At 39.6% G+C, this 56,799-nt stretch overlaps 2 protein-coding genes and 1 long non-coding RNA gene across 4 annotated transcripts; 2 read left to right on the top strand and 1 right to left on the bottom strand.

The window, feature by feature from the left end:
- Positions 1 to 1,651: 1,651 nt before the first annotated feature.
- LOC124298826 (uncharacterized) lies at positions 1,652 to 2,878 on the bottom strand. Its single transcript, XR_006906891.1, has 3 exons — positions 2,291 to 2,878; positions 1,929 to 2,175; positions 1,652 to 1,717 (listed from the first exon to the last, which is right to left on the bottom strand). It is a non-coding gene; the product is annotated as an uncharacterized LOC124298826 (long non-coding RNA).
- An 11,245-nt stretch (positions 2,879 to 14,123) lies between these two features.
- Positions 14,124 to 16,241, top strand: LOC124298820 (E3 ubiquitin-protein ligase hyd-like). Of its 2 annotated transcripts, none has more exons than XR_006906887.1 (3): positions 14,124 to 14,235; positions 14,480 to 14,569; positions 14,832 to 15,029. XR_006906887.1 is itself a non-coding variant. In XM_046751345.1 (3 exons), exons 1-3 carry the CDS (start codon positions 14,666 to 14,668, stop codon positions 16,172 to 16,174), a joined length of 456 nt encoding a protein of 151 aa, XP_046607301.1. In that variant the 5' UTR covers positions 14,593 to 14,665; the 3' UTR covers positions 16,175 to 16,241. The 2 variants fall into 2 exon arrangements, 1 of the variants encoding a protein (XP_046607301.1); XM_046751345.1 differs by lacking the exons at positions 14,124 to 14,235; positions 14,480 to 14,569 and adding exons at positions 14,593 to 14,744; positions 16,068 to 16,241 and having other exon boundaries at positions 14,832 to 15,101.
- Positions 16,242 to 43,602: 27,361 nt separating this feature from the next.
- Positions 43,603 to 45,825, top strand: LOC124297775 (uncharacterized). The gene is made up of 2 exons (XM_046749088.1): positions 43,603 to 44,372; positions 44,498 to 45,825. Exons 1-2 carry the CDS (start codon positions 43,889 to 43,891, stop codon positions 45,823 to 45,825), a joined length of 1,812 nt encoding a protein of 603 aa, XP_046605044.1. The 5' UTR covers positions 43,603 to 43,888.
- Positions 45,826 to 56,799: the final 10,974 nt, after the last annotated feature.

Here is a 56,799-nt window from a genome sequence, read left to right as displayed (position 1 = left end):
CGGTAAAGAAAATCGTGCCATCGAGCGGGATCGATAACTGCATTACCGAGCACACTCCGTGAATTCTCAGGCGTTCGAGCGGACCCGGTGGATCCTCGGACGTTTGACCGAGGATCCTGGCATGTGTCAGGTTTTTGAGAGCTTCCAAAAGGTTCGAGAAGATTCTCCGGCGATCGAGAGGTTTCGAGGGCGGAGGTACGACGTTGGGAGGCTAATGCAACGGTCTTGAACGAATCTAGGCTGACAAACAATTCGTCCGACGGGTTTCGGGTCGACGTTAAGCGGCATGCGGACGAAGAATTTCGGTGCGACGTTCAATTCTGAAAGATCCGCTCTGGCCTTGAACGAATTTCAGACATACAATTCTCGGAATCGTCCGACGAAATTAATACTCGGAATCGTCCGACTAGTTTCGACTTGACGGCGAGCGGTCTGCGGACAACGGATTGCGGTGCAACGTTGAGTTCGTGAGCCGTGTCAAGAAGCCGCCTCGACCCTGAAAGATTCTTGTAAACTTAGGCTGACAAACTATGCGTTCAACGAGTTTCGACTTGACGGTGAGCGGCCTGTGGACAACGGATTGCGCTGCGACGTCGAATTCTGGAAGGTTCTAAAATTTGTATGCGGCTGCTTCGACCCTGAACGAATGTAGGCTGACAAACAATGCGTTCGACAAGTTTCGACTTGACGGCGAGCGGTCCGGAACCGTGAGAAAGAGCTTTTTTGACCCTGAAAGATTCTCGGACACTTAGAATCTTAGAATAGAAAGAAACTTAGAAGCGTTTCAACTTGACGGCGAGCGGCCTGCCGACAACGGATTGCGGTGCGACGTTGAATTCTGGAAAGTTCTAACGTACAATCGAAGACACATCATTTCGGTAGCTTCTAGAAGTTTTTCAAGGATTCTGTGTGCCTGGTGGGAGGAATACGGCTACAAGAGGCTGAATTTCAGGTCAGAAAGACAGTCTTGCACCTTCAGCTCTCATGAGGAGAACTTCAAACAAACAGAACTAAAACAGCGAATCGATCTCTTCTTAAAAAATATTCACGACTTGAAAACCGTTATTAACCAGAAGACAAAACTCAATAAATTGACAAAAAAGTTCGCAAATCTAAATTTATCAAGAAACACGCTACTGCTAAACATTGAAAAAAAAAGGATTTCACAAAACTGAACAAAGTTGCAAGCATGAACGAATTTCTACCGACGAAGAAATTGATGGAGCTAGAAATTTTCAAAATCTACAAAGTCACCAACATTTGACGAGTCCAAACGAGGTTTGGACAGCGTGTCGTCACAGATTTGAACGACGAATTCAGCGTATTCTTACCAGCACGGATTGTCCGACTGCTGAACGAGGACGAGACCCAATACCAGAAATTGGTGCAGACGCTGGAGGAGGAGCGGTTGCTCTTGCAGTATCTGGGCGGCCAGTACGGTTAAATTGAATTCAAAGATGCGTCGACTCTAGCCTAATTTGTACACCGTACCTGGACAACGTGTGCAGCGTCTCCTTCTTACCAGCATGGACCGCACGACTACTGAACACGATCAAGAACCAATTTCAAAAACTTGACAACACAACTTTCGAAGAAGTTTCCAATTATTTAACGTTTCATAACCTTCAAGAAAATTGTATACATTTTTCCACAAAGCTTTAATTTTTTATTTGGTGTACATTAACATGCTACTACATTGGATGCTGTTTACAGCTCTCTGAAACATAGAATAATTATGGACATTTAAGATATGATGTATCACACACAAAAGTATTTATCAAATTTGTTCTAAAAGTTGTGAAATGATATTTTAGAAACGTAAGACATGTATGTATCACAAAAGTTTCAAGGTTTTCGTTATTAAAAAGAAAATAAAGGAAAATAAATTTGTTCTAAGAGTTGTGAAATTGAATAAAAATTTTTCTTACATTTTTTGAAACAGAAAATCTCCCTCTTCATCACGTACCAGGCGGGCCGCCACACCTGCCTGATAAACGATCACATCATTTCGCGGGTTATTATCATCGTTACGGTCACCGTTCGCCATATGTACGCTCAATGCCAGCCAGACCGATTGTACGAGAAAATCGGAAGGTACTTCGACGATCTACTTCATAGGTACCCGCACATGTTGAAGAATATTGACGTATTCCATGGTTTTTTGCGTTGCAATTTCTAAAAACAAAGCGTACACGCGTTAAATCATTTCTATTCATTCAAATAAAATCGAAAAATTGTTGCACACTCACGGTAAAAAAATTGTATAAGTGCACTGATTTTAATCACCTACCTTGACAGTTTGCAAGCTCGGCTGCTAACGAATTCATCAGACGGACGGAGCACCCCACTCTTCGTACAGCTTCTTCATAAGTTTTAGGATCACGATTAAACTGACACCAAATCATAAAGTGGTTGACACTTGTCGGTTACGTTAGCAGGGTATATCCTTTTCACTCTGTCCTACTGCACTGGTGCGTAGGTCTCGAAATCGTGAAACTGACACCGTAAGCAAAGTAAAACATCCCCGTAACGCTCTCGGTGAACGATATCTACTAAGCCCATCACAGTTCCATGTATAACTCTAGCGATTAGTTCACTCTCACAGCTCTCTCTCTCATACATTAGGCGTGCGAAACTCCTTGGCCAAGTTCCAAGAACTGCCTTCCTATCTTCCACGCGCTGCAGATTCGTTCGAGAAATATCTTACAATTTTTTGCGTTAAAGAATATTGCATACGGCTGTTCACGAATTTTCGACAATGTGTGAGTCACTTCGTTGTTTACCCATAAAAGGAACCGTATCAGCGTAGAGCGGTCATTCTAGAGCAAGCTTTGCAACTCTGTCTTTGCCAAGTGCGTGGTCGAAAGAAGAAGAAACAAACATGGATTCCGAAAAGTGTTCAAAATTAATACAAATCATGGAAACGGCGTTCAAGATTTTAACTGAAAAATCGTCACCGGCAGAGTTTGCAAAATGGATTCGATTCGGATCCCAAAATACCAGGCTTTTGAATAAAATCTTAAGCAACAACGCCTCAACGATCGGGAAGAAGACAAGAATTTTGACTACAATTGGAATTCTGAAATCGTTGACAGCCAAATTTCAACAATTTCAAAAAGTGGGTGACGAATTACGAAGCCGACGAAGAAGCGATCGAGTACTGTGGGAAGATTTGGAGACAGCTTTCGAGAGTCGAATTCGAACGGGAGCCATTATCAATCTGCGGCATAAAGATTTGAACAGGTTTTTGGAAGATGCGAAACACCTCGTCGTTGCAAGACTGAAGAAAATGCTACGAAAAGTGGGAAGTTTGAAAGCGAACTGTGTCTTGTGTTGTGAATTTAATATAACAAAAAACGCTGAACTTGAAGAAATGAAATATTTTAACACCAGAAACCAGATCATCCTCCAGCCAGCTGACATACACAGATGGTTCGAAGAGAACGTAAAGCAAAAAGTGTTGGCCCCGGTGGAAGATTTTCAAGAGAAAGACTCTGGCTGGTCGCTGACTCGAGTAATCGATTTGACTGTGAATATCAACAAGTACGTGCCACTACGAGGCGGTGTGTTCACATACACACCACTAGCCAAAGATATTCAAGATGAGAAAACTGTCGTCAACATCCGTAACAGCGACTCATATTGCTTTCTATGGTCGGTCACCACAGCCCTCTTTCCAGCTAACAACAATCCCAGCAAAATCACTTCATATGCACACTTCAGTTCATTGCTACAATACGACGGTTTGCATTTTCCAATGTCTTTAGACCAGATTCCAAAATTTGGAAAATTTAAAAAACTTCCAATTAACGTTTATGGTATAGATAGTACGGAAAAACAAAAGCGCAGTGAAATTGTACCCATTTATTTAAGCCGAAACAAGTCTGATAAACCTACAATCCATCTTTTAGTAATAGAGTCTGAAAACGACGATGACGATGATGATAATGGTATGGAAAATATTGAAAAGAATGTAACACATCATTTTGCATGGATTCGAAATTTTTCGAGATCAACAAGTTCCCAAATTTCCAAACGCTCACATAAGACGTGGTTGTGCGATAGGTGTCTGTCTCATTTTAATTTCGAAAGATGTTTGTTGAAGCACCCGGTGGATTGCATGAATTTGAACAAAACCAAAGTTATCTTACCAGCAGAAGAGGACAAGATTCTCAAATTCAAAAATTTAAAACACAAAGAATCCGTTCCGTTCTGCGTTTACGCAGATGAAGAATGTTTACTGCAGCCCACTCTGAAAAGTTTTGGGGAAAATAGAACAGTTTATCAGAAGCATCTTCCGTATAGAATAGCTTACTATCTACATTGTGCGTTTAAGGGCGTTGCCTAGCTAGAAAGCGCGGGCTACTCCGCTTCCCGCGTTAACCGTGGCGAGAGAGAGGGTAAAGAAACAAGTGAGACGGAGCAGCCGAGCTGTCGCCGGAGCGGGGCGGGTGACGCGGCTATCCTCTTCCACCCCTCACGGGCATTCGGTTTCAAATACTTTTAAACAGCCCAGTGTATCGCGCTCGGCACGACGCAGCGCCTGATGAATAATAGAAAAAAAAAGTAGACTCCTTTCAGATTCCACTTGAAAAATTTACTAGTAATACAGAATTTAATAAGGAACCCGAAACTATTTTTTTTATAATTCGAAAACTTGTCATTAATGAGGTAAAAATCGTCAAACATTTGAATTGTTTATAAAAATTGGGATTTTCAATAATGTTCAACATTGCATTTTTTTTATGAAAGCTTATTCGTTCACCTTCCGAATGCACTGTAAATGATGTCTTTACGTCGAATAGAACCGGATATATCCGAGCTCCTTTTGGATCAAAATTGAATGATTGTCTTGTAACTTTCGAAAACAAACATAATTCGGACGAACACCAAAATGCGTGTCGATTCTTTTTACCTTTATTTCATGTGAAAAAAAGTATAAATAGATTGAAAAAATACGAGGTCATTATTTGATTGACGTGACGTAGAATTCCTTATACGTATGTTGATATAGATATACATTCTTCATATTTCAACGAAAATTATATTCACCGGCGTCCGTATTTCTACGCAATGCGATCACGTGACTGGTAATAGTCTAATAGCCGGTATTCATAGTCAGGTTCGATTTGCAGGACTGTCTTGAGGCAGCTCAAAGCATAGCTTGATCGGCTGAGAGCTGTTCCTAATACAGTCTCGAAAATAATACGTAACTATTTACGAATACCGGCCAGACGTCGTCACAGGTCATTTTAAATTGAAAATGCAACGAATAGCTGTGAGCAAATTCATGATATAGCAACGAAAATATCATCAATCTCCCAGGTCTCACCACGTGGAGGTCGCTATCAAACAGAGACCCGCCTAACCCGTCCCTACCTCCCAACCATGATCGGGTTTGCACCAAACAAATACAAAATGATGAAAAATAATATAAAATGGTAAAAGTAAAATTGAACTCGTTTAAACTTAATAAACATAATCACGAAATCTGTATGAGAAGGATCTCATAGAAATTAAATTGAAACAGTATAAGTGAAACATGACAGTAATCTTGATAAAGAAAATTGATATAACAAAGCATCCAGCATTGTATACATTATATGGCTAAATAAATTCTATAGAAAGCGCAAACTATGGAAAGTAGTACGGAAAGTAGAAAGTATTCCTGGAATGAATAATCAGATATATAATTATAACGATATGACTAGCAAATTTTTAGCACAGTGATACATATAACTAACTAAACATAAATCACAGAAATATTGCACGTAAGCTATATACAAAGCTATTATATTTATGTACATATGTACATATATTTAGATTACAGTGTTTTGTCGTCTGTCGGTCGTGAATTTACTGTTTCTTACGCGCGGCCTTATCCGGGCTTCGATGATTTGAGGGGGTTCGCGGATTGAGCGTTGTCGGGCGCGTCTAGAATCTACGATTTCGGGTTACAAACAAAAGTAAAAGAAATCTGCTCATTTATTCTTCATTTTTTCGGTCCAGAATTTATCGTCACGTTTTATTTTATCAAAAATCAATCCCTTTGACGTCCAAACTATAAAATAGCACCACTTCCTATTCGTAATGTGTAGAAGACCTTGGACCTGATACATGTAATTATGAGAAAGCTCTAACTTGGCTTTTCCACCGATTATTTTCGTCTCAAATATTAATTCTGTATCCCAAAAATCTATCGAGCGAGCGCAGCAAGCGAGCAAAATTTTTAAATGTTCAAGCGAAATCCCACAAAAAGTACTGATATCCCCAAAAAGCACCTCTGTTGCAAAAACCTTTCGCCAAGTATATTAATTTGACAGCCACCCACAAAACAGCCACCTACAAAACTGTCATCAAATCAGATACTGCTGCCAAGTATAATTTATTTAGAAGCTAATGATGATTTTGATATACTATAACGACAAAAAAAAAAATTGAAATCAAAATTGAAATTGAAAAAAAAAAATAATTTTTATTGAAAAAAAAAAAATTGGAGATAGTGGTAAAGGCGGGCTTTTTTAAAACAAGCACAAGAAAATACAAGTCGAGCTATATTAATGTTGTAATGGCAATATAAGCATGGGCCCGCCAGGACCACGTACTCCAATTGTTTTTTTTTTTTTTATCAAAATTTATGTTTTTTTTTTTTAGAATTTCAATTTTGATTTCAATTTTTTTTTTTTTGTCATCATTAGTTATAGTATATCAAAATCATCATTAGTTTCTAAATAAATTATACTTGGCAGTAGTATCTGATTTGATGACAGTTTTGTAGGTGGCTGATTTGTAAGTAATGTGTGCATGTATGATTACCCCAGAATTACGTCAAGTTTATTTCTAAAAACAAAACGCGCGTATTTTAGTGGCCTAATACGTACGCGCCGTATTTACTTTGTATGGAAAATTCTGCCGGGTACATTGTAATTTTACCTTGGATACTTAGGTAGTCACAATAAGTGATAAGAATATTCCTTATGATCGACAAAGTGTAAACACTCATGCTAATTGCCGAATATCGATTTCGATCATTTAACCTGAACACGTAACAAATTGATGACATATTTTAGCGACTAATGCAAACCGGGCTAGTACCACACGTCACAATGCATTCTAGTTTATATTTTCGTATGTATAAAAAAACTAGAGAATGAATGTATACTGCTATTATGAACAGCACTATCGGCTCTTGAAAGTACCTTCTTAAATTAAAGCCCTGCGATTGTTCGTACTCAAGTGATTGAATCTCGAAGTCAGAGAGGGTGCACCATCAATCATATAAATAATTCGATTTACCTCATTTTTTCCTGAAATTTAACCAAAATCTTTATGCCGGGTCGTTCCTTCTTCTCCAAAGACACATTCCCTCTCTTCTTAGCCATCGCGGGAATAAATACTGATTAGAAATAATAAAAAACACTGTAGAAAAACACAAGCAAAAATAAAAGCGCGGAACACTATCCACGTGCCCAGCGACGAGGATTCGAAGGAGGGGAATTGTAGTGGGGGGTGTTGAGTCTACTCTCCTCGCCTGTAATTCGCATGGTCGCCCGCCAACGCAGTCGTGGCGCTAGCAGCCGCCCGCCTTTTGCGCGAAAAATTTGCTATTTTATGCTTCGTGATTTTCCTTCTCATTTCCTCATTTTTGAAGATACTTAGGTTCTTAGGGAGTCATTTTGAAGATAAAGAATAGATCTGTGTCGCCTTTTTCGCCGAATTGCGAAAAAAAATTCACTGTCCGCTGTGTTTCACTTCAAACATAACGTACCTTCAAGTACGTTTTACGCAAATCTGAAAGCGAAATCGAAAATTCGGCAAAAAAGGCGACACAGATCTATCCTTTACCTTCAAAATGACCCCCTAAGAACCTAATTATCTTCAAAAATGAGGAAATGAGAAGGAAAATCGTGAGTCTCTGTTTGCTCTTCGAGGCATAGGCAACGCCCTTAACGATTCGCTTTCAAAATTCAAAATTAATCGCGAAGAGACCTGCATCCAATGGTTTACAAACGAGTTAAAGGAATTGGCACATTCGTTAGAGGGATATTACAAGACTTCTGTCCCCATGAAAGCACTAAATTTCAATCAGATTATCGAATTTGATTTATCGACGGTCTATCATATTTGTGTAAAACCGTTTACACCCACAGACGTGAAACATCGTGATCACTGTCATTTTACGGGAAAGTACCGTGGTGCTGCTCACCGCAGCTGGTATCTAAATTACCAAAATTCGCACACCATCCCAGTGGTATTCCACAATCGGTCGGGTTACGATTCGCATTTTCTGATCAAAGCCCTGGCCACGTCATTCGAAGGTACTGTTAAACTTTCACCTGTTAATGAAGAAAAGTACATTACCTTCACTAAATTTGATAAGGAAACGGATGTAACCTTCCGTTTCATAGATTTGTACCGTTTCATGCCTGGCAACCTCGATAAATTATCATCGTATCTGGACGATTGTCAAAAAACAATAACAAGTAAATTATGCAGTAGCTTAAACAAATTTCGGTTATTGACTAGGAAAGGTGTCTTCCCGTACGAATACATAGACAGTTGGGAGAAGCTCGAGGAGAAACATCTACCAACCAAAGAACAGTTTTATTCAAAATTGAATGACCGGGATACATCAGACGACGATTACGCACACGCGTGCGACGTATGGCGAACTTTCATCGTTTTACAACTTGAGAAGAGTATTTGGACTTGTACTTACAGACGCACGTGTTCTTACTAGCCGACGTTTTTCAAAATTTTCGACAGAATTGTTGGACGACGTACAAACTGGACCCATTACATTACTACATCGCGCCCGGTCTGTCGTTCGATGCAATGTTAAAATGTACAGGCATCGAATTCGAGTTTCTCGCCGACATAGATATGGTTATGTTTATCGAAAGAGGTATTTGAGGTGGTGTATCCCAGTGCTCGAACAGATACGCAAAGGCTAACAATAGATATATGGGAGAGGAATTCGATCCAGAAGTCGAAGAATCTTATCTCATGTACTTGGACGTTAATAATTTGTACGGTGCGGCTATGAACTTTGCTCTGCCGTGTAATTCCTTCGAATGGGTGTCAGGTTTCAGAGTGTGCGACCTTCTTGCCATCTCGATCGAAACTGACTTTGGTTACATGCTGGAGGTAGATTTAGAATATCCTGAGGAGTTGCGTGAAACTCATAAAGATATACCATTGTGTCCGGAGCACTATGTACCTCCGATTTCGAACAATAAACAGCCAAAATTGACGCCTATGCTACTTTCCAAGAAAAACTACGTTGTTCATTATAGCGTTTTGGAACAATGCTTACAATTAGGCTCGAAGTTACTCAAAATTCACAGAGTTCTCAAATTCAGGCAAACCCCGTGGCCCAAAAAATACATAGATTTCAATACCGATTTGCGGAAAAAATTTCACAACGAATTCGAGAAAAATTTTTACAAACTGATAAACAACGCAGTTTTTGGCAAAACCATGTAAAACGTGCGAAGGTACAGAGATGTTCGATTGATCACCGAATGGGATGAGAGCCACCATAGCCAAACCTAATTTTCACAGCTGCACCGTGTTCGACAAAGAGATGATTACCTTCAAAATGAGTAAGACGAAAGTCAGGTTGAATAAACCATTGTATGCAGGTTTCTCCATCTTGGATCTGTCTAAGACATATATCTACGATTTTCATTATAATTATATTCAACGGAAATTTGGCACCCCAGCAAAATTAATGTATACGAATTCCGACAGTTTGATTTACAATTTTACCGTCCCCGACATATATAAACATATAAAGGAGGACTTGCATAAATTCGATACGTCTGATTATCCGCTTGAGAAAGCTTATGGAATGCCTCGAGCGAACAAAAAAGTTCTCGGCTTGATGAAAGACGAGAATAACGGGTAGATAATGTTGGAATTTGTAGGATTACTAGCAAAATTGTACGCATTCCGAGTCTTGCGAGATGAGAAAGACAATAAACGTGTAAAAGGTGTCAAAGGATCAGCGTTGAGAGGAATAACTTTCAACGATTATTCGGAATGTGCTTTGAAACGTGCAAATTTATCTACAAATCAGCATTTGATATTAAGTCGAAAGCAAGAGGTATACACTGTAGAACAGCAGAAAGTGGCATTGAGCTGGAATGACGACAAGCGGATCGTGTTTCGAAACACAACCGACACGCTTCCGTGTGGCTACAAGCCTGCACCTTAGCTTTGTAATTACCGTATCGTAATCTATGTAGGATATAATTTATAACTGTGCCGTGATGTATAAAATATTATTATGTAGGATAGTGAATAAGAACGTTCTGAAGTATAAAAATTGTACAACGATGCATATGTCTGTCGATTGTCTAATATATATATGCATACTTGTTATGTATCGGGTATAAAATAAAGAGGCATATACCTTTTTTACAAAAAATTCATTCATTCAATGTTACATACCCAATTCGTTCATCCAACTGTTGTGTGTATTGCCAAAACCTAACCATTTAACATATATTTTTCTTCCACGTTTCTTAAAAACCTTCTTCACCAGATAGATATCCGGATGTTTAACCTTGAGGAGCTCTTGTTCGTAGAAACCAGCAGCGATTGGTTGATCTCGGTAGTCTTTGAGTCTGTATGTCACAGAATGAGTATTTTCCACTCGACTTATCGTGAATATTCCAGTCGTCCAATAGGGAGTGTAACCTTTCTCGAAGACATTTTTGAATTTGCTGATTCGGCCTTTGTCGCCAGATTTGAACTTGCCAATATGGTAGGTACCGATCGAAGCCCTCCGTACGCCTGACGTAATAACAGCCTTTCGTTTGCAACGGTGACATCTGACGGTTTCATTTTTATGGTTCAGTGTTTGGCGCTGTTGTAAGCCGAAACCCAATCAGATAAGATATCGAGCCACTTGCAGCTTCCTCGCAAGCTGAACCGTGTCCACAATTTACCTTTCAGCGTCCGATTAAAACGTTCACAGATGGAAGCCTTGAAATTACTGTACGTGGAGTAAAGTTTGATCCCGTAACGTGCCATAAGCAATTCGAATTCCGAGTTGTAAAATTCCGTTCCTCTGTCGACGTGTAAATTTTTCGGTACCCGTCCTTGGACAAGCACAGATTCCATTACCTTCGTAACATCATTTCCAGACTTGCTCTTCATCGGTATAGCCCACGCATCTTTGAAAAAATATCAATGACTGTGAGCATGTACTTGTAGCCTTTGTTTTGTCCAGCGTACGACGTCATATTAACAAGATCCGCCTGCCAGGTCTCGTCGATGCCGCGCACGTCTACACGTCGACGCGGGTAATACCGGCATGCAGGCTCATGTAGTTCCGTCACCAGTGCTTGCTTTTTCTCATTCATATTCTAATGCTCTTAGTCTGGAGTCCAATTTCGAAATGATTTCTGCATTTCAAATCGACAGGTCTCTGCCTGGTTTGAAGTCTATGTAGTATCCAAGGCTTTCTCCGTGGTGAGCTCCTAAGCTTTGATGATTTGATCGAGGTTGTCGATTTGTTTTTGCAGCACATTGAATTTTTATCTTAAGATTTTTGAAGTGACAGCATTGTTTGGCTCTGCGCGATCTGCGACATTGCACAGTCTCTTGTTCCGTATATCGTGACGCCCGTCCGCTGTTATTTGAAACCCGACACCCGGAGGACCGCGAGTGCTCGCAGCTGTGTTTCCATTCAGCTGACTTCCAAACACGTCGACGCTTATCTCGTGAATGATTGTAGAGTCGACGAGAATTGGCTGATAAATGATTCCGGCTTCCCGTGATTCTTCTAGAATCGACATAATTTCATTGTTGTGACTTGTATTCCCAGCCGCCTGAGATGTCATAAGCAAACGGAGACGTTCCACCAGGTCATTAGCGTCGTCGCATAAAATATAATCTGTTTTAACACCTTGTCGAGTAACCCAAGCCTGAGGTGGCAGAACACCTTTGCCCGTACGCTTCAACATCTGTGACAATGGTGATACGCCTTTGCCTGACGTAGGAATATTGAGCAGCTCAGCAATTAAATGCTTGAATTTGGCGCTCTGAGCGTTTCGGATAGGCTCGGTGGCGCTATAGTACTTTCTGTGAGCATTTGTTGCGAGAAGGATATTTCTGTAATTCTCATTGTCGTTGCGGGTAACGTGAGCGCTGTTGGGCATCTTTTTAAACAGCAGCTCCAGCCATCCCTGAGTTTTCGAATAGAGCGTACCGCCTATGCGAACGAAATCGCGCTCGTAGCTTATCGGTGAGTCACCAACCATCAGCCCGGTAGTAAACAGACTCCGTACCCCGTACACGGTATCCAGCTCGTGCTGTCTTTGTTTATCGTTGAGCTTCTCAAGATATTCATTTTTTGATTTCACCGACAATTCCGTGACAGTTTGATCCTCTTCCTCTGCAGTTGCAAAAGAATCTTCTGCTTCCATTTCGTTCTTCGGCTCATCCTTTGTTTCAGTTTTGAGTTCTTCCTTCACCTCTTCCTTGACAAGTTTCGTGCCTCGAGAAATATTGACTAATTCCTGCAGCGGGGTTACCACAGGTTTGAAGACATCCTTCATTGTTTTCTGCAGTGACTTTTTTCCCGTCTTGAGGATTCTGTGCTCACGACGAATCGCATTACTCGCTTGAGCGATACGATGCAAGACTTCTTTTTCCTTACAAATTTCCTACATGTTGACACAACTAGTTCTGGAAAGCTACTGTTTCGTCTCCTTCGAAGATCGTGTATTTTATTCTTTTGTCATGTTTATAAAATTGTCAAATCCCCTCCTATACCGACCATTACCGAGCTCTCTATCCTTGTCGATCACTACGAACCCATATTTGTCACCGTTCCAGCATGCCGCACACAAGTCTTTAAACTCTACGTACGACATATCGGTGTTTGTATGATCGTTGTACGCATGTCTCAGATTCATCTCGTCTTGTTTGAATGAGACAAGCAAGTTGGTGTTGTCGCGCACGAGATGTTTAGGGATTCGAGCGTACGTCTGATCAAGATAAGAACAGTCTAAATCATGATGTCTACCCATACAAAAGTACACGCGTATGTTTCCCTGCTTCTCGCACGCTACGTCATCGAATATCATGATCGAGTTAGGTTGCGTCTCGTTTGGTGCAATGACGTGCTCATGCTCGTTAAAGAAGTAATACTCAACACCGTCGACATTTTCGAGCACTTGACTCAGAAACTTGTATTTCGGTTGATTGAGAGATTTTGAGTAAACGTACAGGTTTTCGAACCTCAAACCATTCGAAAGCGTTACGAGCGTGAATGAAGCGTTGGTTCTGCCACAGTTAGATGGTCCGCAGAATACCGCACGTACACTACTCGGCAACAATTCGCCATGATGCTTCTCTGTTTTGTACTCTGCTGCGTAAATTGGTCAAAATTCGTCACGGGCAGCTTGGTCGATTGTGTCTCGAACCTCATCTCGAACGTGACTGGCTGGATTTTCTGTGAATGCATCGGTGAAAACAACTTTCTCTCAGTCGCACAGCGGACATGATTGTGCACAGACGTGATCGTAAGCGATCGTCAAAAAAGCGATCAAGTGGAAAAGGTTTGGTAAATAGCATTATCAACAAACTCTCGATTGAGTTGCATGTTCCCGGTTACCAATACTGCGGTCCTGGTACGAACTTGACAAAAAGACTTGCGAGAGGCGATTTCGGTATCAATCCTCTCGATGCAGCGTGTAAGAAACACGATATAGCGTATTCGAAAAATCGTGAGAACCTTCAAGTTAGAAGCGTTGCGGATAAAATATTAGCCGAAAAAGCCTAGAAACGGGTTCTCGCAAAGGACGCAAATTTGGGTGAGAGGACAGCCGCTTGGGCTGTAGCTAACACGATGAAGGTGAAAACAAAGTTAGGCATGGGGTGTCGAAAACCAAAGAACGTCTCCTTGAACAAAATCATACAAGCGGCAAAACAGTCTATGATTCGGAGCTACGACGCGAAAACGAGTAATAATTCTACACACCTAAGGTGCTCGAGAAGCTGTAAAAAAAGGTGATAAACATAATGTCCGATCACCACGCGTTCTACCGATACCCTCAAAAGTTGGCAGATTTCTACCTTCTCTCATACCTATTTTTGCCGGTCTCAGACCGAGATTGACGAAGAAATACGAGTTTCGAGGATGCGGATTATTGTAAATCGAACGGGTACGAGATGGACATGGAGACGAAGCTGAGCAATTTTCTCTCAATGACACCAATGGTAAGAGAAGAATTGGATGAAACTATTGGAAAAAGACACGAGCGTCGAAAACGGGAAACTTGACGAAATCTTTTTAACGCAGTGCAACAGAAAGTGAAATCTTTTATAGAACGCCAAAATTGATATTTACTTGCAGATAGTGAATAATGCACTCATAATTGGAAGAAACGTAGAATGTCGATGGGCTTATAATATATGTCAGCGATGTTCCTGTTCGTCTATTCCAAGATTTCTGTGTTCTCAGATCTTGTAAATCTTGGACCGTGCTTGCAACGATCTTGCGAACGACCCATGTTACTCGGCTAGGCGTACCATCCCTTGTCGCATTTACAAGGTAAATCAACTGCGTAGCTTTAGCTGTGTAGCTTTTGCGCAGCGAAAAAAATTGTGGGACAAATACAAGGCGAAATCTCGCAAACACAGACCCTCGATGGTCGTCTCGACGGACATCAGTTACGGGACGCACGTTTGCATGAAAAACCGTCCAATGTACCAACCGGGAGCGATCGGTAATTCGCAATTTTCTAAAAAAAAACCGTTTTAATCGTTTTTTCGATATTTTCTTTCAATTTTATCGCTGGCTCGATCGTTTTCAGGCTTCACCATCGCCAACGGCGTTTCCAAGGTCAGTCAGCTGCTCTTGGCCGCCTGGAACCTCGATTCAACTTACCGTTTTAAAATTTTGCCCGCCGGATCTCTTCACACCGGAGGATCTGCCGATAAACGCGAATCCAATGGAAACGCCAGTGCCAGCGGCAGCAGCAAATCGAACCACAAGGAAACCGCCGATCGTTCGGACATGCCGCCGCCTCTTTCGCCGGCCTCGAGCACGTGCAGCGATACCGGAAGCATCACCACGAATCACAGTCAGTTTTTATCGATTTTTTGTTTCTTTTTCCGTCAAATCCTTCGAGTACACACTGGGTCATTTTGACCCGTTAAATTTTTTCTCTTCTGTTTCGTGAAAAAATGCATTCAGGCTCGCATAAATTCGCAACTAGAAAAAAGAACGAGGAATTCATGTTTTCCGGAATTGAATGATTTGAAAAACGTCTCGGGTCAGATTGATCCACTGTGGACTTGAGGAGGTTTTTTTCTTTTTCTTAAGCCCTTCGAGGACACATTGGGTCATTTTGACCCGAAGAATTTTTTCTCACCGGTCGTTTGGCATTGAATTTTGTTTTTCGTGAAAAATACATTCAGGCCTATAAATTCGCTGAAAAAAAAAAAAAAACGAAAAGTTCATATTTTCCGGAATTGAACGGTTTGAAATCCCCCTCGGGTCAGATTGACCCAAAGTGGACTTTTTGTTCCTCGCAAATTTATGGAGTTTGAAGAAAATTCAAATTTTGGGGTTGATTGAATTTTCCAGAACGCGAGAAACGTATGACCCCGAGGAGCGACGGTGAGACGGGTTCGACGACACCACACCGGCAACGCCAGTGGCCACGACACCTCATCAGACGTCGATATTGACGCTGAGCGGAGTTACACCAACGAGACATTTGGTGTTTTGACATATTCTGATGAAAAAAAATCGAAATATAGAAAGTCACTCTTTTCAACTCCAATTTAAAAAAGGTTGATGACCCACCTAGCTCGAACACTTAGAATGAATTTCTACTTCAGAAGGAAGCATAAAGATACGACAATAAACAATGTTAATAGCCACTTATTATTAAATAATCGAGCTTCTGTACACACTTTATTTTCTTTCCTTTCTCTTATTGCACTCTCGCTTTACTCATTTCTTCTTTTTGTTCTCGTTACGAGACGATGAAACAATCGACAAATTCTTCATGACACTCATCCTTTTTTTTTGCCTTTTTCAGTTTTCTACTTGTCGCGCTATTTCGTGCCTTCCTTTTTGGTCCTTGCTGAGATCCGATGGAAACTCCGAGTTGTCAGAAACGGAAGTGATCGTCCACGACGACAGTAACAGTCTTTTGATGTCACTTACTTCGGTTGCACCTGCATTTACGAGATTCACCAAAAACAAAACACGGTTAAACCTTTCGACCGACGACACATATCGTTTTATTGTTATTATTATTTTTTGAGATGGAATCAACCACATTGTTGTTGTTCCTTAGAATATTGTCTACCTTTTACGATATTCAAGTCACGAAATTACTTTTCCTTCTCTTTTATTCTGCCATATGGATTTCGGATTTGACCGGTAAAATGAAATTGTTCGACAAAAATTTAAAAAAATCATTTTGATCCTGATTTTTGCTCTGAGGTTGAATCGTAATATTTTCTCATCAATGAGAATGAAAGAAAAAAGACAATATCGAATTTTTTTTCTTTCTATCGAGTAACTCAAACCTTTGCCGCACTGGACCCTAGATTGTAACTATACGTACCTCACAAGAAATTACGCTCTCAAAACTCGAAAGTAGACGATGAGATGGGGTTCTATTTCTGTCGTAGCCGATTCAGGTTTTTTTTCTATTTTCAAATCGTCATACTGCTCCCAATTCATGGTGTTGCGATATGAATATGCGGTGAAGTGCCCCGAAGTATACCCGACTACTCTACATAGTCTAGAATTAATTTTAATAAATTAGCATAAACGGTATGAAATTATTATAAGTGATTTATTATACGCACGGCTTGCGTCAAATGTATTGAACATATCTTACCGGTATTGCTCATCACTCATCCCTTCGTTGTTTTTAAGTTTTAAAAGTGATAGTATTTCGGAGAGCTTGCATCGCATTACCTGCTTGTCGCTGCTATTTTTACGGATGTCCGCATCGACGAACAGATGAATTCCCGGTCGACTAATACGGGTCATCGATCCATTACAGCCCTTTGTAAAACAGCGGAGTTTTGTAAGACGCGCCCAAAAGTTAAGCACAGCTTCCAGGGCGCCAAATCCGGATTTCGCCACTGTTTCGTGATTTGGTGACAGAAGGGCCGATGAATATTCTCGTCTGCACAGCTGCAAGCATTCTTCGGTTATGTGGACACTTGATGCCGTTTGCATTGCTTTATCGACGAAATTGTATACGCTGTCGTATGCGTTTAAGGACGTTGTATGCAAAACACCCTTTTCGACAGATTTTGTTAAAATTTTGCTCGAGTTTTAATTGTAATATTTCCAAATTTCTTGCCAGATTTCAATACGATTGACCACGTCGTTTGAGAATAAATCGAATTTGAAAACCCGAAAATTAACACAGGGCTTATGGGAAAATCCGCAAAATACCTGACAAAATTCACGTTTGCATATGTGATTGGAAAACGGGTCGATAGACATGCTTGAAAAACTAGTATCATCTTATTCAATAAATTTTGGATCCATTGGAATTTTTTAACATTTTCCCACCACGTCGTTATCTCGTAATTAATTCCGAAAGTAGGGAAAGTTCGTGAAGATTGCATGGGGAGAATAATCCCGAGCAGTCAGCTGTTCCAAACTGGCAACGCCGTCTGAGTTGTCCGTTGTGCAACATAACCTCATTCCCCCGTCTCACAACATTCGGAAGTCCCAATTGGAATCTTGGTACGATTATGAATGATAATAATTGTAAGCAATATATTTATCGGATAATAATGATTTTGACCATTCATTTTTTTTTATTCGTCCGACAACTTTCAAAAATTCAACACTATTGGTAAATCACTTGTCACTCGTTTCAAGCTCGGATGGCCTATAGGTTAGGTTCATGCGACGCTGCCACGACCGAATTTTCGTGTCGTGCATTAGTATTGTCCCCCGCGTTCCCTATCCGTGAAAGGGCTTTACAGCTGTAGTGGGTACAGACGCGGCGATAAATATCGTTCTTGATGCCAAAAACATGAACGATTTCGACTATTTTTTTCGCTTTTCGGATCAAAAATTTATTTTCTACTATTCTTATCGTGAATATTTCGCAATTCTAACGGCGTCTCAATTCAATTTTCAATAAAAAAATATTGCATTCACTATTTCTTATAAAAGACGACGTCACAAACTTTTTGCTCGGATTTCGCATGCAACATCCTTAAAGTATAGGACAGAACTTTATTCGCTGTTTTTACGTTCGGTTCCGGGACATACAAATTTAAAAGAACGCGCGCTCGATCGTTGTACGTTTTACTGGTGACTCCCGTATTTAACGTGTTTACAACAAACTGGAGCGTCGGGTTCTTGCATTTTTTGATTGCTGAATCGTAAGCCATGTGGTCAATAGCTCCAGAAAGCAGCACTTGTGACACAGAGTCGAAAGGGCACGTCGACTGTACGAAATATGTTTTGCTGTTCAGTTTAACCGGCTTCGATAATTTCGAACCATTTTCCAGAAAACATGGTTTCCTTTTTCTCTGTCTTGCAGCTGGTTTTTTTATCAATTTGGCTGTTTATGTACCTTATTTCTGGTAATGCTCCGAAATATGTACTTTTTTCGACGTCTTTTCTGTCTTCACTTCATTTTGTGGTTCGTGTGCTTCGTTTTCGGGAATGTTCTCACTTCGGCTATACAAATGATCCCATGCATCAGCGACTTCTACAACATCTTCTTCGTCTGCACTTTCAACAACAGCACCAATGGCAAATTCAGTCTTCGGCACTTGGCCTCCCCAATTCTCCACAGACCACTGGTCAGGGTCATGCTGTGGAATCTGCGGAGTTTCGGAATCAACCTCGCAGTAAGAAGAGACATTGAGATCGCCCGGATCGAACCCTGCTTCTGCATTGCATTGTCTTGCAGTCTTGGCCACGAAGAGAAGACTACCACCTCCTAAGTCTCGTATGTGAGTAACCACAAAATTGTCAGCCCTTCGTAGACCTTTTTTTAAAACATTTGTTTGGAGGTCATTGAAGTAAGATTCAATGGGCGCGGATGAGGCATTATTATTCATTTTTGGCGTCGTGCAATTGGCCCAAAGTGGAAATTCCACGGCAAGTGGCTTCATCGACGCAATGAACCCTGGTACATAAAATGCATTCATTTCACGCCCTTCGTTTCCAGTTGTAGCACTTGTTTTTAAAATTTTGTCGACCCATTCCGCGATGGATTTTATTTCGCACCCATCACACTGACTTTTCTCATAATTTGAGAGATTATCAACTGGACGGAGATGTTTATTTTCTTCGATGTCGGTTCCAAATTTTCTTAGGGCAATGCCTGTCTTTGCCATTATAATCTCCAGATGATTTCTAATTGCGAGGACACTTTCAACCTTTTCAGCAGCCTCGTCGTCCTTGATTGGAATCGCCACGGTAGAGTCCAAATATTTTTGGCTTGCGACAACGAATGTTCGCGTCAATAACATCTCGAAATGGTTGATGACCGAAGATTGAATCATTAACGCAACGGACCGGAGAAAGAATTGCTTCACTTCCACGTGCGTAACGACTTTCCAACATTTCCACCTTGCGCGTCGTGTCTCTCCGAGAGCATCTGGTGGATCGGAATAGTCAATTTATCGAAATTAATAACCATAGTGTACAGGAAAATTGGACCACATCTTGATTTGTCGTTTCGATCGATTTTTCTAACTAAGCTCCCTGTCGCATAAATCATTAACGTACTGATTGTGCTGTTTCTGCAGTATTCTTTGTACGCGTGAAGCTGTGATGGACTGCGATAGACAACAACAAAAGGGGTTGATGCGATGTACTCAATTTTGCCAAGAAATTCTGGTTGTTGCGATATAGCTTCTAGCGAAGCATTCAAGTTTGTCTTGTTCAGTGGGTCGAGCCCCAAATTCTTATCAATTCGCTGTTTTTTTGCTTGCCGCAGAACAGGTGCATCTGCAAGAAATGGTGGCTCCGCATCCCCCAGAACCATTTCTTCCCCTGCCGTGCGTTTTCGGAAATTGGATGCACCTTCATGTACTAAATTTTTCTGGACCTCCTCTCTGTATTTTCCATTTAGAGGACGTTTCACCACTTCGTGCGTGATATTCCGAGTATCCCGCGTTAATACGTTCAGTATAACACTGTCATTATTGGTTGGCTCTTTTTCGATAGTCACTTTTAGTTTATTTTGACACGAGTTTCCTTTACATTGACCCTGAATTGTGACATAATTACCGATACAGGTTGGAGCTTTTGCAATTTTGGCACGCTTGAAAACGTATGCACATGGAATTTTCGTCTGACGTGAGATGGCAATCGGTACGATATTATTCCAGACTCCTTTCTGTAGCGTCGGTCGGAATCCGGAAGACAGACCTGCAAGTGCAAGTAATATTGAAGAATAGGAATCACAAAATATTTTGCCTTATTATTTTGGCCCAATTTCAAGGTGGCCATTGTAGTTATATTTCACTGACTGATTCAAGTAATTCATTTTTTTTTTAAGATTTGCTTTAGAGAGAGAGAGCGCTCACAACAGTAGTACAATTGGATAACATTTCGAATTTCAACTATTGGATAAAAACCGCGAACACGCTTTCTACAGAATCATAATAATTTTACTTTTTTTACAGGACTGCCAATTTCTCGTTGCTAAACAGCCTCGTTCGACAAAATTCAGTTAATAAACAACGTATTTCTATATTTTTAGTTTTTTTGTTCATTTTTGTACCAATATATTTCGCACAAACCATACTGCTCAGTCCGCCCTATTCATTATACTCCGTACATTAAATGGTTTGAAAATAAAAATAGACAATTTTTTCAATTCTAACTAAAGGAAAATGAAAAATTGAACTAAATTTGAAATTATAGATATTTTTAATGAGCTAAAAAAAATATTAAAATATCAAAAAAATACTATTTTTTTGAAGAATTTGAATTATACTTCCCAAAAAAAGAAACAAGCTTCAAAATATGAAAATATGTTGTAAAATCAAATGCCTTATTCGCTTAATTAAAAGAAAAAGTATCGGAGACGTACTCGTGGGTTTGATAGCATCCCATTCTTGGCTTGTGAGCTTGACCGTGAAGAATTCTTGACCATCTTCCGGTTCATTTTCATGATTTGCTGCGTAAAACTCGTCGGAACTTTCGAACGTTGTCGATTCATTTGACGAATACGAATTGCTAGGATTCGTGTCGGTTTTGTCCATCGACGATGGAATAATTATGCCCTTTTCCTTTCGTGCAAGGGAGAGAATATTTCGGAGATCCTGGACCACGTTGTTATAAACATTGCGAACACTCCACTTGTTATTTAAATCTTCGGAAATTTCTCCACATATTTCATCCGAATAATCCGGCAATTCCGATGTTGCGAAGCGCGTAATGAATTTCTTCAAGCTCCGCACAGCTTCTTCCACTGTCACAGCAGCTTTCCGTGGCATATTGCGAATCAAGTGGTCTTATACGCGAGTATTAAATCAAAAATAAATCCATCCGAAAATTAAAAGTCATGAACACTCAGGAAAAACAACACAAAACTTGGGATAAACAACACAAAAAAAAAAACGCGAACGAAAAGAACGTGAAAAAAGTTATTAGTAATTAAAAAATCGATCATAAAAGGAATGAAACACTGAAATAATGATTATACGGAAGCTTCAAAATTTTTATAATAAAGTCGAGGGAGTTTTATTTATCACCGTGTCGCGTCAGAAACAAGACTGAGTTCGTTTCTTCTAAGCGATGAAAATTGTATGGTGCACCATACAATGTAACAGCAGACCAAAACAATGTTTACAAATTTCCATCAAATTGAATGTAGAATTGAATTAAATCTCGTTTTTTGCGAACATATGTAACTTGGATAACGGTTAACGGTAACGGATAAAGATAACTTGGGAAAACGGTTGGGATACTACAATACCGCACTTATTGAATTGAAAAGGTACATCGAATCTTGCATTTCTGTCGTTCGTTTATTAAATTACAATTTCGAAATTATTCTTCAAAACTTTTCTTAGAACTATCGCTTATGAATTTTTATACACTTTGGTAAAATGTTGTTGGGAAAAAACATTAGTCTTGCCGATATCGAGTTGGTGATGGTGTCGCAAAGTGCAGGGCGATGGATCATACTTGACAATTTGTCCCTCTCGCTCCGTGTTACTTTTTCTTTTTCCAACTTTTGGCTATTTTTCAAAAACAGCGTCACGCTGCAATGCCATTTCCCTTTTTTCCATTTTTCCTTTAAAGTTACTAGAAATTCTGTTTTTTTTTTTTCATTCACTGAACATTTTGAATTTCTTGGGATGAATCATTGAAAATTGAGAAGACTGGAACAAGGTCAGTCGATTCATTCTTCGCAAAAACGAAGAAGGTTTTTTTTTTCAGGTCGTTCGAATGTTCGCCAAACATTTTGAAACGGGCGAGCCAATGCCTGAAAACATGTTGCAAAAATTGTGCGCATCCAAGAACAAGTTTCCAGCTTCGGAACTTCAGCTTCAAGTTTTTTACGGTATGCTGGACCAAGTTTATCACTCGAAAGAATTGAAAGGTTCGAGCACAGAAATCTATAAGGAAATCCGATCCAAGTTTTATGAACTTTTTTACGTGGAAAACACGGTAAAAATGCATGATTTTTTTTTATTAATGAAAAAATAAAAATATTAACCAACTTCAGAGTCGATAAAAATCACCGGAATAAAAATAATTCGAGTCAGTCGAGTTCGAGAAAGTTTTTAACTCGATCGAATTTTTGCAATTTTAAAAAAAAAAAGTTTAGTCGAACGCATCCAACAAAATATCCATTTTTTCCAAAAAAAACATTTCTTTTCATTGTAGGCGAACTTTACCGAACGCGATAAAAATGAAAAATTTCCATAATAATTCAAGAAAATGGCGTAAAAAAAAAGGGAAAAAAACATGAAATTTCTGTTTCTCACTAGGCATGGCAATTGAGATTTACCCACATTGTTGGATACGGAGCAAAATATTACGCGCATTTGATATCACGAGCGGTTGCTTCTTGGATTTGTCAAACGTATTTCCAAGCGGATCTATTGAGCAGAAGTTGCGGTGAGCGTTACCGTCGCGAGTGTCTTGCTCACGGTGGTGGAAAACCGCCATCGCGATTGGTCTCAGATTTCCTCAGCAAAGAAGCGAGTGCGACGAATTTTGCAAAGTCTCTCGTTACGGAAATCGATAAAGAAATCGACTGCGTAATGAAAAATAATAAATATTAACGATGTACAAAAGCTGTAAATTCAATGAAGAAATTTTCTGAATTTCGCATCATCTTCGTTGTTCTTTTTCTTTTTCTGTTGTCATTTATTACAAGTACGGAACCTTGCCCTATTTACAATGTTGAGAAAAATCTACGAAATATTACAGAAAAATAGATTTCGTAGTCGAGCGCATTTTTGTTTATTTTCTTCATTTTTTATTTAATCATTTATCATTAATTTTACGAAATGGTCGAATTCAGCACGGATAATATTCGTTGAGAACTGGCCATCGTTGCTTCGTGTAATCTTCGTAGTTATTGGCCAAGGGAATTCAGTGACAGCCAATTATTTGACACATTTTTTATCTTGTTCCTTTTTTCTTGGATATTCTCTCGCTAGATTGAAAATTAATCGACAACGATAAGCCTCCAGTTTTGAGATGCAAGCACAGAATTTTTTTTTCTTTTTACAATCTTTTTTTCTCTGTGTTTTCGACCTTTCAGGCTCTTTGCTGTTTGAAAAAAATTTTCGAATCCTTCGTCACTAATATTTCACGAAGCGCGAAACTTCGTTGACTCGTTATTATTCGAAATGAGAATGAAAAAAAGATAAACAAAAAGACGTGTCACAATTAGCGCACTTGAACTCGCTCCAAAGTCTTTTATTTTTAATCCCTTCGACAATTCGAATCTCTTTTGCTAGGTACAGCTAAAAGAAAATGTTTGTTTGTTGCACGAGCTGTGGAAAAGTGGCATTAAAAAATTCTTCACGTATGAATCTTAACAGCACGTAATTATTGTTTTATTTTGAAATCTGTTGATTTTCTCGAGGAGAATGCCTTGAGAACAATCCTCTCAATAATAATACAGAAGGGCAAACATATCAGCTGCATAAGTAAAAGAAAAAAAAGTAAATGGCTTTTCATTGAGCGCACTGACCGTTCGCGAATTCGATGACCGATTTCATCGTTCAATTTAACTCGCTCGTCGTTTTTCAGCCAATGTACTAAAATCCTTTCGGAATTGTTTTTTTTTTTCATTCCTCTTAACGTTCACTCGAGTTCCTCCGTAGCAGGAAAAACAAATGATAATCGTGCATTCTAATCGCTTCTAAGCAATTGACGGATCTCAAATTTACCAAAAATCGAAGAAAATATCACTCAAAAGTCTCTCGTTCCTCGTTTTTTTTCTTCTGATCCAATCGAGCCGGAAATCACTCTGAAAAGACGCTTTCGGACCGGAAACTTTTCGCTTCTCCTTTCTCGTTGTTGTTTCTCCAACAAAAATCGGATTTACCCGGCTCAACATAACTTTGGCAATTGGTTGAGGCTACGCAACGTAATTGTACTGATTAGCGTTATCCTTATCACGCTCCATGTAGTCTCTGTCTATTTAACGACGCGATTCGATTCTTCAGGTCGGCAGGCTGCGTAATGAAGTTATTAAAAAAAAAAAGTAAACACTTGAGTATTTCGTACGTCCAAAGATTTTCAAGAACTTTCAGAATTCACGAACTCTCGTAAATTACAAAACAAAAAAAAAAAACGATGCATACAATTAATAAATCGCGAGAAACTTCTTTTCCAAATTGAGCAATTTGTCGAGATTTTTTTGATCCATCAAAAAAGTTGTTGAGCATTTTTTTTGGCAATTTGCAAAACCATGAAGCGGATATGCAAAAATGGGGAGAAGAAAAATTCATTGACAGAATGAAAATGACGATAATTTGGAGAAAGAAAAAAGTTGATGTGAAAATTCTTACCTTGACGGGAAATTTGCGTTGGTTGTAGAGCTCGCTCATTAAAAGATTATGCGTCATAGTTTTTCTCATTTTCATGATTCTCACTATGGCTGCGTCTATCTGATATTGTCGATCCTGATGGACTCTTTCTTCCGATCCCCATCCTGCGATTGCTCGTGCTCTTGGCTGCACGAGAAGAAAAGAATAGGAAAAAAAATTGATCAAAGCGCTTTCAAAATTACTTTGGATTTTTTTGTAGCCGCTTTGTCAGCCTGTTTGTTGTTCCTAACAGGCTTAGACATTGTACCGTCTCTGTTAATATTTCTCGAACTTGTGCGTCTCGAGCTCTCAACGATTTTAATGACCTCGATCTCGCTATCGATCAGTCTCTTGGCGGCATTGAAAAAATTGCCCCTTGTGCCAGAATCCGTCTGATAGCAGAAATGAAAAATGACGTCAATGATATTGAAACAAACTTTTAAATTTTCGAGTGCTCAAAAAAGAAAAAACGATAAATGCACGCGTTTGTAACACGGTGATAATTTAAACTCTGAATCAATAGAGATAAACTCAGAGAAATTGATTTTCAGTATTTACAACGAAAACAACATTAATACGCCAACTTAGTGCTGACGGACGTAATTTTTTAGCGTGGGCAATATTCGAGTAGAGACCAGCAGTCCTTGTATAGACATGCTTGTGCTATAAAACTCTCTCTCCGCCTTTTATCCCTTCTGTTACTGCACTTTTTCCTCATACACATTCATTGAGAGCTATATATATACCCGTAAAGAAATTAATATTTACATCAATCTATAAACACGCAGATTACGTGTCTCTATAAGCACGGTTGAATTCCACAACCTACTGAACGAACCGTAACAATGACACTGGACCATGACTAAAAATTTCACAACAAAGCTATAAAATAAACGTCATTTTTTTTAGTTTCCACCATATCACGTATCGTTTCCCTGTGTTTATAACCCCTGAATTCCCACAAGCTTCAATATTTGTTCACAACGCGACGATGTTTGACAAGATCATTGAAAAAACGTCGGATAAATTGATTATACGACTTTATTCCAAAAATTCTTTCGCTCTTTGAACATTATTGCTCTCGTTGAAATTTTTCTCAATTTTTTGAAGGATTAATTGATTTTGTTACTGGAGAATACACGATGAAACAGAAACGCCAGTTTCTTCGGCGCAGAACACTCACGACGAGCCTCCAGCTGATTTTAGATACACTGCGCATGTACACCGCGCATATCCATTGCGCAGGCCGGAAGTGCTTGGAAGCTAGGGGAAATCATGGGGAAATCAATCACTCAATAATTATGGAATATCAATTAAAATATTAACTCTCTAACAGTTTTTTTCTACTCTCAAATCCTCTCAAACGATTCTCAAAAGATTAAAAAAAAAAATTAAACGTCTAAGTGCATTTTTTGAGGAGATAGAAAATATGGGGCCAACTTCACACCCAAAATTAAAATCAATTTTCCGGAAAAACTATTAACTCTCAAACGATTTTTCTTTACTCTCAAACCCTCTCAAACGATTCTCAAACGAATTGCATTAATTAGATTTAAAAATAATAACTTCGGGGGGCCAACTTCACGGAGGTCTTTCTCACGGTCCCGGACCGCTCGCCGTCAAGTCGAAACTTGTCGAACGCATTGTTTGTCAGCCTACATTCGTTCAGGGTCGAAGCGGTCGCATACAAATTTTAGAACCTTCCAGAATTCGACGTCGCAGCGCAATCCGTTGTCCGCAGGCCGCTCACCGTCAAGTCGAAACTCGTTGAACGCATAGTTTGTCAGCCTGAGTTTACGAGAATCTTTCAGGGTCGAGGCGGCTTCTTGACACAGCTCACGAACTCAACGCTGCACCGCAATCCGTTGTCCGCAGACCGCTCGCCGTCGAGTCGAAACTCGTCGGACGATTCCGAGTATTGTTTTCGTCGGACGATTCCGAGAATTATATGTCTGAAATTCGTTCAAGGTCAGAGCGGATCTTTAAGAATTGAACGTCGCACCGAAATTCTTCGTCCGCATGCCGCTCAGCGTCGACCCGACACCCGTCGGACGAATTGTTTGTCAGCCTAGATTCGTTCAAGACCGTTGCATTAGCCTCCCAACGTCGTACCTCAGCCCTCGAAACCTCTCGATCGCCGGAGAATCTTCTCGAATCTTCTGGAAGCTCTCAAAAACCTGACACATGCCAGGATTCTCGGTCGAACGTCCGAGGATCCACCGGGTCCGCTCGAACGCCTGACGATTCACGGAGTGTGCTCGGTAATGCAGTTATCGATCCCGCTCGATGGCGTGATTTTCTTTACCGACAAAGAGCAAAATTCATCCCACAAGGGGTAATACCACGGCAATTTCAGGCATTTTTTACGAACGATCATGGTCATTTGGAGGATTTTTTACCGACGATCATGGTCATTTGGAGGATTTTTCACCAGCGATCGTGGTCATTTTGGAGATTTTCTCACCGACGAGCGGTCGGCAGAGCCCGTTTTATCTTTCGAGAGTGGGGGGGGGGGATAACCTTCAAGGGTTTGCGTCTGGGATGCACGTATAGGTGGATTGGTCGGCGGACAGGTGGCTTGGTCGGTAAAGAAGGTGTTTCTATCTAGAACCGGTCTTGTTATACTGCTGTCGGACATTTCGTTTTTTGCAAATTCTCATACAAAAAATTTTTTTTTTCTAGAAATTATGCCAAGTGATTTATGAACATCTCGTTCTTTCTTTCTTTCTTCCATTTTTTCTTATTTATTTATTTATTTTTTTTTTATTATTCAAAATTTCGTTCTGCAGAATAAGGCTTCTGTAATAAATCTGACCGGGAAATTTCTTTAAATTTTCACTTAATAGTAATAGTCCCTCGTCTGCGAAGTGGAAAATTTTCGTAAGCGAGTTCTAGAGGGATTGAAAATTTAACGAAATCTTCCTGTCTGATTTGATACAAAAGCTTTATTCTGCAGAACGAAAATGTTCAACCACTCGAAATCGTGAATTTGAAGCTTTAAATGTAAAAATCGTACCGCAATTGACAATGATCACGTTTCTCGAATTTTTTTATTACAGTACCTACAGTTGTAAAGTAAAATTAAAAAACATAACATTGAAAAAAAAAACTCAATTTCGATTATCAATGTTTTAATGATTGATATTCATATGAGTCAGAAAAAAAATGATATTTCAATTCCCCAAATTACTAAACCATCACTTAAATTAAACAAAGATCCTACAGAAACTGATGAAAAACTAACTTATGTATTGAATGAGTAAGAAAGGTTCGATCAGGATACGCATACAAGGGGTTTCAAATTAATCTGATTAATGTTATCATTTGAACAATACCAAATTTTACCGGATGTTTTTATTATTGAAGTATAATTCATCATTATTATAATTGGTAATGATATTATTGAATAGAAATTTTGATTCAAAAATTATAATCCTAAAATCTAATTACAAACATTGTTACACATCGAATTGACCTTCACTGAGAAAAATATTATTTGTTACAGTAACTAGAAATATTCAGTAAAACAGACATCCTTAAAAAAACTGTTTGATTATGTGTCCAGGCAATGGTTAGGTTCTGACTTACCAAAGGTCAAGGAAAGTTCTAATTTGGCAGATTTGTAAAGTTCGGTGTCCTAATCAATATTCCAAGTTTACGACCTTGAGCGACCGCCGCTCGCGCCGCCATATTGGAAAAATGGTACCAAAAACCAGTTTTTCGAGAATATCTTCTCTCCAGTGCCACCTACGTCAAAAATAGTTATTAGAAAAATCATAGAGCATGCAATTTCCTGCAACTTTTGTATAAAATATTTCTTAGTCAGATGAATAGTTCACGAGTCACAGCGGAGTCAAACTGAGCACATTTCTACAATTTGCAAAATCGCTACATTTTTTCTCGAACTTTCAGTAAATACCGATTATTTAATACGTACTATCGTTGTCTGCTCATTTCCGCACCACCATAAGGTAGAGTGAGAGGCGCGTTTTTACAACGTGGGTGCTCGGCGCTTTCATCCGGTGGGAGAAGAGACAAAAATAATCCCACTGAATTTCATTTTGTAAAATACGGATGGCCAGGCACGCCGCATCGGAACCTTCAACCGACACCAGAGCTTTTGTTGAAGAGCATGAAACAACTAAAAAGTGAAGAGAAAAAATATACAGCTACAAGTAAAATCCTCGGGTTGTATAAAACGATCGTTTTTTTTTTTCTTTCACCAACTGTTATTAAAGCAAACACAATTTTTCTCCTACCGGATGAAAGGGCCGAGCACCCACGTCGTTTACCGCCCCTTCACCCTACCTCATGGTGGTGCGGAAACGAGTAAAAAACGATAGTACGTATTAAATAATCGGTATTTACTGAAAGTTCGAGAAAAAATGTAACGATTTTGCGAATTGTAGAAATGTGCTGAGTTTGACTTCGCTGTAACTCGTGAACTATTCATCTGATTAAAAAATTTTCCATACAAAAGTTGCAGGAAATTGCATGTTCTATGATTTTTCTAATAACTATTTTTGACCTAGGTGTCACTGCTGAGAAGATATTCTCGAAAAACTGGTTTTTGGTACTATTTTTCCAATATGGCGGCGCGAGCGACAGTCGCCCAATATCACAAACTCGGAATATCAATTAGGACACCAAACTGTACAAATCTACCAAATTACAACTTTCCTCGACCTTTTGTAGTGAAAGCCCCCTTTTATGTCTCTAGTGACTGGACTTTTTTTGGTAATCAACGTAAAATCAGTTTGTTCGGTTTACTGTACTTTTTTAGTTGAATAAGGCTTTAACGTCAATTTATTGTTGCACAAGCATTGAATTTTTGCAACACTTACAAGAAAATATAGTAGCAGTGATTATAACGAGAAGGAATAGTAACAGATACTAGATTTCCTGGTAACAGCTATAAAACTCATTTTCATCTTCTACCTAGAACTATGTTCTTCGATTGTGGTAAAAAATTCAAATACTTAAGGACTGAGCGGTAACTGGAACTAAAAATTTTCTCAGTGTTATTGTTATTGGTAATCAAGATGAAAAATTTAAAATAACAAGAATAAACATCAAAGATTATTGATTATGAATTAAAATTGATTTCCACTCGGGGAATCCCATCGAGTTTACATTGTTTTAATCTTTCAAATAAAACTATCATCACTCCCATGACAAGTTGTACATTTTTTTACGCTGCCATTTGTCTTAAATAATCTTTGAAACACATTGATACAGTGAAATCGAATAATTTTCGAATTAGGAAACATTGAAGTGAAAGGGTCTCATCCATTGGTACATCACAACTTACATTTTTGAATCTCCGATTCTGATACAAATGTCATAATAGACAAAATTACGCTTTTTCAGTACCGTGATAATTATTTCAGTAGAAACAATAAAATATTAGACTTCCGTTTCCGGTTTGGATGTGTGTGGCAGGTATGAGAAAGAGTGTGAGTGGAAAGGCGAGAATTTAGCAGGATAGCAAAGGTAAGGAGGAAAGGAAATAGGGCAGAGAAAGAGCGGGGTGGACCAGGACGGGCGGACGGGTGAAGGGAATAGGGAGGCAGGAATGGAAGGGAAGGACAGGTGAAAAAAGGGGGAGAGTTTTGAGGTTAGTCAGAGAGAGCCGGCGGACAGCAACGGGAAGGATGAGACAAAAATAGGCGGTGACATCTAGGGAGTAGGAAGGGGGATAATGCAGAGACAGATAGGCGGCAGGTGGATAAGGTAGGGAGCGGTGGCGGAGAGAAAGAGTATGAGCAGCGTGGGTGGCCAAAAAGAAGGGGCGAACAGAGTATGGGAGGAGAAAAAGAAAGGTAGGCCGGGTGCAGTAGCATCGTTAGGGAGGGATAGGAGGCATAGCCTGGGATCGGCGACGACGGTGCTAGATTTATGGAAGAGAAAGCGGGAGGAGGAAGGGGAAAAAGAGGAGGAGGATGCAGGTGAGATACAGGAAAGAGAAAGAGTATTTGGGAAAAGCAAGAAAGTTCACCGGTCGCCGGAGGGCAAGACAGGTGAGGAAGTGAAGGCAGAGGGAGGGAGTATACAGGATATGCTAAGGCTGATTAGGGAAGAGTTAAAGATAGGTCTAGAGGAGGTCAAAGGGCAGTGAAGGGGGATCAGGGAAGAAATGGAAGAGATTAAAGGGGAAATTACTAGATGGGAAGAGCAGTGGGAAGTAGAGAGGGGAGAGATGAAGGAAACGATGAGGGACCTAGGTAAAAGATTAGAAGAGGTAGAAGAGCGGAGAGGGGAGGAGATGGAAAGGGTAAAGGAGAGGCTGGCAGAATTAGAAAAGAAGAGAACAGCAGGCGGGGGGGAAAGGCAGGGACAGGGGAATGTGGAAATGTCGCAGGTAACAATAGATAGGTTAAAAGAAATGGAGTGGGAGGGAGAGAAGAGATAAAAGAGTGTATGATAATAAGGAACATGAGTGTAGGTGGGGAAAAATGGATAGTAATAGAAATATACGTAAATGGGGATCTGAAAGAGAAGATAGGGGAATTGAAGAAGCGGGCAGAAGAGGTAGAGGGAGGAACAAAAGTGCTAGTGGGGGGTGATTTTAATGCCAGGACAGGGCAGGAGGGGGGAGGATGTTGGGAGGAAGAAAAGGGGGAGAGTAGGAGTAGGAAATCAAAGGACAGGAAAATAAACTCGGAAGGTAAGCAGCTGGTGCAATTTTTGGAAGAGAGAGGATGTGCAATAATGAATGGGAACATAGAGGGTGATGAGGAGGGAGAATTTACGTATGTAGAAGGGGCGTGGGTGACGGTGATAGACTACGCTATAGGAGACAGCGAGGTAAGGGATAGGGTCAAAAGGATAGAGATTGGGGATAGGGTTGACTCGGATCATCACCCGGTAGTAGTGTGACTGAGGGGGGCAGTGACTAGGACAAAAAAAGGAAAAAGAGTGGGGGGAGCTAGTAAAGGAGACTGGACAGAGGAGGGTAGGATGAAGTTTAGAACAGAAATCAAATGGGAGGGGGTAGGAGAAGCGGATGTAGGCAAAGAGATAGAGAAAAGAATAAGGTAGTTTAGACGAGTCTTAGATGTAGGAGGGAGGGGGAGTGAAGTGAAAAAGGGTTGGTGGGATGAGGAATGTAGGCGAAAAAAAGCGGAAGTTAGGCAGAGTCTAAGGAACAGCAGAAAGGGCAAGGGGGAAGGAGAAGCGTATAGAAAGGAAAAAAGGGAATATAATAGGCTATGCGAGGAGAGGAAAAAGAAAGAAAATGCGGGTTTCATAAAAGAGGTAGCGGAAGCAAGGACAGAAAGCAAAGTATGGGAGATAGTTAACAGGGAAAGAACGAAGTGGAAGAGAGTGAATGAGGAAATAGGCGATCAGGAGTGGAGGGAGTATTTCATGGGATTATTAGGCGGAGTGGAAAACAAGGTAACAGAAGGCGGGGGGTCGGCAAATAGAAAGAGGGACGGGGAAGGGGAGCTGCAGAGGGAAGAGATTAAAAAGGTGATAGGAAAGCTGAGGGATGGAAAGGCACCAGGAGGGGATGGAATAGTTAGCGAGGTATGGAGGTATGGGGGGGAAGAGATGGAGCAGTAGATATGGAAAACATGTCACAGAGTTTGGGTGGGGGAGGGCTGGCCAGAGGATAGGAGAGAGAAATTGATAGCGCCGATAGTAAACAAGGGGGAGGGGAAAAGGGTAGAAGAGTACAGGGGGGTGACGCTGATGCCAACTCTGTATAAGGTGTATGCGATGGTATTAACGGAAAGGTTAGAAAGAGAGGTAGACGAGAAGGGCATGATACCGCAAAATCAAACTGGCTTCAGGAAAGGAATAGGTACAATTGACAACGTATATGTGCTTAACTATTTAATCAATAGACAGGTGGGAAGGGATAAGGGAAAGATGGTGACGTTCTTTGTGGACTTAAAAGCGGCGTTCGATTCGGTGGACAGGAAGGTGCTATGGGAGACTATGGAAAGGAGAGGGGTGAGGGAAGGGCTAAGGGTGAGGATAGAGGAAATATACAAGGAAACAAAGAGTCGGGTGAGGAGCGGCGGAAAGGTAAGAGAGGCGTTCTGGACGGCGAGGGGGGTAAGGCAGGGATGTCCGCTCAGTCCGCATTTATTCAACCTGCTGCTGGCGGATTTAGAAGAGGAAATGGGGAGAGGGAGAAGGGTTGGGGGGGCAGAGTTGGCCGGCGGCAGGGTATGTACGTTAGCGTATGCTGATGACATAGTGCTACTAGCGAAAAGTGAAGAGGAGATGGAGGTAATGATTAGGAAGTTAGAAAGGCATATGGATAGGGAAAGGCTGACGGTAAATGTAGGGAAATCAAGGATTATGAGATTTAGGAAAGGAGGTGGCAGAAGGAAAAACGGGGATTGGAGATGTAAAGGGAAAAAGATAGAGCAGGTTAAAGAGTTCAGCTATCTAGTGTATAGAGTAAAGTGCAATGGGGGACAGAAAGCACACGTGAAAGAGAGAGTACGGAAGGCAGGGGTAGTAATGAGGCAGGTATGGGGAATAGGAAAAAGAAGGTTTGGGAGAGATTGGGAAAAAAGGATTTGGTTATTTGACAGGCTGGTATGGACGGTAATAGAGTACGCATCGGAGACATGGGGGTGGAGGGAGTGGAGGGCGGTCGAGGCGGTACAGGATAGATTTTTGAGATGGACATTAGGAGTGGATGGGCGAACACCGGGATATTTAGTAAGGGAGGAACTACAGAGGGAGAAGCTAAGGATTAGGGCAGGGAGAAGGGCAAGGAATTTTGAAAGGAAGTTGGAGAGAGGGGAGGGTAGCGAGTTAGCTAGAAGATGCTGGGAAGAGATAAGGGAAAAGGCAGAAGTTGGGAGGCAGGGATCGAGATGGGAAAGAGAAAGAGAAAGTTTCTTTGCGGAAAGGGGAGCAGAGAGTAGAGAGGTAGTCGCGAGAAGGGAAAGGGGAGAGGTGGATTTTAGGGACATAGAGGGGCGAGAAAGGGAAGAACAGAGAAAAGAGAGGTGGGAGAAAATAAGGGAATCGAGGTACAACGGATGGTGCAGGCTTGTGAAAGGAGAAGGGATACCAGGGTATCTGGGAAAGAGATGGGGGGCAGGAGGACAAGGGTGGCAAAATTTAGATTAGGAAGCGAGATGAAGGAGGCAAGGTACTGGGAAGAAAAGGAAAAGAGAAGGTGTAGGGTGTGCGGGGGGGGAGGAGGAAACATGGGAGCACGTATGGGAAAGGTGCGTGGGCTGGGATAGAAGGGGGGAAAGCTGGCAGGAGGTGGTGAGGGAGATGTTAGGTGAGGAGGGGGTGGGAGAAGTCTGGATGAGAGAACTGGAAAGGATGAGGGATGTACAAGAGAATGAAAGAGTGTGAGATGAATGGGAAATGGAAGTCGATTAGGATAAGGACGAATAGGGAATAGAATAAGGTAAAATAGGATAAGGTTGAGTGAAGATAAGGATAAAGAATAAGAAAAGGATAAGAAGGAAAGTAAGAGAATGGCAAGGCAACGGCACAGGGCACAGGCAATTAAAAAATAAGTAAGGATAAGGTAGGAAGTAAGAATAGGATAAGAATAGGTTAAGGAAACATGTAAAAATATGGTAAAGGGAGAGGAAAATGGAAGTATTTGTATCCCAAGGGGAACAATAAATATTACATACATACATACATACAATAAAATATTAAAGAATGCATCACGAAAGAAATAGTTAGGAGCCCCACTTTGTCCATAGGCTTGAATTGTTCGTACGTATTATACGTTGAGAATTTGTAGAAATTTTGTCACAAAAATGTATTGTTAACTGCAAAAATAACGGTAAAACTCCTGATTGTATATTTTACAAGTTTCCAACTGTATCACATAAAATAGGTCGAAGGCAAAAATGGATTGCTGCTGTGAAAAGAAAAAAGTAAGTAACATAACCTTACTTTCGATGCCTTAGTTTTCTATATTTTTAAAATCAAGCCAACTATATCAACACGTGAACTGTTATGCTATCTGCATGAAACACTATATAAATACATAAGTATTATTGTTTTTTTCAGTCCTGATGGTTCAAAGTGGACTCCAAAAACTCATTACGTAATATATAATACCAAAGAACATAGACGTACATGGAAGCACAGGCCCGCTGAAGCCAGCTCTTGGGGTGATCTGAGCGAGCTTATCACCCTAACCGCCGCAAGCGCTCGCGGCGTTCCGTGTCTGTGTCAAGTCGATGCGTGCACTACTACATAGCGCCGCTCACACGTACGAGCGAGTGACGACGTCAAGCGTTAATTTGGGGAACTAAATTGTTGGCTTTAACGTTAACACGGGTTCTGCGCTTCCATGTACGTCTATGTTCTTTGGTCATACTCATTTTATTGGCAAGAAAAAATCAGATGATCCTGCGAGTCCAAGCGCCAACTCTGTTCCCTTCTGTTTATCATGCAAAACAAGTAAATGAAGGAGCTGTTTTAAGCAGGTAAATATGTAAAAAGTAAAAAAATAATAATAAAATTAAACAATATATACATTTATATTTATATAATAACACATGTAGGTATCTATTAATTATAGGTACAATCGACTCATAGACCGAAGAAAGACTCTTCACAAGCATAACATCGGAGTGAATTGTGATACTGGAAATCAAGTTTATGACGACTCTAACAATGTTGTCAATAATAGTGGACGTAAACCTATGGATGTAAGCAGTGCCGAAGTAATTTTAGAAACTGATCAAGAGTGTCAAGTAGATTTTGTAAGTTTTGCTGGTATCGAACAAACAAAAACTTTCACTTGTAACAGATATATTTACATGACTAATTACTGCGATGCTGAAGTTCAAACTGAAATACCGGAAATTGCCACTCTCAAAACTATTGTGAATAGGTAAAAAATGAAAGATGAAGAGGTACAATGTGGCATATCGTTAGCAGATATAGTAGATAAGTCGGTTGGTTCTAACGAGGCTGTAGTTGAACAAAATAGGAAACAGCGTAGTTTCTGTGGATTTCCATATATTAAGACCGATAAAGATTTATTAGATATTACTGGAGTGAACTTCCAGAACTTTAATATTTTACGAAGCATGTTATTCAGTAACATTGTAATCAACAAAAATAATGATTTCTCATGTTTAACTGTACTTTATATGACTCAGAAGATACGGATGCTTGTCGAACAACTTCAGCTTGAATAAACAAACTTTCTCTATTATGCCTGTATTTTTGCACACTCTGAACATGATCGGCTTTAAATAATTTTTTGCCTTGTAGTTCCTTTGCAGGTTGAAAGTTTATTTTGTGTGTGACTTTTTCGAATCCTGTCCTTATTGAAACATCCATGACTACGGATTTTTCCATTAAAAAATTATTTTTCACCTATTAATAGTATACATGACAGTTTTTTAAGTATCAATGTTGTCTATCTATCCGTGTGTCAAAAATACTTGTTTTGAACTTCTTAACCTACAAATTATCACTAAAAAATTAATTTTAATTACTTCATAACTATACACTTACATATTTTCTACTGGAGTTTCAACTCGTTATTATTTTCAACTTTTCACTTTACTATTACAATGAAAATATCACTTATTTAATAATATTTTGCTTATTTCGATATTTATCAGTATTACTCTAATGTAAATAAACACGCCAGCTGTTTAGCTTTTGAAACCGCTAGGTGGTGGCACGAGCGAGGCTCACAGCGAATAGAGCAAAACAAAAGTTGCTCCAGTCAGTCAGTCGCTTGTGTACATTGAAACCAAACGCTGCTCAAAAGCGAAGCTTAATACTCTATACGCCTGTTTACATTCTATATACACCGTTAAATCCAGTAAACCGATAAATTTGATATTAATAGAGTTGTTTAACAAACCACAAATTCCGTTGTATGCCTTTTGATTGAATAAATCCAAAATTTCAATTGACCATTAAGTTTATTGTTTTAATGGAAACATTTTTCATATCTAAATGTATCTCGGAATATATATATACTGTGACGTGGATTTTCCCGCACCTCGGTCACTCGGAGCAACGAAGATTGAGTTCCATAGAAGCGTACGGCCTATGGGCCGCATGAAGCAAAACTTTCCGCGACTCGTAAATCCGTAAGATGGCTCTATCGTCGGTCGACAGTAGAGCCATCCGACGCTTGTCTTATGAAGCTCGTGCTCTCGGCGATTTGTGCTCAGCGTGGAGCCATGGTGGGGAGTCGCGCTGCTACATCGACCCTCCCCTTATTTCTCCACTTCTACCGCGCCGGTTTTTGTTTCTTTTTTTTTATACGTCAAATGATAGTATCTACACACAGTTAATAAATTGTGTGCAGATGCTGACATTCGATTGAATGAAAAAAAAAGTTCAAATAAAAAAAAAAAATAAAAATGAAGAAATATCTATAAAGAAATACCAGGATATTCGAACTCACAAAACGCCGTGTAGAAATTTTGATAGATTGTAGAATACTGGGATCTGGTGGGTAGGCTTAACTTAAACTGAGTCGTAAAGGCACAACTAGATATATTATTTTACGTTCGATATATATATATATTATTATACATATTATTTGTAATAATTGCTCTATGTAAACACTGCGAGATGCCATGAACTAGAGTGAGGGAGACTTGATAGGTGAGAGCGAGAGCGCACACCGGCCCGTGGCAGCAGCGACCCCGCTCCTCTTAGCCAGGCGCTGTGTCAATCGTTCTGCTGAGCTGATAATTGATCAGCCGGTGCGAGACAGGGCGGGAGATTTGAACACGCCGTATGGTTTCACGAGTTCGAGCAAGGTTCACGAGATCCATAAAAATATAGTACTATCTCTATTATGTATTCAGAAAAGCTGAAGCTAAAATTGCAGTCAAGACTGATGGAGCCTTTATCCAAATTCAACATCTTGTCAGTTGCTCATGTTGCTCATGTTGCTCATGCAACAATTATTCGAACAAGCTTACACTGTAGGAGCGATAATTACATATGCGGGTGATGTTTAATGCTTGTATTAGCGTATCTTATACATATATTTAAGTATATTTAAATATATTTGATATATTTATTTATTTATTTATTTATTTAATGTATTTGATATATTTAAATATATTCATAATTCAAATATATTTGAGCAGCTCCTCTTTATTATAATAAAGAGGAGCAGCAAAACCCAATGCCCACTCTTAGCTAATCTTAGTTCACGTTCACATCAAATATATATTAATACCATGAAATGTGCGTAAGTTACGAATGTGATTAAACAGCAACGGTTATGAAACTATCGAAGCGTTTTCAGAGCCAAGTCATCATAATAATTGTATTACAAAGGGGAGCAGGGGGGAAATGAAGAACGTAAACTAAAATTACTCAATGGAAACCACGTGAAGGTGGTGGGTCTCTTCCATCGAAAAGTGGACAGTGCCAATGTCCAGACAGTCGAACTCTCAAAGTAAATCTCTTAATTAACAAACGCCGCAATATCTCAACGGCAATTGACAATACGATTCAAAATTTTAAATGTACATTTCAAACTTAATCAATTGAACATTTCAATATTGTCAAGAAATTCAAGACTGTGGCATTGTCCCCGGGAATGGTGAAGGATAAAAAGAATGGGTACGCTAGTATCGGTGTGTGGATATTGAGAACATTTTTGAGGAGCCAAATATACCGCAAGGTGAATGGCTCAATTAATAACAATAACGTGGTAATGACCGAATGACGCATGTGATATATGACGAAGTTATTCGGTTAAGATGCAATTATTAATGACAATAAGTATCCATGCTTCTACTATTATATTATATATGTATTTTTCGAATCAATCTTTAACGTTCGATTGGCATGGAGGGTGGTCAGTGATTGAAAACATTCACCTCAGCGAATTAGAATCTAAGGACTGTAATTCTAATAATGCAAACACGCTATCGAATCAAATATAAAGATAAAGAGACAATAAATGAAGTGTTTATTGAAACGAAAATATCTATACACTCGTCTCTGGGAGGAGGGACACAGCAAAATAGAACCAATCCTATACTACGGATAATCTTAGATATCAAGTCCTGCCTAACGCGATGCCGATACTAATCCGATGCTGGAATTAAAACTATTTGCGCCTGTGTCTTATATAAGAGGAAAACGAAAGGGAAGGTGCGTTACACTGAAAAAAAGAATGGTTATATTCATTTGTATTTTCGACTAGTCTCATAATAGATGTGCGTTGCTATACTGATAGATTGAATAAAACATTTATAATAGGGGCGAACAATTAAATGCAACGTTTGAATGAAACAATATTTTTTTTTCAGTGTACAGCAGGAATAATAGCAGGAACCCTATATTACGTTACGCGTTGCAACGGCTGATAGGGAAGCGAAAAGTATTTACACTCGTCTTTTATCCTTTTAAAAATAACTGGACGAGAAGCTATATTACTAGACAAATTGTTTAACACCAACCTCTGAAAAGAGACTGAAAAGTTTCGTATGCTAACCGAGGCAACCAAGAAGTCGCAACTGCTCAAAAATGTACCTATTGATGCGTGACTTTCATCAACTTTCTGTTGGGCTTATTACCGCTGGGGAGATTTCCGGTCTTTCTCTTCCGGTTACACCGATCTCTCAATTCTTGGGACATCCATTTCAGTTTGTTGAAGGTGTGTACTCGTACAAAAAGTTCGACAATGTACATCTTGTCCTCGCGACACGTTCCTTCAAGCGACCAATAATCGGCGTGTTGATTCGACAAGACGGTATAAATACAGGTTTCGATGTGCTTCCTCAAGAAAACTCTGTGTGGCTGAGATGTAAAAGCAGAGGTAAAAACTTCATACATGGTGGCCGTGACATTATTGAATGTATCGGAGGGGACTTTCAAGTTGTCGAGCCCGTAGTTTTCTTTACATCTGTAGGCCTTCCAAGATATCAAAAGCTTGTTACTTTGTTCATAATTTTGATTATCTTTCGTTAAACTGACTCACACTCGGAACAATCAAACTTTTTAAGGCACTTGTTGGCAAGATACCCAGCCACATACTTCGTAGCGCATTTTTCGAGAGTAACCGAACTATCGAAAGATGCGTCTGACTCTATGTTACATTCTTCCTCGATCCGATTATTAACAGCCATCTCATCAATCGCGATGCGGACGATTGGTTCTTGATTGACCCATTCGTCGATTTCCTTCGCTAAGTCGCTCGTCTCGTCTATTAAATCGTTCGTCTCGTCCGCTAAATCAATCGTCTCGTTCGCTAAATCGATCTTCCCAACCACTGAATCGCCCGTCTTGTCCACCACAGGATCGTGAGTTCGAGGACTGGTTTCTAAAGTAGCGAGCAGATCCGTTGAATCATCAGCCTCACAATTCGTCCCTGATGAGAGTTTCTGCAAGTTCGCGGTTATAGCGTACTGCAAATTCCTACGGAATATCATTGCAGAGGGATTGCTGTTATCTCCTCCGCGGCCTCTCAAGATGGCGAATAGATTCTCGATAGGATCCTGATTCAATCTCGAAGTAATGAGATGAGGTGATCCGGAGGCTCGCATATCCTCCGACACTTGAAGAGTGCAGTTGATCGACATTATCAAATTCGAGAAACACAATGGCGGATTACCTTCAGAGACGGTCCATTTTTTGAACCACAAGAGACTTTCTCTCAAGTATTTTTCAACTTGTGGTTGCGCCGTCGACATCGCGCGTTTCAAGGGATTTGGATCTGTCGGCCCGCGACTCTTCAAACAATCGAAGAGATCGTTCATTTTTTTGGTGAAGTTTGCGGTGTCCTCACAAGCGGGATGTTTCAATTCACCGGTATTCACTCCTGCATGTAACGCGGCAGCGACAGACGCGCTAAAGACTTGCGTTGCGAGGCTGACTGTCATTCGTTGGTAATTATCAGGTACGATGTGTCGCTTGGTTAGCTTTGGAGCTGCTTTGCTAACACATTTTTCCATGATCTCCAGCAATTCGCAAAAAGCTTCCCAGAAATTCTTACTCCACTGATCAAGATATCTTTGCCAAGTAAAGTGTTTCGGATGCTCTTGAACAAGTGAAGAATGTCGAACAAGAAGAAGATTTTTTGGAAATTACGATGAAAGAAGCGATCCTCGACAGTCACACCGAGCAACTTTATGGCCGCCCGATTTGGCGATCCTTGGTCGGAAACGGCTACTTTTATCACTAATCCGATAGAATGCAGTTTGTCGATCACGCTTACAATCAGTTTTTGCAGATTTTTGTGGTAGACGTTCCCCTGTGAGGTGACGAAAGCTACCGGCTGCTTCCACGAGTATTTCAGGCCTCTGATCATAAAGACTAGAGCGTAATTAGCAAAGCCGCTCTTTCGGCCAAGTTCGCCAAGGTCTTCAAATCTCTCGACCAGATCGGCTTTACGGTTGTACTCGTGGAGCCGCTTGATACTCATTTCATCCCACATGAGAACACATTGCCATTCGTCTTCTGTCATTGCTTCGGTCTTCGCCGCTAATCTGTTAAATATTCCGGCGCTTATGCCAGGAGTCGAATCTAATTTATTTATCCAACGCCTGATTAAAGAAATACATGAGAAAGCGAACTGCTTATTATCTCGAAGATAGCGGTATGCCTTCGGCGATATGTAATATAAAGATAATGCAAATTGCTGCTTTTCGTCGGACCAGGGACTCAGCTTCTTGTGTTTAATTTGCATTTCAAAAAAGGTTTGCTGATTTTCGTTCAATGATTTTATAGATTTTCCAGCAGCTATAAGAGTAGATTGTTTTGCAGCTGTAGCCTCAAGACGTCTTATTGTTTGCTTTTGCTTCTTTATTTCGTCTCGAAGTGACTTTATTAGGTGGGCCTGCCGAGCTTCGCTGGCTGTGACCGTTTTGAATCCCTTCACTCGCGGAACCATGTTTGCACAGTTTTCCGAAGAGGCCCTAACGCTGCCTAGAGTATTGTTGGGGTGGCATAAAGCTGAATCTATACCGATTGCGGAGTCCTGAATGACCGAGCTAGTACAGGAAGGCGATTGGAAGTTAACAGCAGTGCTGGACTGCTGTGGCTGAATATCAACAGCGGTAGTAACGAGGTTAATATTGGAACCATCCATAGGGATCGAAAATATTTTGATTCTCCGCTTACCTTCGTTACCATAGCTTTCAAAATCCTGCACGGAAAAGTGATTGCTGCAAACTCGATGATTGTCGAGTTGCGCAGGTGATAAAATTTCTAATTTCTTATTGTTATACCGTTCAACCCATATGCGCCGTCTGTAAATGATGCACAAACAAAGCCATGATTACACTCAGTCAGAAAATTATGATCCTCTCATGCGATGTTCAAAACCAAATAAAGTAATGTTTATGAACCTTATTACACCACACTGAGAAAAAAAAGTAGCTGTGACAACAGGATATCTGGTTCTTGTAACTATAATCGGGTCTTTTGTCACAACAGTATTGTAGTCGCTTGCACGAACAATGCGGTATAGCTGTGGGAGCTGAACTGTCAAAACGCGTGTGGCGCGCGGATGCCATATATATCTTCCACAGCTATACACAGGGTACTTACTGGAACTATCATTTAGTTCATTACGTGAACTACTCTTTTTTTCAGTGTACACTTTATGGATGGTTCAAGCCATAATAATGTCAATGATAATATGACATGCGTAAAATGACCTTGTCAAATACCAAACATCGTATCAATATTGGAGATACTTACATATATTTAATGGATTGCAAAATTTCTGACGTTAATATTCTAATTGGTTAGTTGCAGCATGGTAATTACGCCACGTACAGTATGGGAATTAATACAAAAAAGCTATTAGCCATTTATAAAATTATTGTTTTCACACTTTATCGAAAGGGATAGAAGAATGGGGTAAATAAATAAATATAAATAAATATAAATAATAATATAAATTGAAGAAATGATGAGAAAAAAAGTCGTCTTAACGATTCAGTGCCAATAGCAAAATATCTCCTACGTTGGCAGGTTCGTTAGACAATAGTTTACTAAAAGAATTCAGTATCAATTGTTGGACATTATTATTTTTCGCAATTCAATTATCATTATTTTTATTATGGTGGATTGTTTTTGGCTTTATCTCATCTCCAAGTACCCTTATTCTCACAGAGATTCACTTTCGGCTAGACATATACGTCACAAAAATCCTTAAAAAAGATATTGACAGAATATTCAAACGATGATGTGAAAAATAATTTAACACGGACTCATCTCTAGTAAGAAATGAACATATGCAGTGGTTAGTATTACAGATGAATGTCAATAAATTATCTGTAATAAAAATAAGTTATAAAAGATACTTAGAAAATGTGCTTCTTCCACCAGAGTAAGGAAAGGTTACCAAAATTATTATTTCGAGTATTCTAGTCTTTTCACCACATATAAACACCTTAAAATATCTCTTTACCACATCAAAACAGCTTAAAATATCTAACTTCCCTTTACCCCTGAAAAAGTAAAATTCTTATCCGTGGCATCGGATACAATTGTATTTACCTTAATTGTGGCACGGTAAATTTTTCACCCAATATCAATGTTTATTCATCACCTAATTTCGTCATTATTTCCAGCTAAAATTCTTAACTCGTTATTAGCACCAATTGAGCCTATGGGTCAAATAACGACTTAAGTCGACTTAAGTCACTTTTTCAAAGAAGCTGATCTCGGTGTTCTGTATAATCTTCGCTATAAACCCTGTGAATCTTGGATGTTTTCGTCAACTTTTAATGCTGTAGTAACCATAACAAGCGGTGCGCGCACCGCCATTGAGTTAGCCGGCAGTAGCAGCGAAGCGAAGTAGGCTAATCCACGCGCCTCCGCTAAACAGACGCACGTGTTTATCTGCCTGTCTGTTAGATTTCGTGTAAAGCTGCAATATTTTCTGCGCGAAATAATGAACGAATCTACAACAACTACAACAGCATCGACTAGCCCTACTGCTACAGTTACGGGGAAAAAGAGAAAAATTCGACAAGATAGATGGGAACAAAATAGAAAGAAGCTTAAGCGTAACAGTGGTAAAAGTTACGCTTCTCAAAGTGGGAATAAAATACCTCGAAAAAAATTCAGGCACACTACCGACTGCTGCAAGAAAAACTGTTCGTCTTCTTTCGATTATAAACGTCAGCGTGAAATTTTCAAGACTTTCTGGGCAATGGCTGAGAAACCGAGTCAGGACACTTTTTTAATCAGTTGTATACAACGTGAAGAAATCAAATACGTCAAAACCGTAACAAAACGGAAGAACAGATCTTGGTCTTGGAAATATTCTTTCAAAGTAGATGGCCAGGATAAAACTGTCTGTAAAGGATTTTTTCTGTCTCTTCTCCAAATAACTGAATCCAGAATGAAAACGGTGCTCCGATTTTGTAAATCAGGTAAATGTTTATATTATTTTCTTTCTAAATAAATCAATATTTACGAATGCTTGACTCGTTTATTGGCGTCTTATAACAAAACAAGTCAGGTCTGGATTAAAATATGAAAATACTGATTGTTTCAGGTACGACAGTTGCTACAGAAAAAAGGGGTAAGCAACCCAACCCTGCCAAAATTTCGAACGTGGTATGGAGTTTAGTGAAGGAGCATTGGTCGACTTTCCCGAACAAAAAATCGCATTATGGAAGCTCCAAAACTGAAAGAAAGTACTTCGAGAATCCAGACTTAAACGTAAAAAAAATGTTTCACGCATTCCAAGAATATTACTTTGATAAAACAGGGAAGCAGCTCTCACTAAAGTACCCAACGTACCATAGATATTTTCGGGAAAATAGTGATTACTCGTTTAGGCAACGTAAAACAGACGTCTGTGATTTTTGCACCGAATGTAAAATCAAACTATCGGCAAATTCATCAGATCCGTGTAAGGAATCGTTCCGTCTACATGAAGTAAAAGTTGCGGAATACAAGGTTTTGCGGCAACAGTGCACAAAGAATATTAACGATGATACTCTAACTGTTGAGTTCGACTACGCACAAAATCTTCCGCTTCCAAAACTGAACGTTAGCGCACAATTTTACAAGCGATTATTGTGGCTGTATGTTTTCAACACACACTGTTTTAATGACGGTGACAGCAAATTTTTTTGCTTCTTAGAATGTGATGGTGGCAAGAACGGTAACTCTGTGTGTAGTTTTTTGAACGATTTTCTGGTAAAAAAATTGACTGAAAATCCAGAATTAAAAAAAGTAGTTCTTTTGTCTGACTCCTGTGGGGGGCAAAATAAAAACAAGACTCTCGTACGATATTGTGCTTGGTTGTCGATCAAAATGGGAGTTGAAATAAATCACATCTTTCCGGTGCGAGGTCATTCATACTGCCAATGCGATAGAAATTTCGGTGTTTACGGAACTGTTTTAAAAAAAGTAGAGACCGTCGAAAATCCTATCGAGTATCTCGAAATAATGAGGACCGTAAGGCACAAACCAAAAGCTTTCGAAGCAGAGATGAGTGCCCACTTATTAAAAGAATGGGATAAAACTTTGGATTCATTTTTTCTAAAGGTTCCAAAAGCTAAGGGAAAGAAATTCACGATCCAAAAGTATGTGAAGTTATCATACAAGCCAACAGGCACCATGTCCGTTTACGCGGACTATAATGGCGCTCCGCAAAATTTCAACCTGTTCAAATTAAACGCTTTTGTAAGTAAAGATACCGAACTAGCATTAGCAAACCCGGCTCCTGTTGGAATTAAGACAGCTAAAAAAAATGACGTGCTATCTTTAATGCCTTTTGTAAAACCGGTTAATAGGGAATGGTATAAAAATGTGCTGCGGGGTACCTGCAACGACAATGATTCGGCTGAAACAGACGAAATGGACTCTGATTGAACCTGATACATGCCGTTTTTTAAATGTCAATTCCTAGTTTAGCTTTTTTTATATGTGTTCACCGCGACCATGAAACACCCATTACAGTAGAAACTGGTTTGACTATTATCGTCATCATATTATTTTAATCCAAAAACGTGTTTGTACAGATTAAAAGTCGTTCTACAAAAAAACGACTTAAGTCTTACTCCGAATTTCCGTGATAGCACTGTATTGGACAATATTTAATAATTGTTATTACGTTTGTATATCATTTTTGGGTACCCCACCTATGTAAAAAAATAAAAGTTCCTTGTAAAATGCCTTGTCAAAATTGAAATATCGACTGTTGAATCTTTACTTGCCTTTTTTATGCCAAAACTTAAGTCGACTTAAGCCGTTATTTGACCCATAGGCTCAATTGTATTCGCTTCATTGCAAAAAGGAATCGACCATAAAACGTGAATGAACATTTTGTCTACCAAAACAATGCACATTACAATTTATGTACGCACGAAAACGTCCATTGTTCTGATATGGTTGAAAATACTTTGGTCTTTTTCGCATTACAGTGCAACCCTGATAATCCGGCAATCCGGGCTCCGGTTAATCAAAACTCCGACGTGAATCAAACGGTAGCCACTGATAATCCGACAGCACAATAATTAAGGTTGAACTGTATTTTTTTGCCAATTGAAAAAAAATATGTATAAATATTTTCTCTACCATTTTTTTAACGAAAATGTTGGTAACAATGTAATAGGTGTATGTTCTTTTCCTTTTTTCTCTATGCTGGTAACCCTGCGAGTACTGCTCTATTAAAAGTGGTGTGCGTTGCCTGTGTAGGCCTATTAAAAATACTTATCTTTAATAAAAGTCTTCGTGCAATTAACCATTGTTTTTACTTATAATCCAAAAGAAAAATGAAATGAATTCCTCGTTGCGCACGTACGACAATTATTTATTACAATTGATGTCAAATAGTCGAAGAAAATATGAATTATACAAATTAAAAATGAATTTCTAGTATGCAAAAAAACTTACCTGACTTCGTCTTTTGGGAAGCGATGAAAAGTGAGATTTAAATCCCTTATTTTCATGCTTCCGCAGCCTTTGTAGTCACACACACTAGATACAGGCATTACAATAAGGGAAATTAATCACTGCGTTAAAAAAGGGCCTAAATCATGGAAATAGCGAGATCGTGCGAAGATGCAGGCGCAACAAAGTAACAAAGAAAAGTTGGACGGGAATCGTGGAATAAGCGAAAAAAAAATCACTAAATGCGTAATTAATCTATTATTATTGCGAACCATGCAACTAATCAATTAATTCATGAATTTAGCGAAAAACAATCAAGATTTCCGGGTTAAAACGTCCCTACCAAAACCCTAAACAAGATCCCGGGCTTTAAACACGTGTGTCAACACGCTGTGGGAATCGGCGGGAATGAGCCGTAGTAGTATCCCACTCGAGGCGCATGACATATAGCGCTTTAGTGCGAGAGAGATTGCACCATCGAGCATCGAATAAGCGCTAGAGAGATTGGACTTCGATTCTAAATCTCAACTGAGATTCTGCGAGCAGTCCCACAATCTTGACTGCAGTTCTTGTATTAAATAATAAAAGAAGAAATAAAAAGCTAATTCGTTATTGCTGTCTCGGGTATAAGAGTCTCACAGCTCTCGAGAATGTACTTGTTATTACATAAAATAAAAATAATAAATGCTCAAATCCGTAAAAGTATGACAGACATCATACCGACCCCCCACTCTGGGTTCATTATCGATCGGGCGCGAGAGAGAACGCAGCATGGCTCCAAACGAGAGCGAGAGAGCAACACACCGACACTGTACGCATTAGCATAGAGCGCTGTACGTGAGTCGACAAGCAAAGGCGCCACTAGTGACACCTAGCTGTTCGGGAGATAACTCATCCGAGCCCCTCAACTTTTCTTGCTTCAAATAGCCTGCAGGCCGTACGCTTCTATGGGACTCAATCTTCGTTGCTCGGAGAAAATGACCGAGAACTTACCGCGTGCACAATAATTCGGCGTCCACGATGTACCCTGGATCCAAAATGAATATCGCGAAGTTTTGTTGAGCGCCTGGCGTGATCAACACGCCTCGAAATCGTTGATGCGCTATGCCGCGACAATATGCTCGGTAGCTCAGTACTGCGGAGAGGGGAGGGGTAATTTTTGGGTAGAGAGAGAGAGCTAGATACGCAACATCAACACGTTATTTTACTAAGCAATGATAGAATCAAACTAATATATTTTCTGCCAACAATAATACAAAGAAAAAGAATAAAAATGAAGAAAAATAATAATTCTACAGTCGCTCTTCGTGATTCAAAATGCCAAACAATAGAAATAATAATTCATAATTCGCTATTCGTGATTCATACTCAAATACTTAGGTTCAACCGTGAAAAAAAAATATACCAGAAAAAAAAAACGAAATGACTAAACCTAGACGGCTTCTAATACCTACGTGCGCTAGTCGTTGCTTCAACGATAACCAATAACTCAAAAACTAAAAACAGAATTTTTACTCGACGCGCTAACCGCGACCGTCCTCTACTATCCACAGCGCTCATCGCCACGTAACAATCAACCACTAGATCAACAACAATAGGATCAAAATAATACTTAATGCACTGTAAAAAATTTGGTGTCAAAATCAACACCATTTTAACACCACGCGTAGTCCCGAAAAGTCCACTCCGTTGGTGTGCATGCTTGTTGTTAACAGACGGTGTTAAAAGTTTGGTGTTCCGAAGTAACACCGAGTGCAGTAAAACCCGAAACCTGACACCTTGAGAATAACACCAGAGTATTGACGCCTAGACAATTATGACACCATAAAAATCAGCACCAAGGAATTTGAACCCTGCGAAATAACAACATCGAAATGGACACCATAAGAATCCACACCGCTGAATAAGCACCTTGCGAATGAACACCAGCGGATTAACACCCTGGCAATAACACCAAAAAACTGATACCCAGTTGATAACATCAGAATATTGAGATCCGCAATATAACACCATAGAACTTACACCCTGAGAACAACCCCAAAAAGTTGACACCATGGTAATAACACCAGAGAATTGGCGAACCGACTATTTTGTCTTATATGAATATAGGTATATGCATATATGACACGTGAGGTAGGGTTTAAAAATAAATTACAGTGATTCATAAGATAATTCAAGTCAATATATAATTTCTGTTATAGAGATAAACACCATACATGTGCTTTCAAATATATACATACATAAACTTATTTTTGCTTATACATGTATACAGGGTGTCCCTAAATTGAGGGACACGGACCAGCCAGCGTGATACCTGACTGAAATGCAACCGAGAATTTCTTTACCGGAAGGTCGTCCGACGCATAGTTTTTGAATTATAAGCGATAGCGTTAAGCCAATCAGAGTGCACCATTTCATCTGGATTTGCCGCCACGGAAATTGCTGTTTTGTTCGTCTGGGTGAATTATTATTATTCGGTTACAAAGTAAATATCGGCACCTCCCCTCACTCGCTGTTGTACCCCTTCTCGAGCGCTGACCTCGGTATTGTTGCCGCGGCACACGCTGCCGGCCGCACACCCACGGACGCACACTCGTGTGTGTGAAAATAAGCGAATGCCCAGCTACACAATACTACGAAACACACATCTACGAGTGAAAATAAAAATAAATCTCCAAATAAATCAGCGGATTTAAGATTTAATGTTATAAAACACTTCCAATCATCGATGTATGCATAAAACTAGAGATTTTAGATGATTGATATGCCGTTAGGGTTCATAATTAGTCATTCAATCAATCCGAATTATACTTTCCGAACATTTTCTGTGGCTTTGCAGCATAACTTTTCCACTAGTTTGCAATTCATCATTGACATACGATTCTTCAATAATGCGAGGAAACAACAACTCGCTGAATTGACGTGTCAATAGGTTTGTGAATCAATTACAATTCACCTGAGTTGACACAAAATAACTGAATAAATGAGAATTCACTGAATCACTAAAAATGATAACTGAAATCCTGAGAATTATTTGAGATATAACTGAATTGGGAAGAGTTGTAATAAGTCAAGTTACTTTGAAAAACATTAGATTCGTGCCAAAATTTTATGTTTAGAGAGAAAAATAATTAAATTCAAATAAAAAAGTAATTTTAAATCAAGAAGAAGAAAATTTCCAAATACCTGAATTCAAATGAAGCAATTTGAATTTAATGAATCTATCCGAATTTGAGAAAAAATAATAATTATTATTTGGACCAAAATATTTTGAATAAGACTATGAATTATCAAAATATCCCTTCTGATATTGAGACTACACGCAGAAATTTACCAAATCGATTAATTTTTACCAATTCAATCGAGCCGTGTCCGATTATTTTGTTGAAATTGATTAATCGATACATCGATTATTCTCAGATAAGTGGCCATCACTAGCATTGATCTCAACAATTTCAACGTTACTTGCCACTCCAGACCCACATTGAATCAACGAGGAAATAACTGGGAATTTGAATGACACCATATTTTTTTGAGTTGAATTAATTGAATTCATTCATGTAATTCGACTTCATTTTTCAGGTCCAAATAATAATTATTATTTTTTCTCAAATTCGGATAGATTTATTAAATTCAAATTGCTTCATTTGAATTCAGGTATTTGGAAATTTTCTTCTTCTTGATTTAAAATTACTTTTTTATTTCAATTTAATTATTTTTCTCTCCAAACATAATATTTTGGCACGAATGTAAAGTTATTCAAAGTAACTTGACTTATCACAACTCTTCATAATTCAGTTATATCTCAAATAATTCTCATGATTTCAGTTATCATTTTTAGTGATTCAGTGAATTCTCATTTGTTCAGTTATTTTGTGTCAACTCAGGTGAATTGTAATTGATTCACAAACCTATTGACACGTCAATTCAGCGAGTTGTTGTTTCCTCGCATTATTGAAGAATCGTATGTCAATGATGAATTGCAAACTAGTGGAAAAGTTATGCTGCAAAGACACAGAAAATGTTCGGAAAGTATAATTCGGATTGATTGAATGACTAATTATGAACCCTAACGGCATATCAATCATCTAAAATCTCTAGTTTTATGCATACATCGATGATTGGAAGTGTTTTATAACATTAAATCTTAAATCCGCTGATTTATTTGGAGATTTATTTTTATTTTCACTCGTAGATGTGTGTTTCGTAGTATTGTGTAGCTGGGCATTCGCTTATTTTCACACACACGAGTGTGCGTCCGTGGGTGTGCGGCCGGCAGCGTGTGCCGCGGCAACAATACCGAGGTCAGCGCTCGAGAAGGGGTACAACAGCGAGTGAGGGGAGGTGCCGATATTTACTTTGTAACCGAATAATAATAATTCACCCAGACGAACAAAACAGCAATTTCCGTGGCGGCAAATCCAGATGAAATGGTGCACTCTGATTGGCTTAACGCTATCGCTTATAATTCAAAAACTATGCGTCGGACGACCTTCCGGTAAAGAAATTCTCGGTTGCATTTCAGTCAGGTATCACGCTGGCTGGTCCGTGTCCCTCAATTTAGGGACACCCTGTATAATCACACGAACCTTAGAATAATCTTACATATTATATATTTGATATCAAAAGTACAAAACTTATTTTCTCTTTAACAATAGATTAGCTAAATAATAATTAATTATTATTGTTTGTACTTTCCGTTCTGCGGGATAGGAACTTTGATAATGATGAAAATAGTAGCATATAGGTACGTTTAAAAAATATGACATTTCGGCACTACGAACGAAGTAGTTTTGTGATAACTTTGATGAAATTCATAGGCATACTTATGATTCAACAGATTGAGATCTATTAAACTATAGGTCTCTATAATTTTGGGTTCGACTACAAAACCATGGTACTTGTCACTAAAATATTTTGTTTCACACTCGGTACAAATAACGAATGGTACATTGTGGTGTACAAAGATATGAGTGATAACCTGAAATACGGGTAGATCCGTCAATTCATCAATATGGGTTGCAATTAAAAATCCGACTTTATAAAGAAATCCAAAAACTACGTTTTTTTACCACGAATATTCTATCGGATGGATTAAATTGAAAATCGCTTCTCGCTAACAAAAATTCAGATATAAAATTGCCATACATATCAAATTTGCCTCCGCCTGTGCAGCTGATACTGACATTCAAATCTTTGTTGCATGTCTTCCAGTGGTAATACATGAAGCGTTGATGTTGATTGGCTAATGTTTTGCAGATATTTTTAAAGTTATGGTATTTATTTGCCAAATCTTTGAAATAAGCATGTTTTCCTTCATACCGCAAAGTCCATAAATGTACAACAGGTCCCATTTGTGAAATTATTCTAGGATAATGCAGCATGAAATGATGTTTAGGCGATAGATGAGTTTTAAATTCCGACAGGAATTCCAAATGATGTTCTTGTATTAGCCACTTTAACTGCTCTATCATTCCAATGCTGATTGCCGGCGAGAAAATTATGGACATGCAACTCAAAAGTAATGTCAAAACGCGCCACTTGGGAATTATAAGATGGTACTGAGGATGCGAAGGGTCAACCATGTCTCCTAGTATCAATGGCAAATACCTAACAAGGCACCATGTTTGTGCAGCTCGCTGACCTATCAATACGCCCGACTTGTCTAACACTATCGGACTTGGTTTATCTGCCATTTCAATGACTCCATAATGAAATGATTTGATTCTTTCATTTATTTCACGAAGAGTTATAATTTTTATATCATTCACGATGAAATTAAGGAATAATTTTATTTCCGATTGTACAGTGCCCTGCAATATGTCATGCGCAACATCCGCAGTGAGGCAATCGAATGTTTCAAAGTACCGTAAGTCATTTAATATACTTCTGCGCTTTATTCCGAGTAAATGTGGAGTATTTGCGTTTAATTGTTGACATATTTCCTTGTAATTATCGTGTCATCTTAATAAGTGTTCATTTTCGGAGACCATAACTCGAGTTTGTTCTTTAGTAGCGGTACACAATCTACAAAAATATGTTGCAGCAAATGATTCTAACAAACCGAGTAAAGTTTCCCCCCAAATTGTCGAAACTAAGAGCAATGATTGAACCTTTAACTTTCTTTTTTCCAAGGTCAAGGCCTTCCGATTCTAATATTTTTATATCTTTGATAATTGGTTTCAAAATTTCATCAAATCCGAAAGTTTTATAATCAGCAGCGTAAAATAGAGCCAGCAAATGAATATTCTCCAAGCTTGAGTTAACGTACGGGGGAAAATTTCTTAATGTAAAATAGATTCCTCCTAATTTGTGAACACCGGTGTTACTCCCAAGTGGATTTGTAGTTTCAAAGTCATCATAATATATCTGTAGTTGTAGTGCGTAATTTGAGTGAGCGAAAAGTGGATGTGAGGCAAAATACAAACCATCATTGATGTCCTGTAAAGTGTTATTCTTTTTTTTATTACCAGTTCGAGTAATTTGCTTAGATTTATGAAATATTATTTTCCTTGCAGAGAGATTCGCCAGAATAAATCTTAGATTATCTAGATATGGTACATACATAAAGGTGCACGGTATAGCGACGGTTTTGTATGTGTTCGTGGAAGAATCAAATATTTGATCAAAACGAGTCCCGATGGATAACTCTACAGGTTTGACGAAATCATCTAAGCGGGAATAATACTTTCCAATTTTATAATTCGTGTCAATGCCATTGAACAATTTTTTTTGATCACCTAAATATTGTCTCAAAGTTTCGCTATGACCTAAGTCAGTTGAATCCAGAAAATTCAAAACGTTGTCGATCACATTATTTACTAATTCTTTACTACTTTCAATAACACTTTGCAGTGACGACTTTGGTATCCCGGTTGCATGCAATTTCAATAAATAATTAGTGGCCAATGGATTATTTTGGGTAAGTAAATGAATTTCATCTTTGTGATCCGAACTACTACTAGAACTAGAATCGTCTAAGAAAATCTGCATGTCTTCGAGATTTGTGAATGAATGATCTGCAGAGGAGTCCGAAGGATTGTTGTGTACTTGAAACTCTAAATCTGATTCGGCATTATCAACTACATTGGACTGTATACCGCATTCGTTTGCAGTAACTGACTCCTGCTTATGCTTTAGTAAATGTTTCCTCAGGCCACTGTACGTTTGAAATAAAATTGAACACGGCGGACAACAACATTTCAAGATTAATTTGAATCCAGGAAGTAAGGCATGGTCAATTCGAAGGTGTCTAGTCATTTCAGGAATCGTCGCAAGACTTTGATGGCAAAGAAAGCATTGCAACGATGGTTGAGAGCGCAGATGAACAAAAATTATTATATCCGCGTAACCCAGAATGATGTTAACCGGGGTTATGTTTACCATTCAACTTTACCATTCAACCCAAAATGATACAAGTATTAAAAAAAAGGAAAAATAAGGAAAGTGAAGAAGAGAAATTGGGCGCAGTTATGAAAAATCTTTCAAATCACACTTAAAATTAGCATTTAAAACTAATATGAATATTGTCATCACAGGAAGTAACAAAATCCAAAAAAATAATTTCTAATTAGAAATTACTTCAAAACGAATTGTTAAATAGGCACCTGCAGTAACTAAATTAGAAGAATAAAGCACTGAAGATACAAGACTAGGAGCTGCCATAGCAGCTAGCAATCACGAAGAGAAAGTCACGTATTGTTCAAATTTGAGTGAGCCAGGCACGAACTTCGCGCATTCGTGCCGTAAAACGAACATTGCTTTCCATTTTGTAATAAAATTCTTGCAGGGTATTGTAATACATACTTAGGTTGGTATCGAAGTTTATGTTAAATACGAAGTGGCACTTAAAGAATGTGTCGAACGCAGCTGATGAATCCGTTGCATCTATGGGAAGCACCTTTTTCTCAACAGCAATGAAGTACAATGATATTGCTGCCTTGTTTGGTCCCACAGCAAGTAAGCACGGCTGTCCAATCCGCGGCGAGGACCCCCCCCCCCCTCGAATCCGCAGCGTCGCCCCCCCTCCCGCCCCTGAATCCGTGGCGCTCGCTCCCTCTCTCTCTCTCTCTCTCTCTCTCTCTCTCTCTCTCTCTCTCTCTCTCTCTCTCTCTCTCTCTCTCTCTCTCTCTCTCTCTCTCTCTCTCTCTCTCTCTCTCTCTGTCTGTTGATGCTTGGTGAACAACGTCTACCCGTTATCGCTCGTCACATTTTCTGGCCGTTTTTTGAGTTTTTCTTTTGTGAGTTCGGTCTGTCTAGTATTGGTCGGTTCGCGCTGTGCCGGCTCTTAAGTGGTATAAAACTCTTTGCACCTTGTAGTGCGGCTATTAAATAATTGAGACTTACAGTGCATTATAACCCGTTAAAATTTCACGGACGATTTGACTTTGTTGTTTCTTTCTGGAGCTGTCAGTGTCAGTGTCAGACTAGTGAGGTTGAACGCAGCCTTTGTTGACTGTTGACTGTTTTGGGATTACCTTCGTGTTATCTATAGACGTCTATTTATACCAATCTGTGATACCGACTTGCTGATAGTATGGCTCCTACAAACTGTGCTTTGTGCTACGCCTCTATAGATGTCCCTAGTAGTGCCATTACGACTGGCGACAAATGTAAACATTCATTTCATGCTATCTGTCTCAAAATACGGTTTCAAGTCGAAACTAGCAGGGCTGCGACAGATCGTGTACGTAATTGCTGTCCTATTTGTACGAGAGATGAGACAACCGCTATTGGAGCAGAAATTCAAAAAATTTCAACTTTACTCGTGGCTATGAACACTCGCCTTGGTGCGTTTGAAGCCACAGCGGCCAAGGTCAACACGCTCGTAACGGTTGTCGAGGATCTTCGAGGAAAATTTGACAGCATGCTAGCCGATAATGTAGCTCTCAAATCAGGTCTCGAAACTGTCAATGCCACCGTAACAGAGGTAAAGAAAGATGTTGATTCGCTGGCTGAGGTAGCGTCTCCCCATTCAGCGGAGATTAACGAAATTGGAAGCAAGCTTGCCATCAGGCAGACTGGCGTGCTGGCACCTGCTGATGAGGCTATGCTGTTGCGGGTAGCATGCAATGAAGTTGCGAACCAACTAATTATTACAGGGATTCGAGATGGTGGTGATCGCGAGCGTCTAGATGAACTATTAACCAAACTGCTAGCGGCTCTTAATATACAGCTGCCTCCTGATGCCATAATCCGCTTCGAACGAATGGGCCGCTATAGAGCTCAGAGTGTCCCTGGTGCTTCAACCTTGCGTTTGGATGCAACTGCTCCTGGCTCTCCTCCTGCCTTCACTGCGCGTCCTCTTCTGTTAATACTTGGGTCTCCTGCCTGGTGCGATCAAGTAATTGCGGCTAAGAAGCTCAAGCCTCAACTCCGCGCTGCAGAAATTGATGCCGCCCTCTCGGACCGAAAGGTCTATATTAACAAAAGGCATCCTGTGCAACTTTACCGATATCGGAGTCGGATCTTGAAGAAGTTCCCGTCGCTGAGCCCGAGGTCTGTGTGGATATCTGATGCTGCGTTGTTTGTTCGAACTGGACCGGGGATCAAACCGTTACGCTTGCAGCCTTCTTCCGACTTGTCGACCCTAACCGGAGCCCTACAATGACTCACACCTGCAACTGTTCTCAAACCTAAGCGCTCACTGACCCGCCCGGAGCTCCTCAATGTCTGCGGCCTTAACGCCCAGTCGCTGCCTGCCTGCAAAGGATTGCCCATGCCTGCCCGTGACGTATCAAAAGTCTTTTGCGTATGTTGGCGTTGACTTTTGGAACTCTTTGCCTCCGTCAATTACATCAGCGTCCACTTTGCCGGTATTTCGTATTGGCCTGCTAGAAGATCTGCGAGCGGAAGAGGCTGAGCGTGTGCAGCGAGGGTGATGTTTGTGAAACTATTGAAATCAACAGATGCATTGTATGATGTATGATGTATGCTGTATGATGTATGATGAAT

Source organism: Neodiprion virginianus, chromosome 2 (assembly GCF_021901495.1).
Source record: "Neodiprion virginianus isolate iyNeoVirg1 chromosome 2, iyNeoVirg1.1, whole genome shotgun sequence".
NCBI lineage: Eukaryota > Metazoa > Arthropoda > Insecta > Hymenoptera > Diprionidae > Neodiprion > Neodiprion virginianus.
This window is presented reverse-complemented; position numbering and strand designations above follow the sequence as displayed.

Bases quoted from the DNA above. Each gene is read 5' to 3' on its own strand.
- LOC124298820 (XM_046751345.1), top strand. From the start codon at position 14,666: ATGGTCGTCTCGACGGACATCAGTTACGGGACGCACGTTTGCATGAAA. The intron at 14,745-14,831 runs GTAATTCGCAAT...GATCGTTTTCAG, and splicing joins GTACCAACCGGGAGCGATCG to GCTTCACCATCGCCAACGGC. The intron at 15,102-16,067 runs GTCAGTTTTTAT...TGCCTTTTTCAG, and splicing joins AAGCATCACCACGAATCACA to TTTTCTACTTGTCGCGCTAT.
- LOC124297775 (XM_046749088.1), top strand. From the start codon at position 43,889: ATGAACGAATCTACAACAACTACAACAGCATCGACTAGCCCTACTGCT. The intron at 44,373-44,497 runs GTAAATGTTTAT...TGATTGTTTCAG, and splicing joins GCTCCGATTTTGTAAATCAG to GTACGACAGTTGCTACAGAA.